This window comes from Amaranthus tricolor, chromosome 9 (assembly GCF_026212465.1).
Source record: "Amaranthus tricolor cultivar Red isolate AtriRed21 chromosome 9, ASM2621246v1, whole genome shotgun sequence".
NCBI classification, from domain to species: Eukaryota; Viridiplantae; Streptophyta; class Magnoliopsida; order Caryophyllales; family Amaranthaceae; genus Amaranthus; species Amaranthus tricolor.
Genome location: NC_080055.1, coordinates 21,220,601 through 21,292,689, shown reverse-complemented (window position 1 = coordinate 21,292,689; position 72,089 = coordinate 21,220,601). Strand labels below are relative to the sequence as shown.

The 72,089-nt window shown below is 33.2% G+C and overlaps 2 protein-coding genes across 4 annotated transcripts; both read right to left on the bottom strand.

Moving 5' to 3' along the window:
* Positions 1–42,573: 42,573 nt before the first annotated feature.
* Positions 42,574–46,252, bottom strand: LOC130824477 (putative glucose-6-phosphate 1-epimerase). The gene is made up of 7 exons (XM_057689508.1): positions 46,015–46,252; positions 44,670–44,744; positions 44,391–44,602; positions 44,117–44,251; positions 43,725–43,827; positions 43,532–43,631; positions 42,574–42,894 (listed from the first exon to the last, which is right to left on the bottom strand). The coding sequence occupies exons 1-7, from the start codon at positions 46,156–46,158 to the stop codon at positions 42,680–42,682; spliced, it is 984 nt and encodes a 327-aa protein (XP_057545491.1). The 5' UTR covers positions 46,159–46,252; the 3' UTR covers positions 42,574–42,679.
* A 10,491-nt stretch (positions 46,253–56,743) lies between these two features.
* Positions 56,744–71,296, bottom strand: LOC130824476 (villin-4-like). 3 transcript variants are annotated; one of them, XR_009046719.1, is made up of 24 exons: positions 70,882–71,296; positions 68,400–68,521; positions 67,534–67,633; positions 66,673–66,741; positions 66,258–66,494; positions 65,982–66,159; positions 65,292–65,424; positions 65,043–65,205; positions 64,822–64,969; positions 64,630–64,730; positions 62,035–62,190; positions 61,733–61,801; positions 61,561–61,629; positions 61,323–61,460; positions 60,801–60,929; positions 60,299–60,446; positions 60,142–60,152; positions 59,405–59,545; positions 58,810–58,935; positions 58,664–58,729; positions 58,243–58,570; positions 57,969–58,159; positions 57,415–57,595; positions 56,744–57,309 (listed from the first exon to the last, which is right to left on the bottom strand). XR_009046719.1 is itself a non-coding variant. In XM_057689506.1 (24 exons), exons 3-24 carry the CDS (start codon positions 68,453–68,455, stop codon positions 57,482–57,484), a joined length of 2,871 nt encoding a protein of 956 aa, XP_057545489.1. In that variant the 5' UTR covers positions 68,456–68,521; positions 70,882–71,088; positions 71,187–71,281; the 3' UTR covers positions 56,744–57,481. The 3 variants fall into 3 exon arrangements, 2 of the variants coding, with proteins under 2 accessions (XP_057545489.1, XP_057545488.1); XM_057689506.1 differs by having other exon boundaries at positions 56,744–57,595; positions 70,882–71,088; positions 71,187–71,281; XM_057689505.1 differs by having other exon boundaries at positions 56,744–57,595.
* Positions 71,297–72,089: the final 793 nt, after the last annotated feature.

Sequence of the window (72,089 nt, the reverse complement as noted above, 5' to 3'; positions counted from 1 at the left end):
AACTTTTTAACATTTTTTCTACACTAATATTAATTATTAATTAACCATAAATAGTACCAATTAATATGTGTATTTTTCAATAGTATACAAAATGACTTATGACCTTTTAAACAGGTTATCTAAAGAAATTTTATTAAAAAATATGTTGTGCGACAGCGGAAGTAAAGATCGAAAACAATAATGAAACAATAAAGATTCAAACAAACAATAAAGAAAATCACACCGAGAAATTAACGTGGTTCACTATCAACGTGATAGCTACATCCACCGGCACCGAGAATAAACTTTTCAATATAAACCGGGAGATTACAAGATGAACACGAGAAACCACAACAATGGCTCTCCAAACTTTTTCTCTCTTAGTTTTCCTCACTTTATGTTTTGCATTGCATCCTATGCTAATTCTAATTACATGGGACCTTTATATAGTATACCTCATAATAAAAAGGAATTAAGTTAAGAAAATACAAAAGAAACTGTCAAAAACTAAGAATAACCGGCCAAAAACATGCCAAGAAACCGCCATTACGCGAGCTGTGTAAAACTACGCGAGTCGTGAAACGTAGACAGAACCAACTTCGCGCCACGCGGACTGGGACAACATGTCCTTCGCGCCCCGCAGACTGCTCTTTGACCCATTTCCTCTTCATCCCACATAACGACTTGTTCGAGTCACTATATTTCAACAAAATATAATCAGAATTTTTGTAAAAAAATTAAAAAGAAAATTTCAGCATCAATCCTTCATCTTATTCATTCAAAAATACAATTAAATCTAGTATGAACTATGAACCCAACCACCACTCCCACCATTATCAAGTAATAAAATTTTTATTTTTCTTTTTCTTTTGGCCAAATTACCTACAGCAGTAGGTTAGGATGACCTGCTTGGATGCTAGAGGGAAATACCTTTCAAAGTTGGTATTATTCCTGATTAATCAATAGTTTATATTATTATAGGAAAAAAGTTCAAAGATTATATTATTCACGGTAAATTTTGCTATTTTTTATTATGATTTAATACTCGTTTTTTAATTCTCATTTACACTTAAACTTTTATTCCATCCATATATATTTTTTTTCTTATAAAATATATCGATTTACCGCTTTTACTCACATTTTTATTTCACTTGTTAAATCAAGAGTCAATTCCCATGACCGTGGTTATAGGGTTGATTACTTGGTTGCCCATGCTTTATCTTGCACTCTTGAGAGTGAAGATGTGAGTGTCATGGACTATAGAGGATTGAGATTTGGATCACTTGATGAATTGATCAAGGTGGATGATTTGGGGTGTCTTAATGAAGGCAAGACACGAAGAATGGGAGGCCTTGAAGACTGCTTGACATGTCGAGCATGTGTGGCTCGATTGAGCAAATCAACAAAAACATTCCAGTAGGTCCTGGACAGCCGCTCGACCCGAGCAAGCTTCAGCGAGAGTTTTTTTTTTGTTGCGGGATTTTGTGGGCTTTTAAGCTTTTGTCCTAAGTTTATCTAATATGTTTTATGGCTATATAAGGAGTCTTAGAGCATTATTAGTGTACTAGAGAGGCACATACAAGAGTGAAAGCTAGGGTTCAAACCATAAGAGTTCTTTCTTCTTATATATGCATGTTTGTGTGAGATTGAGTTTAAAGATTCAATTTTTACCTTGAGAGAGTGTTCTAAAGAGCTATGTGAGGTGAATCATTAAATCTTGTGTTCTTGGTTTTCCATTATTGTGCTCTATTTTTGGTGTTTTTATGTTTTGTGTTTGTTTCTTCACCATTTCTATAGTCCATTCACAATATCACTTTATTTGTACTTGAAACTATTTCTTTCGAACAACACATATGTTTATTCAGTCACTACTAAATGAATGTATTGACTGTTGTCCTTACATGTTTTCCCTCTTCGATTTCCCATTGTGATTTTCCACTCAAGTTTAGCTTTGTCAACATTAGCTAATGAGCTTTGAAGTAATCTCCTCTACTTCCTCAATTATAAAAATTAAAGATCCCATAATGTTTTAGGTTTATTTATGTGACATTTTACATTCAAATAAAGAGTGTGTACAATAAGATAATTTATATATGGATAATAGGATAAAGAAGTATCAATTAAAATGGTACAACAAAATATCAAAGAACAAGAAAGAGTTTAAAGGATATAATTTAAATTCTTGGTATGTCGAAAATGAGTCCTTGCCTTAAAACATATTTGGTGAGTATCTTCAATGTGCATAATTTATCATGTTACTTAATATTAACACACCACGTTATTCTTGTATGCACTTATTTGAAAAAGGTTGGAACAATTATCACCACAATAGTTAATTTGAATAGTGTTTTATGTGTTTAGAGAAAAAGATAGCGACAATATGGACAGAAGAATGAGAAAGAAAAAAAAAAAAAAAAAACAATCTATATAGAATGAGCTAAGAAGCCTCTACATAAAGACCTTCTCTAATGACTTATACAAGATTTTATAACTCATGAACCAATACAATAAAGTGGATTTTAATCCATAACTCATAGAAATAAATGGGGATAAATAATTAAAGTGGGTTATAAAAACAATAGAAAAAAAGGAACAAAGTTATATGTAGCTCATATTTGTAGGAAAATTTAATTTAAAAATTCAATCTTTATCCTACCTGATAATAAAAATTTTATAATTTAATTATCACTTTTATATAATTTATTATAAAGTACTTTTCGGTTACTTTATTTACCTGTTAATATATACTCTTTTGACCTTCTATTGATGCAGATACACCATACAATAATAAGGAGTTTGGAAGCAATTATACAATCATAAATATGCATAAAAAAGGATTGAAAAGTATTTTATTAAATGAATAAATGATAAAGAAATCGTAATAGATGTTAAGAATGCTTTCCTTCATCGTAATCTTGAATAAATAATATATATGTATGAGCCCTTAGGCCTCAAGGATCCCCAACTATCCTATTCATGTTTGTCGCCTCATTAAAACCCTCCTACAATCTAAAACAAGTGCATCGGACTTGGTATCGAAGATTTGCTAATTTTGTTGCTAAAATTGGTTTGCATCATAGCAAATGAAACAACTCTCTCTTAATCTACAAGATAAGTTCTGCTAATTGCTATTTTCTTTTGTTTGTGGATGATATTATTCTTAGGGCCGGTATGGATATCTGTGAAGTTCGAGATAAGATATTAATTATGACCTTCTAACTATTATATATACTATTTTGGATCCTAAATATTAAATATTAAAGTGTCATTTTTCAAGTATTATTAGATGGGTCGGAAACACAAACCCCTCTTACCCCTCATACGAACTACTTTGCTATTCTTAGTACAAGCTAACAAAAAAATTTTCCTATAGCGAATATATATCACTCCCCAATTCTTAATAAAAACTATAGTATTCAATATAAGCTAATAAAAAGTTTTATATACATAAGTTTGGCTCACTTCACAATCATTTATCCACTAATAAAAGCAATTATCATGTTTTTTATCATATTTATTTGTCTACATCCAACCTTCCGTATGAAATCTATAAATTAAATAACTAGGGGTAGTATTTTTCGTTTATTTTAAACTTATTATTTTAAACTTTTCACAAATTCTTACTTAAGAAGATCTCACAGTAAGTAAATTTTAAATTGGATTAAATAGACTGATTAATTGAATCAATATATATTTTCATAATTAAAATATTCTCTCTATTTAGTTACTTAATATTCAACATATTATATTTGAAAACGATCGCCAAATACTTACGATGTTAAGAATAAACAACAATGAGCAAAAATAAGTTTGACAAAGTAACAAACAAGGACACAAAGATTTAAGGAAGTTCACCCAATGATGGCTACGTCCTCCGTGGTGTGTAGTTATGTTTATATTATATCAAATGAATACAAACAACACTTCAATATGAAGAATTACAATTGAGATAGAGATAACAACAATAGGCTATGTGTTTAGCTTAAGGGTTGTGTTTGATGTGTTTTACACACATACTTGAAGTGTGGGTATGAGAGCCCTATTTATAGTACTAGGTACTTGAAGATGAATGGCTCACATAAATACATAGTTAATTTTGGGTAATGAATACTAAGAATTAAGTCTAAGGATTTGAAGAGGCATTATCTCAAGAGTCACACACATGAATACTCTTCACCTTAATCTTCATTAACACCAATAATTCCCATGAATACTCTTCACCTTATTACACCCTTTTGGATTCCACAACTCAAGAGTCACACTCATGAATTCATCCCATTAAAGTGCACTCAAGTCACACATTAGTATACTCTCATAATCACATTAGTATACTACTATTCATAACAATCTCCACCTTGACTTGAGTTCACCCAAATCTCAACATTCATCTATTCACTTCATAAAAACATACACACCTCAAAAATGCCCAAGAGGGTATTATTTCAAGCAAGGAGCTAAACCTACCAAGTCAACACATAATTCAAACTTGGTAGTAGGTAATGACTTTGTCATCATGTCGGCCGGATTTTCCGATGTGTCAATCTTCTTCAATAACACCCTTTTGTGCTCAACTTCATCTCGGATAAAGTTATACTTAATATCAATGTGCTTGGACCTTCTATGAAATGTGTTTTGATTCCTAGCCAAATGAATTGCACTTTGACTATCACAATGCACACTTACCTCACACACTTTGTTGCACATTTCACCAACAAGACCTTTAAGCCATTTTGCTTCCTTGAATGACTCGGCCACGGCTATGTACTCCGCTTCGGTTGTAGAAAGAGCAACCACATCTTGCAAAGATGATTGCCAACTAATCGCCGAACCACCCAAAGTAAACACAAACTCACTTGTGGACTTTCTATTATCTAGATCACCACCATAATCCGAGTCACAAAACCCGGTTAGCTCACTTGAATTTTTCCCATACATGAGACAAACATTTGAAGTATCTTTCAAATACCTCAATAGCCATTTTAGTGCCTCCCAATGTCCCTTACCCGGATTAGACATATATCTACTCACCAAACTCACCGCATGAGCAATGTCGGGCCTAGAGCATACCATAGCATACATAACGCTACCAACGGCACTAGTGTATGGAATTCTTACCATTTGCTCTTCTTCCTCTTTTGTTTGTGGACACAAATTCTTGGACAATTTGAAATGAGAAGCAAGAGGAGTAGACACACCTTTAGCATCATCCATGGAGAAACGTTGAACAACTTTCTCAATGTACTTCCTTTGACTAAGGTATAAGACACCCTTAGCCCGATCTCTCAAAATCTCCATCCCAAGAATCTTCTTGGCTTCACCAAGATCTTTCATATCAAATTCACTTGAAAGCAACTCTTTCAAGTCCTCCACCTTAAGTAAAGAGCTACATGCTACTAGCATATCATCAACATATAAGAGCAAATATAGTAAAGAACCATCTTTAAATTTCTTAAGATAAACACAGCTATCATAAGAACTTCTAACAAAATCATGTGAAATCATAAAGGAATCAAACCTTTTGTACCATTGCCTTGGAGATTGCTTCAACCCATACAATGACCTCTTCAATCTACACACATGATTCTCCTTACCGGCTACCTCAAAACCTTCCGGTTGCTTCATAAAGATTTCTTCTTCAAGCTCACCGTGAAGAAAAGCCGTCTTTACATCCAATTGATGTAACTCCAAATCCTCCATCGCCACCAAAGCAAGCAATGCCCTAATAGAAGAGTGTTTCACGACCGGAGAGAAAACTTCGTGAAAATCAATACCCTCAATTTGAGAGTATCCCTTTGCAACAACCCTTGCTTTGTAGATGGGAGGAATATCACTAGAAGGACCCTCCTTCCTCTTGAATATCCACTTGCACCCCACAATCTTCTTTTTCTTTGGTGCAACAACGATATCCCAAGTTCCATTCTTCGCAAGAGATTCCATCTCTTGTTTCATAGCAATCAACCACTTGCTTGAGTCATTTGAGGCCATAGCCTCCTTGTACGTACTTGGTTCATTTAACCCTTCGACTTCGCTAGCAATGTTGAGAGCATAAACAACATAATCACACTCTTCTATGTACCTCCTTGGAGCCACGATCTTCCTTCTTTGCCTAGTTTTGGACAAAGGAGGAGACCTTTGTTGAACATCATCATTTTCCTCATTATCAACAAATTCAAGACCATTGTCGGTTCTTAAGGTCTTGATGCTCCTACCGGTTTTCTTTTCAATCATCTTCTTCCATTCCAAGAAGACATCAAAAACTTCATATTTATGTTTTATAAAGTAACACCAAACTTTTCTAGAGTAATCATCAATAAAGGTCAACATGTAGCTACAACCACTAAGGGAGGGCGTTCGTGAAGGCCCCCACAAGTCGGAATGGACATAATCTAATATCCCCTTAGTGTTGTGGATGGCGGGTTTAAAACTAACTTTCTTGTGTTTCCCATAAACACAATGTTCACAAAAACCAAGGTTCCCAAAATTTTTTCCATCAAATAAACCTTGTTTAGAGAGTTCAAACATACCTCTTTCGCTCATGTGACCAAGCCTCAAGTGCCAAAGTTTGGTGTCACGATCGGACATTGTGCTTGTGGATACATTCGCCGAGCCAAGAATGGTTGAACCTTGAAGAGCATACAAACTCCCATTCAACCTCCCCTTCATCACCACTAGTGAACCCTTGGCTACCTTCATAACTCCACCTTCACAAGTGATTCTACACCCGATCTTATCAAGAGTACCCAAAGATAAAAGATTCTTTTTCAAGCCCGGGACATACCTTACATCGGTTAAGGTCCTCACAATCCCATCAAACATTTTAATTTTAATGCTCCCAATCCCAACAACCTTACATGTGGTGTTGTTTCCCATGGTAACATTTCCCCCATCAACACTTTCAAATGTATGGAAGAAAGTTTTGTTGGGAGTCATGTGGAATGTGCACCCCGAATCAAGAATCCATTCATTATTACCTTTGTACTCATGAGTGGCAACAAGAACATCGCCATCATCACTATCATTCACATAACTAGCATTGGCATTGCTAGTTCCTTCCCTTGCCTCTTCTTCTAGCTTTCTCTTAAGCTTCCAACAATCCTTCTTGATGTGGCCCTTAAGCTTGCAATAGTTACAAGTCTTATTTTTGTTTGGCCTTACGGATTTGGACCTTCCTTTACCCTTGTTTCCACTCCCACTAGTGGAACCTTTCTCTTGTGACCTCCCTCTTACAAACAAACCGTCACTAGCATTGCTTGGTGACTTTTGTGACAATTGTGTATCAATGAGATCCCTTTGAGTCAAGGCATTCTTCACATCATCACTACTCAAATTATCTCTACCATAAAGTAGAGTTTCTCTAAAATTTTTATAAGAAGGGGGTAAAGAACATAAAAGATAAATTGCCAAGTCTTCATCATCAAGCTTAACATCAATGTTTTGTAAATCCATAACAATGGAACAAAACTCATCCAAGTGAGGTTTTAAAAGTTTACCTTCCTCCAAGCGTAAGTCGTAGAGTCTACTCTTCAAAAGTAGCCTATTGGTAACACTCTTGGCCATGTAGAGTGATTCCAATTTCTCCCATATACTCTTGGTTGTTGTTTCTTTAACAACCTCTCTTAGAACGTCATTGGATAAGCATAATTGGATTGCCGATAACGCCTTTGTGTCTATCTCTTCCCATCTCGATGCGGACATTCCTTCCGGCATCTTCTCTACACCATCAATCGCCTTGTGCACACCATTTTGAATCAAAATGGCTCTCATTTTGACTTGCCATAAGCCAAAGTTTACATTCCTATCAAACTTCTCAATATCGAGCTTCATTGTAGTCATGATTTTCAAGTAATAATTTCTTAAAACACCGCAAAATAACCTTGGCTCTGATACCAATTGAAAACGATCGCCAAATACTTACAATGTTAAGAATAAACAACAATGAGCAAAAATAAGTTTGACAAAGTAACAAACAAGGACACAAAGATTTAAGGAAGTTCACCCAATGATGGCTACGTCCTCCGTGGTGTGTAGTTATGTTTATATTATATCAAATGAATACAAACAACACTTCAATATGAAGAATTACAATTGAGATAGAGATAACAACAATAGGCTATGTGTTTAGCTTAAGGGTTGTGTTTGATGTGTTTTACACACATACTTGAAGTGTGGGTATGAGAGCCCTATTTATAGTACTAGGTACTTGAAGATGAATGGCTCACATAAATACATAGTTAATTTTGGGTAATGAATACTAAGAATTAAGTCTAAGGATTTGAAGAGGCATTATCTCAAGAGTCACACACATGAATACTCTTCACCTTAATCTTCATTAACACCAATAATTCCCATGAATACTCTTCACCTTATTACACCCTTTTGGATTCCACAACTCAAGAGTCACACTCATGAATTCATCCCATTAAAGTGCACTCAAGTCACACATTAGTATACTCTCATAATCACATTAGTATACTACTATTCATAACAATATTTAATGTTAAAATTTACGCATTTAATATTGAAACACTCATTATATATTATTGATGAAAATAGACCATCTTATATAAATTATTTTGGTTACTTTTTAATCACTATTCACAGCTACTACAAGATACATTATGTGATAGAAACTTAGAAAGTATCATTTAAAAGGAAAGTATCATAAATCCACCTCCATAGCTATCTTATCATTCTCAATCAAATAATTTTCTCTCTCCATGACCACTAGTGCACTACCAAACTAACATTTGAACTAGTGGTATTTATTTGAGTAGTTTGATTGATTTTGAGTTAGGTGTTTCGAATCAGTTTAATGTGGGATCTTATGTTTATATTATTTTTTACATAATTATAAATTTATTTTTAATTTCTAGTTAAATTAGGTTCAGTTGGATAAATATTAAATTATTAAAAACTCTTTTAAACATTAAATGTATCTCTCAATGATTAATTAACCAAATCTCCTTCCTGCAAAAAGTACCATCTACCAATCCATATCCAAATCCACCGCCCAAGTACCCTGAAACAACACACTTGCTCAAGTTGTCAACTTTGCTTTCGCTGCACCACCGCCACAACCACTAACGATTACATGTCAATGATTGTTGTTACAGCACACCGGAAGTTCCCAAAACCAGCATCAACTTCTCAACCAACATTTTACTGGCGCAATAGACCCACAAATGACAATGTGTGGGCATGACGTGAATCATCGTCTAACTTTACCGACTCAACTACTTGACATGTAACGAGTTCGATAGTGTACTTTCTAATACTAAAAAAAATAATAATAATAAGTTGGCGACTAAAATTTAAGTCGCCTAATAGTAGGCAAAATGATGTTGGCGAGTTTAATAGTCATAATATGTAACGAGTTGGATAGTCTATTTATAATCATTATACCTACCAATAAAATTTTTTGAAAATGACAAATGTCATTTTTAGAAAGCCGTGACAAATGAAATTATTTTAGTAGATGATAGTTGATTACATTACAATATTTACTTAATTTAGAATTTACTTTTTTAAATCATATACATACTATTAAAACTGTTGAAAAATGACAAATGACATCTTTAGGAAGCCTTGACAAATGAAATTATTTTAGTGGATGATAATTGATTATATGACAATATTTTCCTAATTTATAATATATTTATTTTTTAATTAGAGATAAATTAGATAAATTATTTATATTATTTATTATAGAAATTTTATATCTCAAATCTAGATTAGACACGTTTAGTTAAATGAAAAAGGTAATTCGATAGATAATTTTTTAAAAATCAGTATTTATTTTTTTACTTTTAAAATCATGTATTCGATAAATTTAATCACAATGGTATATATTTGCATAGCTGCATTATTCTTTGAAGTTATATTTTTATATATTCATACTTATAAATTCATAGATTGTACGAGTTTCTATACTAGTTATAGTATATTTGGGAAACACTCTACCCAAAAAAAATTAACAATTAGACCTAAAAAACTAAAAAGTAATTAAATAAAATAATTAATAAAAATATAATTTTCAATGGCCTTAATTAGGACACTACAACATAATATATTTTTAGTGAAATCTATTTAGTAACACTTAATTTAAATGTCACTACTTTGAATTCCTAATGGTATATGTAGTGGATTTAGTGGGATTTATTAGATTCTTTACTAGCATTATAAAAAATAACACAAATGTTTTTTTTGAAATATGATCTAGTGATATTTCTTATAAATGCTACTATAGACTATAGTAACAATTACATGTGTACAAAGGCTAGATAAAATGTCACTAAATCACTTTTTTAATAGAACTTAAAATAAAAACCAATAATTAATACATTAAAAATATAAATAAATGATATTTATTTTAATGTCACTAAATCTTATGTATCAAAAAAGTTAATTTTGTTGTGATAGGAAAAGGGTACGGAAAGCCTCAACGAACCGACGATGGGTTACATCTTACTTCCTCAGGAATTGGACTTTGGAAATCAAGCGACAAGTCATCGCTTATTTTGTAGCTACTCCTCACTTCTTCACTGTTCATCTGAATTACAGGGAATGTGCCACGAGTCATTGCTTTTCTTCAGGACTCCATTGATTCTGCTGAGCGATCAGTCATTTCTTTGGTAAGTGCTTTGCAAAGACTTGTGGCTTCTCTTGACGCGTTATTTTTTGTCCTTATTCACCTGTTAGGGGTCTAAATAATTAACCATGAGCGTAATTGGTCGGTAAAGAATCTTCCATGACTTCGCACATGCCAATACAAGTGGGTTGATGCTATTTTTCGCCACCCCTTTTCATTTTATCGCCATCCCTGTAAAATTACATTTTTGCCCCTGTATTTAAAAAAATTACAAAATTGCCAATATACTTTAATTTAATTAATAAATGTAAATCACGCTTAATAACACTAATAAGAATTTAATGCGTAAGATTTGTCTATATATATGAAATTCTGAGATGCGTATGAAATACGAATTCAAACACGGTACTATCTCTCTAAAAACTGGTATTATCTCTGTAAAAAGTGTTAAAGAAGTGGTAAGTTGGTAACCCGTAATTGGTTAAATATGGCTAACGAAAGCGACTATGAGTCGGATGCGGTACGTAAAGTTGTCGTTGGAAAATTAAAAAAAAAAAAAAAGGCGCACAAATCTGGGCGGCTGAACCATGGTTCAGGCGCAAAAAACTGGGCGCCTGAACCATGGTTCAGACGCACAGATCTGTGCGCCTGTGAAATTTTTTTTTTTTTCGTATTAATTATTTTTAAATTATTATTATTATTATTATTGTTAGTACCATTTTTTATTTTCCGTATTAATTTTTTTTTATTTTCCGTATAAATTTTTATTGTTGATAAATTTAAATTTTTAAGATTTTTTTATTTACGTAATGTTTTTAATTTGTTGTTGTTGTTGTCATTATTATTATTATTATTATTATTGTAGTCATTAATGTACTTAATTTATATTATTTATATTTCAAATTTGCAGGAGTTTGAAAACTTTGGAGACAACGTAGACTACTCCGGTAGCTTTGTTACGGATAGGGAATTTATCTGCTTAGATGAGTTACATAGTTGGGCCGATGCGATAGCAATAACAATCGGTTTTCAATTTACACGTGCTTCTAATAAAAAGAAAGAAGGACGTTCTAGAGTTAGTGTCTATTTAAGATGTCACCGCTATGGTAATATTAGGGGTGATGTACATAATCTAGATAATACTGCCCGACCTGGTTCTAAAAGTAGAAGTTGCGGGTGTAAATTTATGATTGTAGGAAGTAGTCGTAAACCACCAGAAAGACCTTGGACGGTAAGGGTGTGTCCTGGTGAAAAGGAAAAACATAACCACTCGTTCTTGGTGTACAGAGATGGTCATGTAAGGGCAAATAGGATTAATGTAGACATTCGGGAGCACATACGACAGCTTAGTGCAACCGGAATGCAACCGGCCTTTATTATGAATTCTATTAGAGATAATTTTCCTGGTTTTTATGCTAGTATGAATCAGATATATAATATTAGACAATCAATAAGGAGAGAAGAGATGGAGGGTAGGACTCCCCTTCAACACTGTCTTCATATGGCCACAGAACTTAATTATGTGGTATGGACAGACTTGGATAACGAAGGGCAATTGAGCAGACTATTAATTGCAAATCCTACCTCTATCCAAATGATACGTACGTGGCCGTATGTTGTGCTGATAGATACAACGTACAAAACGAACAAACAAAAGTGGCCACTATGTGAAGTGATCGGAATGACGCCAACCAATCACAATTTCTTGGTTGCGTTTTGTTTGATGCGAGATGAGGCGGCTGTGTCGTATTCGTGGGTGCTGCAGGGATTGAGAGATATTTTCGGCACTGCTCAGACTCCTAGCGTCATTGTAACCGATCGAGACGAAGGTTTATCTACAGCTATTCGTGACGTCTTCCCAGGTAAAAAGGCTTTGCTGATTCATTATTGTGGTTATATCTAATGATAATGTCTTAATTACGTTCAATGTTTTGTTTAATGTAGATGTGCGGCATTTGTTATGCATCTGGCATATTGGCAACGACGTTGAGAACATGGTGGACAAGTTGTGTGGCGGTAAGAAAAATCAACAAGGGCAGGTATTCAGGTTAAGTAGATGGAACCCCTTGGTTGAAAGTTCTACGATCGAGGAATATCAAGATAAATGGCAAGAGATTGTCAGTACGTGGTCGGTTAGGAACAAAAAGGTCGTTCGGTATTTGACTGGAACATGGATTCCACTGAGAGAGAAATTTGTCCGTGCGTGGACGAATGATTGTTTACACTTGGGTAACCGGACTACCAGCAGAGTTGAAAGCCAACACTCGTCTTTTAAGTATTACCTTGGTAGCGGTAATAGCTCATTCGATACCCTTTTCAAAAGGGCGCACGCACATATTACAAATCAGCAAGCTACAATCCGACAAGTGCTACAGGATTCCATGTCTTCTGTACAAAGATCAATGCGACAGCATTACTTTAGACCTATATCGCCACGTATCTCTCTATGCCTTGGAGCAGCTCCAGCTTGAGTATAACCGCATGTTAGAACTCGGTGATTTTGTGTTTAACAAATGTGGTTGTGTACTTCAACAAACCCATGGATTGCCGTGTGCATGTTATTTACATATGTCCATCGGATCACATGGTGCTTTGTATTTGGATGACATTCATGAATTCTGGAGTACTTTGAGGTACACCGAGGTAGGAGACGAAACCGATGAAGGAGTACGATACCCGAACGCCAATGACATTCATTATAAATTGTATATAATCCATAATTATACTATTGTGTATACGAATGACATTCATTGGCGAAAAGAAATGCAATAATTAATGTAAAATAGTTTCAGTACAGACTATGCAGGGTCATGCCCTTTAAAAAGTTGCCATTCTTCAAATAAATCTCTACAATCATTAAGGTATATTTCTAACGCATGTCGTTGACGGGGGTTCAAATCCGCAACCTTAGCAGGTAGTCTTGCCAGTAGACCGAATCGACTGGGCCATTCATTCAGGAACTGAAAACACAAAAGGATAATGTCCGTTATTAATTCATTAAAAAAATAATCTGAAAAAAAATGATAATAAAACTCACATATTCAGATCTGCTTTGAGAAGGACTAGGACCGGAAGTAGGCCCTTCGTCCGGGGCTATGTACGGGTGTGAGCACACTTTGAACCAATCAACGTAATTAGGTTCAGCCTCAAAAGGAACAGAAGCCCGACGAAGTCCCTGCTCAACAAGGCGGGCACTATAGAGGAACCTACTCCATGCCTCCAAATATACAGCAGCAGAAGGAAAGGTCACGTAGTAGGTACCGTGTGCCGGTCGGACAGCCTTGGCTGGTCTAATAGGAGCGGGAGGAATAGCCTGCACGAACCCAATCTGTTGCAATGTCCGCTCCGGCAAATACACCTCCACAACATCAAAGCACGTGATACCCCCGATTACGGTGGTGCGTGGGTGATCATTCAGCAACGCACCAGCAGCAGAATTGTAGGGAGTCCATTCAACCTGCATACAAGCGAAGTTCATAAAAAAATACCATAAATTGAAAACAACATGCATGACAAAATGTAATGTACAGTACCTGAGTCTCCGTCATTGAATCAAGAACCTTGCGGCAGTCCCTCAACCTGTCCAGCTCACGACATGGTTTTTTCGGTGTCCACATCTCCGCCCTAGTCATGTTTGGCACATCTTCTCGGCGAGCATGAGGGCGGAAAGCGGGAAAGTACTCATAGATCCATGTCTAGAGCAATGTGAGGCATCCAGCAATGGTCTTGCAACCAGCCCTAGATGCCATTCCGAGCTGCCTGTACAAGAACGCCAAGGTCACCGCACCCCAGGCCACGTCCTGCTGATCGTCGTTCACGGCAAGTATCGGGTGAGGTCGCATGCCAATTCTGGACTTATCCGCCAACAAGGTAGAGCCGATGACAGCCATGTAGTACGCTGTCTTCTGGGTATCCATGGCCTGCGACCTATGACACAGCCGCATCAATTCAGCAACGGTTATGCAATCGCCGGTGAATGAACCTTTACGCCGAAGCTCAGACAGAGGCTCCCCGAACAGATTGGTGATACCAACCTCCCACTCCGCCTCCGAAGGCTCAGCCGGCAGAGAACCTTCAATAGAAATACCCAATATGCGTTGCACGTCGTGCAACATAATCGTCATCTCTCCCCAGGGCATGTGGAAGGTGTTCGTATCCGGCTGCCACCTCTCGACGAACGCAGATATCAAAGCACAATCGATGTGCTGGTGCATAATGACCGGTAGTCGGCCGAGGGAAGTGGCAGGTAGAACATCGTTTAGCGCATCGGACATATCCTTCAGTCCGATGATGGACTCCACCGGTCTCTTCCTAATACGGCATTCTAGAATCGGAGGCGTACGCTCGGAGCCGTCATAAATAAGTTTAGCTATGTGCCCGCCATAGCTAGGGATCAGTCGCGTATCTGTCGGCCCACCGGGCTGGGGTGATGTCACTAACCAGTCCGTGTTAGTGGACTGTGAGGGCTGATTATCGACAAAACTACGTCCTGCGCGCTCAGATGCGGCAGAAGAACTCGGACCGCCCCGCGCAAATCTGCCGTCGGAGCCGCGAACAACAGCCCAGTCCACTTGGCGACACTCAGTACCTTGGAACTGAACATCATCAGCATCATTATCATCATCACTATAAACCCCCCAACTACTCTGGAGGCTGTCAGCCTGGTCATCAATAGGAGTACGCACTTGGTTCAGCGTACTCGACCTTTGGGCCTCACTGTGTCTGACAGCCTCTTCATGCCTAGCCCTCCTAGCAGAACCCGTCACCCCCCTCTCATGCGGGTCCCCTCTAAGTAAAGTAGGCCTTGAACTATTACCTCTCAACAATTGCCTAAAAAAACATTTTCCTTTTCCTTGATTACCAGCCATTTTCTACAATTTTTACAGTTTTATTCAAAGATAAATAATAATTTAACAACAAAAAAATTAACATACAAATTTACACTAATAATTTATAAAACAACACATGAACATATTTACAATAATAAAAAAAATAACAATCACATTAATAATAACATAATTAATTATAATAACATTAACATATATTTAATAAAAAAAAATACAATCACAATAATAATAAAAATAAAATTAATAATAATAACATTAACAACAATAATAACATACTTCAAAATTTAAATTAATTATTCCTAAATATAACGAAAAAAAAAAAATTAAAAAGGGAGGCGCCCAGATCTGGGCGCCTCCCTTTCAATTTTTTTTTTCTTTTGCATTCAAAACAATATATAAAATTTACTAAAAAATATAAAAATTACACATTACAACATACAAATTTACAATAATAATTCAAAATTTATATTAATTAATCCTAAATACACGAAAAAAAAAAGTTCAAAACGAGGCGCCCAGATCTGGGCGCCTCTACCCCGGTTCAGGCGCCTGATTTTGGGCGCCTGAACCGGGGTAGAGGCGCCCAGATCTGTGCGCCTCCTTTTCATTTTTTTTTTCTTTTGCATTCAAAACAATATATAAAATTTACTAAAAAATATAAAAATTACACATTACAACATACAAATTTACAATAATAATTCAAAATTTATATTAATTAATCCTAAATACACGAAAAAAAAATAAAAAAAATTAAAAACGAGGCGCCCAGATCTGGGCGCCTCGTTTTTAAATTTTTTTTTTCTTTTGCAACTAATTAAATAAAAAATAACTTACCTTGATTAATAATTTGGGGATTGTACTTAATTTTTGCTCCGAGATTTAGCTTTAGTGAGTTGTATTTAGTTGTAGTGAGAATAATTTTAGGTGGAGTGTGGTATATATAGGAATTTCACCCTCAATGGCAATATTGTTAATTTTTTATAAAGTAAGGGTAAAATGGTAATTTACTCAGGGGGGTGGCGATAAAATGAAAAGAGTGGCGGAATATAAGGATTGGGTACAAGTGAGGTAGTAATTTTGTACTCTATGTACTTTGTTTCTCACACATTTGGATGCTAGATAAAATCACTTCATTGATGGAGGATATAACCAACATTTGATGAACTACATAAAATCTTTGTGTTATCATTTGTATTTATTTCATGCTTAAATTATCTTATATTTTTTCCGTTCTAAATTATTTGATATTTACTTTTTCACGTAGTTCAATACATTAACTCAGTCCAACTATCTCAAATCATGTATAATAAATAATTATAAAAATTTGATATTAATAATCTTTATATTGAAACGAATCAAACAAGATCTCTCTTGACGATATTTTAATTTATAGATTAAAAACTAATTGTATATCAAAAGTGATGAATAAATAGTGTAATAATCTTAAATATTGCAAGTAATTTGAAACAAAGGAAGTATATAGCTTGCAAAATAGTCATGTTCATTAGTGTTCCTTTAAGCTACAATTTTTTACCATTCTTGGCACCTTAGACTCATCGCTTCCGGTCCTGTTAGTCCCTCTCAAAATATGGCATTATATACCTCAACAGTTTATCATACGTTAAATAAGATGATATGGTTGTTAAACACTATAACACTGATTGAGACTTGTATATTTAGATCATTTGTTTTTATTGATCCTATTAATCGTTCTAAATTATAAATCCACCTCTACTGCTAATAATAAACCGCCATAGATAATATGAAAATACGATTCATTATTGTTATCAATAAACAATTATGCACTTAAATCACGAAATTACTTATTATATTATTTCAAACAAAGTACACGAGGTTATCACTATGAAAAAAAACAATCAATGTTCACCTTTTTTATTTATTAATGTTATATATATTAAAATTATGTGATTAATCGATAAACTTATATAATACACAAAAAATCAAAAATAATGCAAGTTTTTACATCCAAAAGCAAAATGTTATACCAAAAATGTTAGGTTGATAAGGTAAGCAAGATTAGATTTCTAGGTGTCATAAAAAGTTGCTAATCTAATGATCCACACGAGAAAGATTACCTTTATAAATTTTGTTGGAGTGTTCCTACTTCCTAGATAGTGTATATCTTTCTCGAATGGAGCATCAAAAATTAATTAATTATAAATTTAATATATATCTTACTCAACATTATCATTGCTTTAAACTAGAAATGTTAATTCGGTTGTTCAGTCAGATTTTGAATAAAACATCTTGAATTAGATTAATTATGATTTTATATATATATATATATATATTGACGTTCTAATTTTATTTTATAAATGAGAAAATTTTGGATTAATTAGATCATATTCAATTTTAATTATTCGTTTTAATATTAGAATCTCTAGCATTAACATGATGTATGTAGTTTCTAGTGAATAAAATAGTACTCATTAGTTTTGTCTAAATAACTTGATTAAACCCTAAAAATAATCCATAGGCATCTTTATAATGACATGAACTTATTTTAATCAAACACCATTAATGATTGATTTAAGCATCCGTATAATTAGTGGCATCTTTAATTCCGTACTTTCTGATTTGCACAACACACCAGATTCCTTCTCCATCATAAGCAGGATAATAATAATATATATGTAATTTATTACATAGATAATAATTATAAAACAAAGCATAATAATAATAATAATAATAATAATAATAATAATAATAATAATAATAATATATCATTATATATGTAACTTTTACGGGTAAGCATACACACCACAAAATACATTATCTAATGAAATTTATAAGAAAATTATGTCTTCAAGTGGGATATTGGGTTTATACATATATAACTGAATAATTTTGGGTTTATGCATATACAACTGAATAATTTGTTTATCTAGCTCCTTAATTATGTACTATTTAATTTTAAGATATTAACTATTATTTATTTATATAATAATAATAATTTCAAAGCCTTAACTCTAAAAGATTAGGTTTGACTATATAAATAAATAGATGAGTTCTAATGGCCATCAACATGCTGAAATTTTCTTCTTCGTTCATTTCGAGTTTTCACCATGCCAACCTGTAAGCTTAAATCGTTCATATTATTTTCCGCTTCTACCATACTCAACCCTGTCCTTGCACATGCTTGCAACTTATAACCCTTTCTTATATCTTTCATCTTCCTAACTACGTATTATTTTTCATTTTCTGATCCATAATATTTACAACTTTTAATAACTTTCATTCATCCATTAAAATATTTTCATTTCGCTTTCCATCTTTCTATATTAATAGTCTGATATAGTCCTTCGACAAAATTTATCCTTAATTTTAGCTGAAAACACTTTGATTACTTAATATCCTAATTATTTATTATATGTTTTTCATCCACATTTAATTAATTTTATGAGTCACATAATTTTGGATATAATTCTCATAGTTATTAAATCTTAATTATGATGTAACATCTTGGCTAATTAGCTAATTAGCTATGTCACATGGTTTCTCATCTGGCATGCACTGACCCATATGCTTTACTAACATCCAAAATAACAGGTAAATTCGCTCATCATTTAGAAAAAGACACATACAAAGTCCACTAAACGATTATACAGCTAAAATAAATCTAAAAATTGTGCTAAGAAAAAAGTAGTACTTCGATACACAAGTACTTACTAGTAATTCTGTTGGAAATACTTCACATGTGAGACAAGATCCCACATCGATAAAATAGTGGATTGTTGACTTGCATATATAGTGGGTGAGCTAATCTTCCTACTACCATATGGTTTTGGGAAATAATGAATCTCACCAAGTGTATGTGCAAGTCAACGCTTTTGACTTGTGAATTTGTAGGCTCAAGCCCACGGGTCCCCCGTGTCCACACGAGTGGGCCACGGTGAAATTTATGTGACGAATTATCACGGCTTAATATGGTATCAGAGCCGAAGGTGGTTCCTGGTATGATGTGGCTCACATGTGAGGGGGAGTGTTGGAAATACTTCACATGTGAGACAAGATCCCACATCGATAAAATAGTGGGTTGTTGACTTGCATATATAGTTGGTGAGTTAATCTTCCTACTACCATATGGTTTTGGGAAATAATGAATCTCACCAAGTGTATGTGCAAGTCAACGCTCTTGACTTGTGGATTTGTAGGCTCAAGCCCACGGGTCTCCCGTGTCCACACGAGTGGGCCACGGTGAAAATTATGTGACGAATTGTCACGGCTTAATAAATTCATTATATAATACTCCCTCCTATTTAATACAAGTGTCCCATTTACTTTATATACTCTATTCAATATACTTATTTAATATTTAATATTTCTAATTGTGCATAATTAAAAATTATAGAAAATTGATATGAATAATTGTTGTATTAAGACGAATCAAATAAGATCTCACTTGACTATATTTTGACTTATAGATTAATAATAAAATAAAAATTAAAAGTAAGAGATAAATAGTGTCCAAAAAGTAAATAAGATACTTATAATAAATGCTTTTGTTTAGTTTTTTTAGAACAACAATGATACTCTGCTTTTAGTATAGTAAGTTCTGAGTTTGTTCAACATGTTCGATCGCAAAAGTCTCGAAAAATTAGAGGTCTCAATATTAAATTATTTAGTATATGTTAGGTGTTTAAGGATACAAAATTGTTAGAAAAATATCATAATTTTTAAAATTACATAGAGCTTTATAAAATTTGTTAATTTTTACTCTAATTCTGCTACGTGAGCGCAATCATCTGTGTCAAATCAAAATGGTTCAAGTATTATATAACTAAGGTAATTGCATTTATTATTAAACCTTACTTCAGGATTATCTGGAGTCTGGACTACCCATGCCATGTGATATAGAAAGTCCAATCTTTCGTCCTTATTTTCTGTTTGTAATAGAATGTCTAGTCTGTCTGGTCTTGAGAAAAAAAATATATGTACTAGTACTTCTATTTCTTAATAATACTCCCAGGAATATATAATATTTATTTGGGTGATGTGATAAAATAATAAATACAATGTTCCTTGAATAAAAAAATTGTATGTTCCTTGCAAGTTCTTTCATGTTTAACGCCTACTTATTTAAACTTTAGATTATAATATTTTATGTAAATTATATCATATGTAAAAATTAAATCATGTCTATACAATATTTACGTATAATGCAACTTTCTCAAAAAAAAAAAAATTAATAATAATACTTGTGAAGTATTTTATTTTTCTATCTTTAGCTGAATAAATACAAGAGTACCAAATTTATTATTTGGTGTAAAATTCTAAGTAGTGCGATACGTATTTAAAATGTTGGTCAAAAATAAAACAAGTCTATGGTTTTCTGGGGTTTGCAAGAAGCATGGTATTGAACCTAAATTGAAATGCATGAATAGTCGTATCAACTATCAAGTATGGCATGGTCTATGACCAGTTTTCGAAACCACCGTGCCACCCTATGTGCTTTACTAGGGACGAACCTAAAACAAAATAATATGATATTGATGATATTTTAAAAAATTATACTACATAAGTTGAATGCTAGTCTTGAAACTAGGTTAAAATTTCTACCAACTTAATCAACATATGTATTAGTATCTTTACGTATATAATACATAAGCTAAATGCTGTCAGTTGACATCTTGAACTGTCCTGCCCCTATGCTTGATCGTGACAATTATCTTCGTCAAATAAGAAAAGAGAGTAAATTGAGCGGAATAGACTAAAAATAGAATAAAGAAATTTATCATAGGGACACATGGATTAACTATAAGTAGGTCTGGTAGGAGCTGACCTGACCTAAACCTTACCCATAATAAGTAGGTTTGGATTGACACTTTTGATCCAATAAATTAAATGAGTCAATCATGATATGTTTATTAGATGGTTTATGCTAGCTAGGGGCAAAATTTTAGACCTGAAACAAATTAATACGGTGTGATTCATTTAATTAAACGAGTTAATTTTAAGTCATATCCATCAGTATAAGCATAATTTAATTCATTAAATATTTTTCTATTTTTTACATTAACTACAAAATAAACAATTCATAAGTTAAAACTTTAAAATTGAATCCCAAAAATTAAGATTGTCAATATCAAAACCCTAAAATGAGTATAAAAACTATAAACATGTTAAGTGAATTGAAATTAGATCATCCTAATTTATTATACAGATCAAGTCGGGATTGTGATTTCACCCAATTAACTAAACATATTAGGCTATTTGAATCAACGAGTTTTTAACTCAATTATACGTAATCTGAACCTAAATCCAACCTGACCTCATATATTTGGTAACCTATGTATGAGTATAAACGCGTCTCCCAGTTTCTAATGTGAAGTATATCATTTTGCAGATAAAGTATTGTAAGGGACATGTTTACACTTAAATTTATTGTAGATTATTAGAATTTTAAATGTTTATATGAAGATTTTTCTTCGATTTTATATGATTTTAATATTTTCTTAACAAAATTTTATTTCATAATTTTTCATTACCACAAAAAACCCATATTCAATGCTTGGTGATAAATATAAATGAATTTTATAAAGAAAAAAACAATAATTAGAGTATGACAAGTATGATCATAAACTTATCAAACTATCTTTCATTTTTCTTTTCTATTCTAAAGGTGGTTTTGTGATTTTCTTATTATAATATTTCTCTATGGGATAGAAGTTTAACAAAAAAGATGAGCAAAAGGGCTAAAAAGTTTTCATAATGCAATGAGTTTGAGATGCAATATGAAACATATTCACTATTTTGATTATAACTTTTAGTACGGTGATTGTGTTGACGCGATATAAATTGATTGAAAACTAGACTTTAAGGGCTTTCCAATGACATATTATATATGGTGAATACCTAGTACCCAATCCGGATTAAACCGATTTTTTGAATATTGGATATCCGATTTTTCGGATCGGAACCAGATCATGATTTTCACTATCCGAAAAATCAGATATCTGAATCCGAATCGATCTGATATTCGATATTGAACACCCCTAGTAATAAGACAAATACCGTAGGTAGAGACGGAACAAAGAGTAAAAGAATCCTATTTACTTTTTAATATTTAGATAATTAAGACTTTTTGTTAACCATTAATAGTATAATAGAGACCAAAATTTAATGTTGAGGTTTTGAATGTCTAACTAACTATATCAGAAGAAGACACATCTCTAACTTAGCTACACTTGAGGCCTAAGGCGATTGAACATCTTAAATGTGCCTAGAAATGCTCCTGATTGTAGGATATAATAGTAATACATTATCAGTCACTCCTGGGAGCGACGGTCTCAATATGAGAGGAATAACCCAATCATTCCAATTATAGTTTTTCTCAATATACGCTTAGTACTTAATCTATTTTGTAACACCCCTGAATTTCCAACCCCTTAAACGAAACCGAAATCGTGAAGGACGAGAGGAAATTCGAGTGTTACATAAAAAGAAAAGGAAAAGAATTTAAATAAACGTTAAAGGTTAATTAAAAAGAAAGGTGAGTGAAAATTTCGGCAGCATCTGCCCTAAAACTGTGCGCCTTTGTAGAAAAACAAAAGTTATTTAGAATCTAATAAAGTAAAGGCATCAACGACCTATTAAAACTATATCATGACAGAATGATTCGTCACCGGCTTCACAAATCAACATGTCAAGCATGGATCGTGGTGTCAACGCTTGTGTTTTAAAATGACTTTACTCCTTAAAACCATACAAAGTTATCAACTACGCAGCGGAAATACAAATATACAAGGGAAGACACGAGGGCTCATAACAAAACATATACAACCAAAGTTTACAAAAGATAAACAAGAGCTACAAAATCGAAAGATAACGGTATGATATAAGTTATGCTTCACCCTAATCACTCTCCCCCAATGCAAGGCAATGCAAAAGAAACTCCAATACCTACTATGCCTGTCTATGATCCTCCTATTGCTCGAGATTAGACCAAAGGCCAATGTGTCATAGTAGGACAATCATAGAAAGTCATCAACAATCAACATAAACACAAACATGTACACGTCAGTAACTAGCATCAAATATAATAAGGCCAACTACTAGATAACATTATATTATACAACAACATAAGATTATTTCATAAGACACAAGCACATATAGTAACTGTTTATTGTCCACCTATACTTCTTAATCTCATTACATCTTTTCCAACCCGAACCATGTGTTCTAGGGTAGAATGCAAGTCTTCACACTCCTCTTCTCAAAATATAAACTCTTGTAAAACACGCATAATATCACTCAACCAAGGCATTAATAGACTACTTTAACACATGACCCTATAGAACTTGTCTATCTTAGAGTATGTGTGATCATAATCTATCTTTAGGACTGGTAACTCCCTCGAGGTAACTTAATTTAGGCGCACTTCTTACTAGCATAAACTACTCTATCATTGAATAAACTTTCTATCAATGAGTAAATGTTCTATCAATGTGTAAGCTTTCTATGAATGAATAACTTTCTATCAATGAGTAACATTCTATCAGTGGATCTTCTCTCCACTTCATGGCATAGTGACACGGCCAAGGGCGTTATCGGCCATCCGGCGCCCATGGCAAAGTATGAGCTCATACCCCCTCCAGCTGACCCTCTCGGGTCCTACCTTCGGGTAAAACTAACACTGGGGTACTAGACCAGTGAAGAGGCCACCATATTTGAGTTTGCAAGGCCCGCATAGTAACACCTCGGTCAAGGGGCGGTATCAGTCATCCGGCGCCCAATGACAAAAGTATGCTCATACCCACCATACGGTGATCCCGTCAGATCTCACCTAGGGGACTATTAAATCAACCGGACATAATCCAGTTGAGTCACGCCAGCTAATCATAATCTAATACTCTATCAAATGGGAATAACTCCCGCTTTCGATTATTAATGAGCGCCTTGGGATAGCAACAAGCCAAAACCCACTGAGCCACTCAACAAAATATGAAATTCACCTATAAAGGAGTCATTCTAACTCCAAGTAAGGCATAATCCAATTCTTAAATAAATAAGGGGGTGGTCTCCGCCTCCTACAAACACTTTCATTCTTTATAACTATTCTAAGCGCAAGGAATTCATGGTCGGTAGCTTTTCGTATAAAGTGTATTCACTAGTACCTCATAGTTTTGATACAATGCATATTATCACAATAAACAATAATGTCTTAAACAAAATTGTATATAAGGGTTCGTTACTGCGTGTACGTACCTGTAAGCGTCATTGCACGACCAAAAGTTACAAAATTCACCCAACTAAGGTTCTATTTTGCTCTTATGAACCGGAAACCTATACAAGTTAGAAAAAAACTAATAAATCCCCTTAACTACTTTGTCATACCATCTAAATACTAAAGTAACTACTATCACCCATTCAACATGAGTTTTTCGATTACTCTAGCACGTACACAACTTATTCAATACAAGTCAAAATCATTAACTCAACACAATATAAGTCTTTTTCACCAATTTAAAAGCAAAAACATGTGTGAATCGTTCCTTTTCATCAACTAATTTTGAGTATATCGGTTCGCGTTACCCAAAAATAACTAGTCACAACTAAGCCTTACAATTTTAATATAATACTTATACAACAATAAGGCAAATTTTAGAGTTATCGAATCGCTATATCATTTGTTACATTCTCCAAAGCTAGAAAGAATTATAATCAAAACACGACAAGTAACTTTAGCAACCGTCGACGATAAGTTGACATTATGCTCTTGGCTTTCTAACTTTATGCATTATGACTTCAATACAACCTAATAAGAGTACTTGTAATTAACAACAATCAAACAACAACCATTAACAACTAATACTCTTAATTAACAACTGAAATAACATTCATAGTCAACTAAAATCATCACCATTACTAATTATCACAACAATAACCAATCGACTAAGTCTTAAAACAACTTTTAAGGTTGTTTAATCAATCATTACACCACCAAAATATAGCATAAAATACACATCATTAATAATTTCATCTCTAAATCCAAACCCTAGTCATTTCATGTTTAAATATAACACTTTTAATTATTATCCACAGCAAGAATAAACAAAACTAATACACCACCAAAAAATAACATGAAAGTTCACGCTATTACTAATTTCAACTCTAAATCAAACCCTAATTATTTAATATTCAAAGATAGAACCTTTAATTATTTCTTATTGTAAGATTCACTAATCATAAGGCAAAAATCAACACTACACTTATAAACTTAATGAAATTCTAATTAGAAACTAGGAAAATTACTTAGAGTAAAGATGAGAAGCTTACAATAAGGAAACTAGAAAAGGAGTGGTGAGAAGACAAGTGTTTGATGTAGTGGTGGTGCGCAGGAGGGCCAAGGCACTACGGTGGCCTTGGTGGCGGTGCAGGCAGCCGTAGCTGCTGTTGGGGTGCACGAAACAGCAGAAGCTGCTGTTTAGGGGGGAGAAATCGCAACTGTTGTTGCTGCCAAGAGGGAGGAGGAAGGTGCGTCGGCTACTGCTGGTGGGAGTGAGGGTTGCCGGCTACTTTCTTGGTGGCTGTGGCGACTCACAGGTGAGCGAAGAGAAGAGGAGAGGGAAGGAACGAATAGCAGTCGTGGGTTTTTGCAAGGTGAGGGAAGGCTTATCTCACTTAAAACCCTAACCCATCCTTTTTATTTTGTTTATTTATTTATTTTTTCATTTATTTATCTAGATTTGTCTTCTTGCGATGGACCTTCGTGTGCTCACAAATTTTAATAAAATAATAATTTTAATTCGAACCTCTTTAGTTTAGTAGTCGCAAATCGATGATTAAAGAGTACAAATACTCTTACGTTCCATTAAAACCATCATGTTGCATTAAATAAGAGTATTTGTAATGTGTAGTGTTTTAACACTATTATTGATAATGTTATTGATCATTCATTTGTTGTTTGAAATTTATCCATGGAATAATACCATTTTATTACATTCGTTTCTGAAAATTGTGAAAAAAGAACTATATTTAGGTAGAAATTGATCAGTTTAACGTCAAAATTGATCACTTTTAGGTTGAAATTGAAATTTTTTATTTTAATTGATCTATTTAAGGTTTACTTTAAGTTGAAATTGATACATTTAAGGTCAAAATTGATACCATTAAGGTCAAAATTAAATTTTTATTCTTTAATTTCTGAAAGACCAACATTTTTTTTTTTAATTTTTGACTTTTTAACCGTCCCATATAAAAAATCTCAATATGAGACCGTCTCTCCCATATTTTTGTGATACATCATGCTTGTCATAAACCATTGGATATTATTATAGTACATCTAGGCATGGCCACAGTCCGGGTTGGGCCGGTTCCATCCGGCTCCGGTTCCATTTGGAACCTGTCGCGAACGGTTCCGGTTCCGGGCGGTTCCAAATGGTTCCTTGGCGGTTCATGAGGCGGTTCCAACTCGCGGGACGGGTGGGTCGGACTATCGGTTTCATTTTTATTTTTCCTTTAAATATTTATATAATATAAAAATACTATAATATTGCTGACGTACCTTTGATGATTACTTGATTATTAGCGAAATTCATTGCTTGTCAAGTTGTCATCGTTATTAAAATATTTACTAAAAAGAATGAAAAAAATAAATTAATAAGAAACGAATCAACGATAATGTCGATAAAGATGATTAATAAAAAAAGAGGGAGAAAATGGACTTGAACCTAGTACCCAAAGGAATACTAAGCTGCCTACGTATCCCGAAGGAATCAAAGCCCACGTAGTTCTTTGTCATACCTTTTATTTGTAGTTGTTGAATGTTGATTTATCGTTGTCCGATGGATCCTATTCGTCTTCGTCATCATCATCTGGTTGGTTAGATGCTTCCGTTGACTCTCCTCCTGACGATGATGCAGATGTATCCATCATCATCCATGGATCATCATCATCGTCTTGATTATCATCATTCCTTAGTCCTTGTGTTCGAATCTCCGCTTGATCCCAATCTTTCTTGCAAACACATATTTGAATACATAGTAAGACGAGATCTCTTTTCGTCTAAAACTCTTCTACCTGCACTAAAAGCAAACTCCGACGCAATCGTAGAAGCAGGAATTGCAAGGATACCCTTTGCAATTCTCGATAATATGGAAAATTTTATAAATTTTTCTTTCCACCACTCTAAAATATTATAGCTACCTTGGTCAATTTCAAAGTGATGTTTAAGATAATTATCTAATTCTAAATATGCAGTGGAGGGTGAAGAAGAAGATGATCCTACAAAACTACCATCTTGGCTCATTATATTAGCTATTACGGAATTATAATAAGAGGGACGTGCCGAGACGCTAGCACGCCTAGACGTATCGCGTTTTGGGTTATATACACTAGCATAGTAATCATAAAGTTCTGCTAAAAGTTTTTTACAAGTTCCAACATAATTATGTACATCACCAGGCGGACGATCTAATGATTGGTAGTAAAATCCAATTACTTTAGTAAGGACTTCTGTCTTAAAACATGGGTCTAAAATGGTTGCAATTCCATAAATAAAAGGAAAATCGGTAAAATATGTCTTCCACTTATCCATCATATCTGCAAGAATCGGCTTTAAATATGGGTTAGTATCATCATGCGTATGTTTAAGAAGATGATAAAAAATAGTAATACACTCACTTATTACTAAGTGGACGTTTGGTTCGTAAATATATGAAAAAATCTTAGTTGCGTGGTCATACGCTTCTAATATTTTATGTACACCTATAGCTAGTTCCCATGTGTCATCAGTTATATAGCTATCTGTACACTCACTATAAAGTTGTCTTATAACTGGACGATAAGTAATCGCTTTTCTTAATAAATCGTTGGTTGAGCCCCAACGTGTAGGAGTATCTAATGACCAATACACTTTTTTTAGTTGATAATGGTCACATAATTGCTTATATCGTCTCTTTATTGTCCAATTCTAAGCTACTTCACTATGTCTCTAATTGGATCTAATAAATCACTTAATTGTTTTATACCTGCTTGGCAAGATAAGTTTACTATATGAGCACAACAACGTATGTGTAATAATCTACCCCCAAGATAAAACTAAATGCAGGTTCGTTATACAAAAGTTCCATACATTTAATGTTAGCGGTTGCATTATCGGTAGAACAACAAAATATCTTATCTAATAAGTTTCATTCTCTACATATCTCTACTAATCTGTATTTTATGTTTTCACCCGTATGTCTTTCGAGCATTGTCTCAAAAGCAATTATTCTTTTTTGAATAATCCAATTTTGATCTATTCAATGTGCTGTTACACACATATAAGATTCTAAATGTGGGGGAGCAGACCAAATGTCAGTTGTTATGCTAACCCTACCTTTAAAAAATTTAAACATTTCTACTAATTCATAGCGCATTGATTCATATAATTTAATTGTGCGTCGTTTAAGAATGCTCTTAGGGATTGCTCTATATTGTGGTTGCAAATTTTTCTAGTGTAACTGTAACATTCGTTTTTTTAATAAAAAAAAATAATAAGGCAAAATGTTAAAAAACTACCTAACATAAACCCAATTTTGCAAATAACTACCTTAAATAAAAAATTTTGCAAAAAACTACCTTACATAATACAATATTTTGCAAAAGACTACCTTGTAACGGAATTAGGCGTTTGACCGGTACATTTGACGTTGACCAGCACGTGCCAGTCACGTGTTACCTTTATTAACCTAATTCTCCTTCTTTTCAATTCGCAGCACTCAATCAATTCCATTCAATCCTCTTTTCTCCCATTTGCAATAAACCCTAAGTTTTTCTTCTGCTTCTTTCTTTCATTCACCTTGCTTTCGAATTCCTAATTCTCTCAAAGATCATCGTTTTCTTCCAATTAATCAGTTATGTCTGCTTGTTCTTCAAGCGAAAATTCTTCAATTGAAAAATGTGGGTGTGGAGTTCCCTTTGCAAGGAGGGTTTCATGGACCAAGGAAAATCCTGGAAGAAGGTTTAATACTTGCATTTTTTATGATCCTGATACAAAATCGAGGGGTTGCAAAAAGTTTAAATGGGTTGATGAACCTGAAATGGCTGTTTGGCAAAGAAAACTCACTAACAAACTTGTGGAGGAAAAGCGACAATTGGCAACCGAAATCAAGATTATTTAAGATAAACGATAATCTGTAAACAACATACATCATCAAATCCGAAACATCACAAATTTTCAATAGTTAAGTACTCACGTTGGTAGTAATATACATCTTATAGACACAATTTGATTACAAACTTTTCAATCACTTCACGTCTTCACAGGCATGAACAATTGCAACACACAAAAGCCCAGAAAATACGAACTAATCGTAGGTACAATCCTAAACATTGATCATTCCCTCAGCATCCATTGTTTTGCATATTTTCACAAGCAATTCAACCCATCAAGATGAAACCCAGAAGAAATTCAAAACCCATAAGCATAATCAAACATTCAAACTAAACCCTAAAAAGTAAAAACAAATCTATCATCATCTGAAAAATTTAATTTCTATCATTCATAATTCTAACAAAGAATTCCATCAAACAAAAACGAAAATGCACAAATAAACATTATCTAAGTTCGAAAATATCAAATGAGAGAAAGAAATTTTAATAGAAACAAAATCAATACCAAATTAATTGACCGATTAATTGAAGAAAGCTCGAAGATTTGAAGCCTCGAAGGAGGCGAGGAATTAGAGAGGAGGCGAGGAAGGAATCAGAGAGGAGGCGAGATGAAACAAAAACCCTAAAAATCAAAAACTTATAAAAAAACCCTAAAAATCAAAAAAATCAACCAATATACTTACATTACGAGATTCTACACTTGATTCCGTGGTGAATGGTGAGATCAGAGAATGAAGATTGGAGGAGGAGCCTCGAAGAACCACAGAAGCAGAGGCGTCTTTGAAGGAGGTCGTTTGTCGATTGGCGTCTGGCGTCTGTCGACTGTCGATGGGTTTAAGCTTGAAGAGTTGAAGGAAGCGAGGGGAGGCGACTGTCGACTTCAGAGACTTCAGAGACTCAGGCGAGGCAAGGAAGAGAGAAGAATGGGAGAAGGAAGCAGCTTTGCCTTTTCGTTATTTACGGCAGCTCGAGGAAACTGGAGTCTGGAAATAAGGAATAAAGGAATACAGCAGGATAGCACAAAATCTAATCCCTAATATTAGAGTTTATTACGGTTTATTGGTCCGGTTTGGTCTACAAAATTAAAAACCGGGACCGGATCGTAAACCGTTTAAAAAAAAAAACCGGACCAGACCATTCAGACCGTAGACCAGACCAAATACTTAAATTACGGTTTGGTCCGGTTTGGTTTACGGTTTAGACCAAACTGTGTTCAGCCCTAATTATGATATTAATATTGCAATTGAATATTCTTGAGATATATTTTTCTTGGGAAAATTTATTATCCTAAAATAAAATAAATAATGTATGTTTGATTATATGTTTGTGTGCTCGCGACTAATTATAAAAATCTATTAAATCACGTAAAGTGTAACTCGAGGGAAATGAAACTCTTATATTTGTTGTGATCCAAGTATAAGGGTGATGAACAAGTTGTCCTGTTTGGTTAGTATAGCTGCCGACAGGTATTATTATTTCTGATACTTGATACGATGTTTGGTCTTCCTTCTATTTGTTGTGATCCAAGTAGAAGGGGTTTGCACACTAGGGTTCCCTGAGACTACTCTGCTGGCCTTGAATTATTTGGGGTGACGAACTCTTGATGAAGTAGGTGTAGGGGTAAAGCCTCGTCCTACTGGCGTTCTCGTTCCCTCAAATTAAAAATTGATTATGTGTTTGTCATTATTAAATATCAAATTAATAAATTGGTTTATGTGATATTACATATATTGTTTTCTCAAATTGTTTTCTTTTAAACTCAGCTATATATTACTTTCTAAAATTATTTTCAATTTAATTATATTTTATTCTTAAAATCATTTTCGAATTTAATCGTTTTACGGGATGGAGTTGGAATTACTCAATCTCCTGATTTTGGGAGTTCTTCCCTTGTTTTTTTTGTATTCTTATGTTGCAGGTTATTGATTGCGTGGGAATCGTGGGGTGAGGATCACTTAGAATTATAGCTTTTATTAGAGTCGTATTTCAGTTTAAATTTTCTTTTGTTGTTTAAATTTTATATGGACACAGATTACGTTTCAGTCTTTTCTTATGTTGTAAGACCTGTTGTTGGATTTAAAATTATAAAGTTATTTCTTAGTTGTTAAGCCTTACATTTATTTTATTAGAAATAGATGTGGCGGTAACACTCCCATGAGTAGGTTTTGGTTCATGTTTTTCATTAAAGGTGTTTTCAAAACTTCGACCTATTCTGAGGGTGTTACAGTAACGCTCGTATGCCCTACTTTCACCATGGTTAAATGGCAATTCATCACAAATTACATACTTAGAAAATTCATCAATCATATCATTACAATTATATTTAAAAGACATACCTCTGCTGGGAATGTCCCACTGTCGTCTTCAACTTGTGGTCCCGCTGCCGCTTGCTGCATGTGTTTCTTTTGTGATTCCATGCTTATTTGCCAAATGTTTGTTAAAAGATCCCGTACCACCACCTAACACGTATTCACAAAACACAATAAATAAATTTTTATAAAATATGAATATATAATGTATGTATAAAAAACTGAAAATGTATTTACCTCTGGCGAAATTGTATGAAACTAAGGGCTTTACTCCTTGACTTTCACAAATTTGACAAGTGCATAAGAAAACATTTGGATTGCCGGTTGATTCTTTTGTAAAATACGACCACACATGTGAAACAGCTTTACCAGTAGGAGGTGGCATTGCCGGAAAAGGTTGTCTTACTGGTTCATCTTCATCTAAATTTAAATATAAAGACATACTCAAATACCACAATATATAAATAAATAATAATTTAAAATTTAATCAATTTGAAGAATAAAATTATAAAACTAACCGATACTTTGAAAATTAACTCGTTTGCCACGAGCTTGTCTTTGTCGTTGTTGTTGTAGTTGTTATTCATGTGATCTTGTTGATGACTGTCGAGAATTATGTATCCCAATAGGGGTCATTGGTTCCTCTTCTTGTTCTTCTTCTTCATCAATTTGTATTTCTCTTTCCACTTCTTGTGCATAATTGTGTAATTCTTGATCGTACCGTTCTGGATAATTTGGTTCATAATTATAATTACTAATCGAAGGTGTTGTTGATACCGACGGAGTTGAAGTGGCCTTCCTTTTGGAGCTAGAACCTCCCAATGATTTTGGCACTTTAGTAACCTTTTTAGAGTCTTTTTTCAAAAAAGAAGACATGATTGATAATATTGAAATAATAATAGAATTAAGAAATAAATAAATAATTAATAGACTAATTATGTAATTAACTAAATTAAGAAATAATTAAAAGACTAATTATGTAATTAACTAAATTAGGAAATAATTAAAAGACTAATTATGTAATTAAGAGAATAATTGCGTAATTAAGTAATTAAGTAGAGAGAGTAGAAGAAGAGATGAGTTGTGAATGAAAATGATTGAAAGTGATGGGTATTTATAGAAAAATCCCAACGGCTATAAACGGCTAGTTCAACGGTTCCGGTTCCATGGAACCGCTGGGCCGGTTCACCCGGACCGGTCCCGGTTCCGGTTCCATGGAACCGTTGGGCCGGTTCACCCGGACCGGTCCCAGTTCCGGTTCCAACCCGCGGTTCTTAGGTCCGGTTCATGCAGTTTTTTTCCAGCGGTTTCACGGTTCCGCGGTTCGGGCCGGTTCGGAACCTGTCGCGAACGGTTCCGGTTCCAAGCGGTTTGGTTCCGGGTAACCCGCTCCGTGGCCATCCCTAAGTACATCATACGTTAACACCCATTTAGTTATACTGCATTTAAGTGATAATGATGATATTTTGCGTAATTATTTTTTAAAAATGAAACTCAATCAACTCCCAAACCAGAAAAAGTAAAAAATGTGTTGATAAATATAAAAGCAATTTGCTATATTTTTCATTTTGGTATGTCCTGTAAAATATATTTTTATTTTTAGCTATAGTCCACTCTCGTTTCTTTAGTATTCCTATAAAATGTACTTATAACAAATATTGTGGGGCTGAGGGAATATCGGCAATAGCTGCTTGTGTTAGAAGAAAACCCACATGTAATCTCACATCGAACAATTAGGGAGAGGTTGATTAACATATAAATTTAATAATTTACTTTATTTTGTATGCATCTTGTGCAGCAGCCCAAATTTATGGATCTTCGACACCATATAATGTTTGACCGAGATGTTATCTTCCGAGTACAAGCAATAGGTACTTAAAATAGACAATGAAGGTAAAACTGGGCAACTAGTTGAATAGTAGGTAGTGGCAACGCCATGTGGTGGAGTTAATACCCACACAAAAACATGTTAATGTTAGTATGATCAACCAAAAGTTCAACCACTTTACATGGATGTGAGTTTGGTCTTTTTGCATTTTTGTCGACAATAATTCGTGCAATTTTCTTCTTCAACTAGTCTCTTCTTTGTTTTATGCTTGGAGACAAAACTCTATTGATCACTGATTGGGTGTCGGACGGATTAATCTTTTTTGATAACAAACTTCAAGAATCTAAGAAATACGATACGTTCGAGACCATATGATATATATGGATTATTTTTTTAAAGCAAAGTATGATCTAATCTTGAATTGGCTTGACTTTAGCTTTAGCTTGAAGTGAGCTAGATTGTACCTTTGTTTAACATGAGATTATTGAAGCTAATGTATTAGCGAATACTACTTAGATAACCCATCTTAAATAATTAACGTTCTACTAGTAAGCACTTTAAAGTTGGACAAAATTTTTAAAATATACTCCCTTCTATTCAGCTTATGTGTCTCATTTCTTTTATGGTCAAGTTACCTTAATTGTCTCATTTCTATTTTTGGTATGGGTTTTTGACTTTTATGCCCTTAGTAGCTTTATCCTATTTTCAATTATACCCTCTATTGTCCATACTAATTTTCTTCCCTTACATTAAAAATCCATAATACCACTCTATTTCCTACCCTTAGGGTCCCACTTTTGACTCTTTTTAAAATCCGTGAAAAGTCAAATGGGACTCCTAAGGTAAATAGGAAAGAGTATTTTTTAGTTAGGAATTTCTAGAATTTCAAAGAACTTTTTTTAATTAAAGGTCATCAAACTTTTATAAGGAAATTGTGAATCACAAAATGAGTCATTCGATAAATTAACTTAGAAAAGAAATTGTTTTTATTACTCCCTTCGTTTTCATTTTCTCTTCGTATTTTTCCTAAATAAAAGTTTTTACAAAGTTTTTTAAATTATTAATTTATTATATTTTGGGACAAATCTTAGACTAAAGTTTTTCATTTGTCTAATACATTTTACTAAAACTGTATCATGTATTCACAATTTCAACAATTCAACATGATTATCTCTATTTATGTGTACCCCTCCCTCTTATCAAGTATTAAAAGACTATTTCCATTTTTATCTCTCCTATAATTGTAACTCACTTCTTATTTGTCGTCACTTTTTTTTTTCTTAAATTTTCAAATCAAGAAATTAAACATAATATTTATTACTAGAGGAATAATAATAGGAGAGCTCCAAATATCACTATGAACGATATCAAACGGAGCATAATTGTAAGATAAAGACGAAATAAAAAATTAACAAGGAAAATTCCACATAGTACCATAGAATTTTCATGAAACGCCAGTGGTAGCACTTTTATAATATTTTTCCACATGGTAACGTCCAATTTATGCTTTATTTAACTGATTGCAATAATTTTCGTTAAATTCTTGTCAATTTCCGTTTGATTCACCATTTTGACGTTTCTACCCCTATGAAGTGTTGGTACAGTCTTTATAATTTGCCTTAAACCATTTTTATGCTCTTCGATGTTTAATTCACCATTTTGACATTTATTTCACAGTTTAATTCATCAAAGCTCTCAAATGTTGTAATAATTTTGTTTTCATTCAAATTGTTGGCATTTTTTTCAAAAGGTGTCTTAAGCACTATTGAATAAGCCATATTGTTCACTAAATTGTATTAACTAGGATTATAAAGTTCAAAGGGTGCATTTCAAACACTAATACATATGTACTTAACTTGGGTAAATTATATAGACAACGATTTAAAGGAAATCGAAATTGCTACAACATTTAAGAGTTTTGATGAATTAAACGGTGAATTAAATGTCAAAATAGTGAATTAAAAATTTGAGAACATAAAAATGGTTTGGGGCGAATTATGAAGACAACAACCAACACTTGATAAGGGTAGAAACGTCAAAATGATAAATTAAACGGAAAATGCTACGACAGTTAGAAAGACATTAACTGGATGCTACTATGTGGAAACATCTTACAAAAGTAAAACCACTAGCATTTCATGAAAGTTTGGTGTTACCGTGTGAAATTTCCCAATTAACAATTTAACTTATTTCCCCAAAGAACAAGAATGACAGACAAACATTGGAGCTTTGGACAATAAATACAATTACAATAATGTAAAGACTATAAAATAATATTGCCTTGATTAACTAAATGGGAATGCCAAATACTAGTAGAAATAGAAGAGAATTGAATAAAGAATAGATGATGAAGAAGGCATTCCAACAGTCAAATTGAATGGGCAAAGAACTCCTTGGCTATCACATCTTAGAATTTTGCTCCCTCTCTCCAAATCGTTCACAAAAATCCCAAAAGGTTCAAACTCAACATAAACCGTATTATTATGAGTGAATTTATGAATATAAATGAGGTTTTTGATGAGTTTAGGAACATGTAAAATATTTTTAACAGAGATGAGGATTATTGTGTGAAAGGTGAAGGTGCATAGTAGAAAGATATATATCCTCCAAAAGATTTTAAGCATTAATGGTTCTATCTTCACAATTGACCACAATTGTGAGAAGTTCAACACAAATTATGTCATATTTCATCATAAGGAGAGTATTTATAGTTACAATGTTGAACCTAACCTAGGGTTACAAAGATAATAAGTTGACGAACAAGTAAAGATTTGACCCATCTTAGGGTTACAAAGATAACTTGAAGAATAACTAAACATTAAACCTAAAATAGGTTACCAAATATATTAACACAAAGAATAATAAATATCTATTCTATCAATGGCCCCTCTAATTCATTTTTTTTATTTTTTTAATTTTATTGAAAACTAAAAATTAAAATCCTTATATTTACCCCATCCGATAATAAAAATCTCACCTTATAATTTATACATAAAAACATCACTTTTACATTATTTATTCATGTAAAGTACTTTTCGATTATTTTGCACATTAATATCGATTCTTGTGACCCTATAAAGAAATGAGACATTATAGGGGAGAACTAACAAGAAAATGAGACATAATAATAGTGAATTAGAAAGATCAAATAACTCCCTTTGTCTCTTTAAAATTGCTACTGATAACAAATCTCACTATCAATAGCAATCTCGAAGGAATAGAGGAGTATATTAAATTTCTAAAGAAAATTATAAAAACAAACTTAAATATATTAAGTAAAAAAAATTACGTCCCCTGCAATTTATGTATTTGAGTAAAAAATGTTGAAAATTTTTAATTTACATCTACCATACGGATTATAAAAATCTCTTTATATGATTAATATATCAAGAATCCCACATTTATACCATTTATTTATGTAAAGTTTTCTTCCAGTTATTTTCTATGTTCATATGGATTCCTGTGAACCTCCATAACTGTAGATACATCATTTAATAACATGGAGTTTGGCTGTAGTCATACAAGCTTTAAAGATGCAATAAAAGTGATTAAAAAATATTTTAAATGAATAAATGATATAAATATGAAAATTTATATATTAATCAAACGATGTAATTTTTATTAACCAAAAACGTAAAAGTGAAAATTTTCAATGTTACTTTACAATTCTTTAATTCTAATTATTATTGTGATCAATTTCGTGATCTCCATTATTAGAATATTGGATTTCTTACTTAGTACACGTAGAACCAATAATTTTTATAGTAGGTTTTGTGAGAGACCGTTTTATTGTAAGACTAGTAGCCTAATTGGCCCAATTATAATTTTTTTTATAATACTCGATTATAATTAATCAATTTAAGGAAATAATGATAGTAGTAGGAGTTAGACCATCAACGGAAATCAAGCTTATACGTTAGTCTAACTCTTTCTAATAAGTATTACTTCATCTGTTCGGAAATACTTGTTATATTATGATCATCGGCATCATTCATCGTTCAAACTTATTTATATATCGCGACTAATGTTCAAGAAAAAAATATAGTCAAGTGAAATCTTATTTAAATGATATAATCTCATATTAAATTTTTTTAATTTTTAAATATATATAGTTCAATACATAAATAAATAAATAATTAAAATAACACGTTCAATTAGTAAAAAGGTCAAATAAGATAGGAAGTTTTAAAATGAAAAATACGTAAAATAAGATAGAAAAATAAACTAAATAGATGAATGGATGGGGAAATGTAGCAAATCAAGTGACGTAAAGATGGAAAGTATAGCAAAACTGGGGGGTTCTTGGTACCACAATTTGGTTATTGAAGTGTATACTTCATTTTTACTCCAAAAATTTGAGTTAATTTCTTGAATTAATGTTGTTGAACAAAAGAAGAAGACAGAAAAATGGATTCAGTGATTGCTGGCTCTTTTTCTAAGCCATTAAACCATAAGCTTCCTGCTTCTGTTCATCTTTTTACACTCACTAAATTCTTGGGTAATTCAATCAATCCTTTATTCTTTTGTCTTTCAATAATTTGTTTATGAGGAACGTATCTCTGGGAAATACCTCAATTTCAAATTAGGGTTTGATTAGTGTACTCATGGCCGATTCACTTCAGAAAACTCGTATTCTAGTGCATTTATAATGATCTTATAACAAGCAGTAAGCATTTAAGAAGGAAAAATATTTTATTTGCGTTGGCGTATATAGTATTGACCCGAGGTTTTAGTGAGTGGTGAGCAGTGAGCAGAAATTCTCTCCTTTCTGGAAAAATTGGTACCTGCATTTGTATGGAAAGGCAAGGGGCTGCCTGCTAGGCTGCTACCACATTCTTAGGTTCATGTGAATCTGATTAAGTGTCAGGCTGATAAAACAGGAGGTGTTACCCTTTACATTATGTTTGGATCAGAGGTGTTCATTTTTGTTCATCGGGGTTGATATCGGGTCATGTGTTTCGAATTGGTTTAAAATTGGATCTTGTGTCTGACATTGGTTTTTAGGTAGTTGTAAATTAATTTTAAGTCGGGTTAAATCGAGTTCGGTTACAAGATCGGGTGAATATCGAGTTGGTTTTAAAAATCTTTAGCTTTGGATAATTTTTTAGAAGGAAAGGAAGGGGAGTGGAGGGAAATTTAGTGTGTAAACCTTTTAAAATTTTCTAATGTGAAGGCTAGTGTGATAACTTGTGTCAAAGGGTCTAAGGGCATTATCGATATTTCACTATTATTAGTTTTTGCGTTTTCTTAGTTAGAATAGTTTTTATTTTTAGTTGTCTTTAGGCGCTTAGGTTATATATAGAGTCACCGTTGTGACAATGTATTAGCTTTTTGAATATTAATAAGAAGGAATTTGTCTTTTGGAAGTTAGTAGACAGACTCGAAGTGTCCATACTATCTAGTTTCGATAACAGGTCCGACTAATCAGTTACAGAGAGCTCCTTCCAATTCCCTTCCCTTCATTTTTTTCTCCCTTCTCCGATAACATCTCATTCTCCAACCATTAGAGCTTTTTTAATTAGCGCCATCTGCACTTGTTCGTCAAGATTTTTAATTAGGTAACACTAGTCATGATTAGATGTTAATATCGATGTTTAATGAAATGTCTGTTTTCTATTATGTGTTCTATTATGTATGTTTTCTTAACCTGCATGTTGATAATATTATATTATACCTTGGCCATCTCCCAAATCTTTTATGGAGTGCAGGGTTACATTAGCATTGATCAAGTTTTGAATCCATGTGGTCAACTCCAAATAGTTCGTTAAGGTTTGCATGGCATGAATGCTGTCTAGTTTTGAAATACTTAGTTTGGAGTAATAAGACAACTCCTCGTGTTCTTTGCACTTTCTCTTTCTCATTGGCCTCCAAGTTCTAACATCATCAAAAAGAGAGAAAAATAATTGCTAGCTGCTACTACCCGTATAACAGGTATGCTTTTGATGTTGAACACTTGATTTTAAGTAACATATGCCTTGAAACCAAAGTGTACGAGCATTATTTTTGAGTGTCAATCAAGAAAACTTTCGAATATGTGATATTGAAAACAACACGAAGGAGTTTTTATTCATTCAATATCTGAACGTCAGCTTGGACTGTGAAATAGCTGATCTTGTTCATCGATAATTCTAGGTAGTTGGTCATGCTCTGTTGGCTACAATGCTGTGGAGAAGTGCCAAGTCCACTGATCTCAGCAGCAAAACCGCAATCATTTCGTTCTACATGTTCATCTGGAAAGTAAGGCCGTGAAACTTTTAACTCGACTTGTTTAAGGTTCTTCAGAATCGGTACAAAAGGGAACTAGTTTATCCATTTGCTCTGACATGGTCTATTAACTGCGTAAAAAGGCTTGCTCTGACAAAGAGATTATTTCCGATTGACCTTTGTAGCAAATGTCATGTGCAACTTCTCATAAATAATAAGTGCACATGATTTAACGAGTCATTTTACTTCAGTCCATTAAATCCGAAACCAAAGAACTAATCTTTAGTCCTTATAAAACAATGGACAGAGTCAGCTTCTGTTGCATTGCGTGTATTTTGATTCAGCAGATGAAAACTGACTCGGACCATAGCATGTTTGTCAGACTCGAACCTGCTCAATGCACAACCTAAAACGAATATCAGATCAATCAGTACACTATATCGTAATGTTAACTTAGATATTTGATTGCTAATTTCATTTTCCTTCATGATCAGTATAAAATGTTTTGATTTTAACTAATCATCAGTTAATCTGAAATAAAAACCGTTCTTTCGTGCAGCATTTTGCTATTGCATGATGACCCATTTGACATATTGCATCCTTTCCGCTTGGAGCTGTTTTATACCGAGTATTTGCTGATACCACTTGTGAGGTGAATTTTGGAGTTGGATGGAAATGGCTTTCTTTCCCTGATTAGCAGTAATGTGTATATAGACACAAAAAGGGAAAGGGATTGGTAGAAGAGATTACCCAACATCATTAAGTGGGGCCCCACCTAGGGTGGGATTTCGGGGTCAGATGTACGCAATCTTATTGTTAGCGATAAAACTTACAAAGAGGATTACTTGATCAATGTAGTTGAAATTGTGCAGGTAGCCAAAAAACATTTCTAATTAGAAATAAAGGTTTAAGTTTCTTTCATTTTCATTGTCCTCTTCAGTTATTTGGATTTGATTGGTTTGAATTTTTAGAGACTGATGACTTTTGAATCTCTTTGCAATGACAGACATACATTAAGCTGAGTTTGGTAGACTAATAATCATCAACAGATAAAGATTATCATTCTATCAGCTAATATAAAAGATTTTTTACTCTGTTCTAATGTGTTTGCCCCATTTCGAATTTCTTTTCTATAGTTCACTTTTACTGAGAGTGGTATAAATTCAATTATACAGAGAAAATAAGTAGCAAATGAACTAAATTTGTCGATGTAAAGTCTATACTAGGTCTCTCAAACACATCAGATTGCGTTAGGTTCAAATTAAAGTCATTTATAAATGGGTTAGAAATCTGTTGACCAAAATCTAATCTGTTTAGTTAATTAGGTCAAAAATCACAATTATAACTTGATTAGTAACATATAAGGCCGACTTGATTTTAACCCACTTAATCGGTCTAGATTTTTTTTTTTTTTTTTCATTTTAGGGGTTTTAACATTAACTTCATTTTATTTTTTAGGTCTTCATTGTAAACTTTTAGTTTATGAGTTGTTTATTTGTGCATACAATAAAAAATTGAAAAATATTAAATAAATTAAGTTTAGGTTATATTGATTGATTTGATACAAAATTAACTTCTTTAATTTTGATCTTAATCTAACTCATTTAATAAATAGATCAGATCGAGTTAACCCATTTAAACAATTTGGTCAAAGTCTCGATCTAAATCCACATACTTTTGCTATGCTAATCTATAAGTTTGATTGTCCACTCCAATTTACTTCATTATGATGGTTTAAAAGATTCATATTAACAAGCTTGATGTCTTCACAAGTTTAAATTATTTCTTTTTCTTTGGCACTTTGCGTCTTCAAGTTAACTTGGTCATCCTGATCTTCAAGTTTGATTTCCATATTAATGGGCGAGTAAATCCATTGGGTTTAAGGCTGAGTTAGAACAAATGCTGGTTTGTCTCTTTGAAAGACGTTTTCAAGCCCAGCCCATTAAACTTTAATATCCGCTTACTGTATCTTTAATGCCTACTTGTATTATCCTTAGTGTCTACTTACAATATACTTAATACCCACCGAAAAAGTACTTAAATGGCCTACTTACATATTCTTAATGTCTACCGAGAAATTTAGTCTACTAGCCTACTTACCATATTTTTAATGTCTACTTATAATATCTTTAATGTTTACGTACAATATACTTAATGTCCACCGAGTAAGCACTTAAGTACTTAAAATTTTCTAAATGATTACTTACAATATTCTTAATACCTATTGAGAAATTTACTCTATATTTTCATTTTTAGGCCAGCCTAATTAGAAATGATCTCTAAAAGAGACCGTCTCTCACAAGAATTTGTATTAAAACAATTAGCTATTTAGCGGACCAGTTTATTATTGGGACAGGTCATAATTGTGTGTTAATTTAGGCTACTAATGAGGAGATTACAAAATTTTAAGAACTTAAAATGAAATTCAAAATAGTGAGATTAGTTCATATGCTCATACCAGAAATCCATTTAGATTAGTCCATATCATACTAATCTCACAATCAAGACATAAACCCATTCATCATGATATTAACATACAAATCACGAGTATATATTCATCTAACAATGCTATCAAAATTTACAATTAGTGACTACTACTTCATGTTGGAGATTACAAACCTTAGCTTGTAGGGTAACTATACTGACTTTTACTTCAAAAATGCTCAAAAACACATCTGTTACCAAAATCCAAAAGCGTCCTTTGTCAAAATCAGATCATGAATTTCAATAATATAACAAATTCAAAGGAACAGAAGAGTATGTAATTTCGGACATCGACAAGAGCTGGTAGTGAAAGCTTGATATATCAGTCGTTCCTTACGGGACTATGAGGATCAAGCAGGCCACTATAACAAGTAGACGGAACAGCGCGTAGTTCCTGCATCCCTGTCCACTCCATATTTGGCTTCAGTGTGATTGAGTTTTCAATTCTAGCTGGAACCACACACACAAATTTTCTGTACTCCTTGTTATCTAAATCTGGTATTGCCTTAGCCCTCTTTTCCCATGGATTCAAAACCGCTGCAATACGCAATTACTAAGTATTACTCATATGAAATTCAACCCTAGCCCTAAACTTTGCCCAGACAGTATCATGAGGCCTTAACCATTAGTTTCCCTGACAAGCAAAAGTTACTAATGTGGATGCAACACATACCCTCTTCTTACCTAGTGCTGAGGGTTGAATGACATTTGAACTCGTAATTATTCCGTCACTGTCGACTTTTGTTACCATGTCCAAAGAGAAACTAACCAAAAGCTTATGCTAATGGTTAAGGCGTAAAGATATGTTATACACACTATTGAAAACTAATCTCATGATTTAAAACTATTTGGTGACAAACTAAGAGATACGTTATACACACTAACAAAATTCGACCCTGCCCCTAAACTTTGAAACGACTAGATGCGACACCTACCCTCCTCTTACCTAGCACTGAGGGTTGAATGACATTTGAACTCGTAACTAATTTATCACGTTGACTTTTGATACCATATCAAGAGAGCAACTAAACCATTAGCTTAAGCTGATGGTTGAGACCATAGAATATGTTATATATTCTATCGGAAACTACTATCATGATTGTTCACCATCATATTAAGAAAACCTCTCCAAATTAAAAGTCTTTGGTGACAAAATAAGAGAAAATATGCATACCAACATCTGGTAATCCTTCTTTAATTATGACAAAAGTCCTTTTGGATTCATGATCCAGAATACAAATCTTATCTGGTGTTTCGATAAATATCTTGTCAACCTATTAAACACAATCAAACATTTAAGTGAGATGTCTATATATGTTTCAAATTCACAGAGAAGGAGAAGAAGATCAGAATAACAAGAGACTGACTTCTTCATCAAATACGATGGAATCTCCTTGGTCAGTTAAACGCTCCTTATTCATGGTGTCATTAAAGTAATATTGAGTCTCTAGTCCTTCTACTCTTACTTCCCTGAAAACAAACAAACAATCTCATAGCCTAGCTAGGTTAATACTGTTAGAGTATATAACATATCTTGGGACTCAACATCAGTTTAAACTTTTAGTTGAGTTGGTTCATGGTATCACAGCCAGTTTGACAAGAGATCATGGGTTCCAATCTCAACCACATGTTCAGCGTCAAATATGTGGAGAGTCTGTGTTGCATCCATACTTCTAGCCTAAAGGGCTCTCGTGTGAGAGATATGTTAATTAGAATATATAACATATCTTAAAGCCTTAATCATCAGTTTAAAACGTACCCGACATCAGATACATTGAAATAGTTGTGAAAAGCGAAAGTAAACTTAAAGGGCTTGGCATCAATGTTTCTAATGCGGACTTTCATCGTCAGTTTTCCATTAAGACCCAAGCTCACTCTCAGACGAATCTCAAAACTACAATACCAAAAAAAAAAAAAACATGTCTGTTAGAGTATATAACATAACCTAAGGTCTCAATCAAATGAGTAAACTTGGATATATATAATATATATCAAAAATGAGTAACAGTTAATACAGTAGATGATATTTATACCGAAAAGGCCAATATTTCATATCATCTTCATGAGGAGTTAAAAGCAAATCAAGATCAGCTTTACTAGATGTTGGAGGAAGAGTTGGGTAAGGATCTATCTTGAAAATTCTATTCCTTGCAAACCCATGAGGAGTGGCCGTTCCAAGGTTGCGAAACTGAGGGAATATTATTGGTATTCCTCCACGAATTGCCTTTGGGGGCTTAAAGATAGCCTGCAAGTCCAACATAACATAAATCATCATATCATCATTACAACATAAAGATGATCATCACACGCACCTTCTTGCTTAGAAAAAGCAACTCCTGTCCAACTTCGTTCTTCCAAGAAGTCACTTGACCACCCATAAAGTACACCTTCAACAACAAATAAAAGGAGGACATATTATTTATACAAAATGTCCTTAATAAGTTGACACAAGATGAATATAACCATAAGGCCGCATCGCATCGCATTAGCTACATAGTTAGAAGTATTTATATCTTATGGTTTTGTCCGATATTTTGGTGTTACAATAATTGCATCCCTCTCGTTACCGCTTCACCATTATCTGCTTTGTAAGATATTTTCTGCTTTGTGTCTTGCAGGCTTTGTTTTTATACCACTTTTCCAAAAGCCTTATTATAAATCACTTGTACGCTCGTCTAACTCTTTCTTATTTTCTATAATGTGGGATTTGAGATGTATATACACTCAAGAATATGCTCATGAAAAGGAATGAGTTTGTGTTACATAATTTCTTAAAATCAATTTGATGTTATTATTGTATTAAAAGTATAGTACAAAAATTGTAGATTAAAAAGTTAAGTTTTATCCAAAGTTTATATAATTATGTGTATATCTATATTGTGTGTATCTAAAATAAATAAATATGTTGTTTAAATCTATAATGGTTATATAGTTCAGAAATTAAATCAAATTAAGAAAGTATGTAATATAATTATCAAGATTAGATAAATTATATAGTTGATTGGATGATTGTGCATGGTATTTGGCTTTTAGAAAGACCACGATTAATTATATGAGATTTCTTCAAATGTGCGGAGTAATATATGAAACTCATTTTCTTTCTTTTGAGCTATTCTACTCCTAAGTGGACGTATTTGTCAAAGCAACCAATGACAACATAAAATCTCAGATTGACTATTCTATTTTAAAATCTTACATGGTAAAATTTTTAATTATCTCCATATACTTATTGGCATTTGAAAAAACACTCGATGGAACTCATTAATAAACATACATAATCAATCTCCACATGATTTATAAATCACTCCAAAAAGACAAAATAAATACCAATAAAGTAAATAAAAAAATAAAATCGTTAAAGCCCTAACCTATTCATCCTCATAAGGATGCTTTGTCAATATTACAAATCACCGTTATTTACCTAAACCATCCCCATTAATGAATATGTGTAAATATTAGCAAAAACCAAACCCTATTAGTAAGCAAGAAAAGTGGGTGAGTGAATGAGGAAAAATAAACAAAACAAAGATCATTTCATTTATCATATTTTATTTTATTTTTTGAGGATAAATTTTATTCGTCATATAAAATAATGTGTGTTAGTTTTTGGCAAGAATTCAAGAAATATGGAAAAATGCAATGCAAATGCAAAAAAACCTCGGTGGTGAAGCCAGAAGGAACGCGAAGAATGACTTTGTCGAGGCCATTGGTGCCTTTAGTTTGCTCCACCGGAACAAGTGGTGGTGACTGAGGAGGATCTACAAATTTTACTTTCTTTTGTTTACTTGACGACGCCGCCATTGTTAACGTGATGGCCAATTTTCAATGGCTTTTTCCTCTTTTTGGGGTTTTTCATATCGGCAGTCTTGGTCCTTCCTTCTTCAATGTCATATTAATAATATCTTCCCAAATTTCCAAAAAAAAAGAGGAAGAACATGAATCAAGGTTTAATTATAAGAGTATTAACCCTACCAGCCCATATCTATTTTTAAAAAATAAATGTAAGGCTATAAAACTATAAAATAACTTACTAAAATTAAGAAAAAATTGTTTGAAACTACTAACAAAAATTGGATTTTTGTCAAAAAGTACATATGATTTTTTTTGTCAAAAATATACCTAAAATAAGTTATTTCTTTGCTAAAGAGTACCAATAACGATAATTATCTAAATTTCCATTAAGTGTAGCATGTGCAACGCACGTGCAATTTTTTCTAGGTAGTTTTGAATTTTAACATAAAAAAATTTTTAGATAGAGTTTGACAAAAAAATTCTTTGCACGAAGAGAAGGAAGACCAAAACAAAATACATCCACAAAGGAAAACCCCACTCTTTCTGTTATCATTATATTGTAAACAATGCAGGCTATTAGGAGAGCACTATTAGTGTTTTTGCTATATGGTTAAAATTAAAATAAAGGCTTTTTGTGTATTGTGTAGCAAAATTAAATGGATACGAAGAGTTTTAAAATTTAAAGTATTCAGATTCAATCTATTTTAAAAAGATAATTGTATAAATTGATTAATAAATTTGTATTATCAGTTTTTATTAAATGATTAGTATATATATATATATGTAGGGTCAATTTCTAGTGAAAACCAAGCTTATATGAGAACTGTGAGAACCAAAAAATGTCTTACTTTTTCACAGAAAATGTGTTACTTTTGCACAAAAAATGTGTTGCTTTTGTTTTAAAAAAATCTGATACTTTTTACCAAAAAAGTGTAACTTTCAGAAAAAAATATAAATGCAAAGTAAAACGTTTTTCTGGAAAAGTAACAACTTTTTATATAAAAAGTAACACCTTTTTATGGTTCTCACGGTTCTTGTATAAGGATGGTTTTCACTTGAACTTCTCCCTATATATATATATATATATATATATATATATATATATATATATATATATATATATATATATATATATATATATAAATAAAGGTCTTACTTTTTTCAGAAAAACGTGTTAATTTGGATTTGTATTTTTTTCTAACAGTAACTGTTTTTTGGTAAAAAATACCAGATTTTTTTAAAAACAAAAGTAACACAGTTTTTGTGCAAAAGTAGCACATTTTCTGTAAAAAAGTAACACAGTTTTTGGTTCTCACGGTTCTCAGAACCGTGGTGTTCACCTGAACGCGACCCTATATGTATATATATATGAGATCAAATGACCGGGTGAGAAGATTTTTGAGCCGTCGATATTTTATATCAATGGTCTGGATGCATTTCATCCTTGCACGCGGTTCAGAAGCTGTTTTATACGGTTTTTACTTCTTGAAACCGGTTCAAGAAAATAACCCATTTGTTTGCTTGTGTCAGTATCTTTTCAGAATGCATTAACCCAATTGTACTCTGTTTTCTCTCATGCGTTTAGCGTTTATTCTTCCTCTTCAATTTAATCTTCAATTTCATTCTCTTCAATTTCTTCGAAGCTTGTTCGATCGTGCTTTCAATTTCTAAGTTCTTCAAGTTCTTCAATTCAAGGCTACTTTTGATTTTTCTTCAATTGATTGTGTCAGTTGCTTTTCGATCGTCCATCTTCAAGTTCTAAGTTCTTCAATTCCTTCTATTCAAGGCTACGTTCGATTTTTCTTCGAAGATTTTGCGATCGTCCATCTTCTTCATCTGGTATGTGTTTATTTTTTGGTTTTATGATGCATTTTTTGTTTTTTAGGTTTTATTGTTCAAGGCTACAATCGATTTGTTTTTTTAGGTTTTTATCATGTATTTTTTGAGTATTAACGTTTTGTTCAGACTACATTTGATTTTTCAGTTCTTCAATTTCTTAAGTTCAAGGCTACATTTAAGTTTACTCTGTTTTTTACCTTCGAAGCTTTTAGATATTTTATTGCTTCAAATTTTCGATTAATGTTGTTTATGGAGTTCATTTTGGTAATTTTCTTCACTTATTAATGCTTGTTCTTCAATTTATTCAATATCTCAAGGCTAAATTCGATTTTTGTTCGAATTTTTTTGGATCGTCCATCTTCTTCATTTTTTTCGATTAATGCTTGTTCTTCAATTTTTTAGTTTGTCATTGAGTTTAGGTTTTATTAGTGCTTGTTCTTCTTCATTTTTGTTCGATTGAGGCTAAATTCGAGCGTTTACTGTTTTGTCATTGAGATTTTAGTTTGCAATTTAAGGTTTACTCTATTTTTTTTCTTTTACTGATTTTGGCTTGTGTATGAGTGTTTATTAATGCTCCATTTTCTATACTGATTAGTATCTCAAGTGTTTACTATTTTTTTAGGTTTTTTTAATGCTCTAATTTTCGATTATTCTTGTGTGTGTGAGGGTTTATTATGTGATTTTCTTTACTGATTAGCTTAAATTATCAATTATTCTATGTCTTTTTGGTCGTTATGGCAAAACAAGAGGGGGCTTAAGTTTGAGGTTAGGCCGTGAACGAGGTAATAGAATTCCAGCTGATATTCCCTCCACCTCTATCAATTATCAAATTTATGAAGGGGTTCACTGAGAAACAAAAAAATTCAATTAGAGAAATTGGTTTTGGGGCCTTCTCAGTTTGAAGTTGTGTAGAAATCCAACTACCATGCTTGGTTGGCTTGTAGATAGTTTTGATCCTAGTAGTTGTATGTTTTGTATAGACTCTTTGAATTGTTTTCTAATTTCCGAACACGATGTATATGATGTGTTTTGCCTACCATTGAACCCAAACGAAGACGTAGAAGTAGTTTCAAGGTGTGCCAACAAATATAATCCTGATTTCCCTTTGAAACAACAATTTAGATCTTTTTTTGGTTTTGAACATACAAATGCGGCAATTCCTTTAGAATTGCTTGAACGTTTGATCCCTAAGATGACTGATGGTGGGGATCAAACAGCTTTTTGTTTTGCATGCTATTTCTTCTTTTTTAGCCCTACCCATAACAGAATAATTGATTTTAAGATTGTAAAGTCTATAGTTGATCCGGATATGATTAGTACATTCAATTGGTGTAAGTATGTTTTGGATCATCTTTGTGATTTTGTAGTTAGATATCGGAAAGGAAAGTTGCAATTCTTTTGTGGATGCATTATTTTGCTAGAAATTATATATTTCCATCGTTTGAAGTTTAAGAATATCTCCCTTCCATACTCTTTACCTCTTATCTCTTACTGGACCGATAAGGATGTACCCAAAAGAATTTAGGAGGAAGTATCTGCTAAATATTTTGGTAATGGTATAATTTTGAGCACATATCCTATTAGTGAGTCGATGGTTTTTGAGAGTGGTCAAGCTGTGGGGGTAAGGTGAATCACATTGATGTTGGACATCCAAGTTCAAATGAAGAACCCTTCAAAGATCAACCACCGCAAAACGATGAGAAAATTGCGTTTCAATTGCCTCCGAATGCAATGCGAAATTCTGATATACGCCAATTAGCTGGGGATGTAAGTATAATCTTACTTTTTTATGTTGCCTTCTTATTTATATTTTTTATATAATATGTCATAGTTACTTCTTTTTCAACATAGTCAACTTCCTTTTTCGCTGCTTTTGCTTATGAGGGGGACACTCAAGTCGTGTCTGGTTTTTACATGGACAAAATTAAATTTTTGTTAGAACAAAAATGTTCACGGTCTTCTCCTCCTGTCCCTCAACCCGATGTTCCTTCAACTTCATCTACACCTTTTTCACAAACCCAACGTTTTTTATGAGTCCTACTATTCTGAATACAATTGATGAGATTGTTGATACAGTTAAATGGGTCATCTCTATTTCAGAAATGGTGAATGAAGGTATTGTTGCGGGTGAGGGCAATGCACAAGTGAATAAGGGTATTGTTGCGGGTGATGACTTTGTTGCTGATGTATTGAGAGATGTTTTGTTGGATGAGGTTGATACAGTTGAGTTAGATAAAGTTGTTGAGGGGGTTGTTAATGATGTGTCAAACAATTTAGTTCTTTTTGAAAGCCATGGGCTTGAGGATGTGTTGTTATATGGTAGGGCAAAGTGTTCCATTCCTTCTAGAGGTGTTTTTGATAAATTTACCTATGTTTCACATTTGATGAAATCGAACAAAAAATACATGAGAACTCTTGGGTCGTTGCTTTAAGAATCGGTTGATTATTGTTTTGTTTATGATAAATGTTTTGACAGTAGATGAGTTTTATTGTTTTTTTGTTTTTCTAACTCATGTAATTTTTTACTTTTTTATTTATTTTATTTTTTATGTTTTGACACGCTAAAATTTTTAATTATCTCCATATACTTATTGGCATTTGAAAAAACACTCCATGGAACTCATTAATAAACAAACATACATAATCAATCACCTTGATTTGTAAATCACTTCAAAAAAAAAAAAAAATAGCAATAAAGTAAAGAAAATAAATTAAAATCCTTAAAGCCAAAAGTGAGTAAGTGAGGAAAAGTAAACAAAACAGAGATCATTTTATTCATCATATTTTATATTTTTTTTAGGATAAATTTTATTTGTCATATAAAATAATGCGTGTTGGTTTTTGGCAAGAATCCAAAAAAGATGGAAAAATGCAATGCAATGCAAATGCAAAATAACCTTGGCGGTAAAGCCAGAAGAAACGCGAAGAATGACTTTGTCGAGGCCATTGATGCATTTAGTTTGCTCCACCGGAGTTAAAGGCATCAATGGCCTCAACAAAGTCATTCTTCGAGTTCCTTCTGGCTTCACCGCCGAGGTATTTTTGCATTTGTATTGCATTTTTCCATCTTTTTTGGATTCTTGCCAAAAATCAACACGCATTATTTTATATGACGAATTAAATTTATTCTAAAAAAAATATGATAAATAAAATAATCTCTGTTTTGTTTATTTTTTCTCACTCACTCACTTTTCTTGCTTACTACTAAGGTTTGGTTTTTGGTAATATTTACACATTCATTAATGAAGATGGTTTAAGTAAATAACAGTGATTTGTAATATTGACAAAGCACCCCTATAAGATGAATAGGTTAGGGCTTTAAGGATTTTAATTTATTTTATTTACTTTATTGCTTTTTGTTTTTTTTGAAGTGATTTACAAATCAAAATAATTGATATGTATTTTTGTTTATTAATGAGTTCCATCAAGTGTTTTTTCAAATGCCAATAAGTATATGGAGATAATTAAAAATTTTACCGTGTCAAAACATAAAGAATAAAATAAATAAATAAATAAATAATACATGAATTAGAAAAACAAAAAAACCAATAAAACAATAAAACTCACCCACTGTCAAAACATTTATTATAACAAAACAATAATCGGCCGATTCTTGAAGCAACGACCCAAGAGTTCTCATGTATTTTTTGTTCGATTTCATTAAATGTGGAACATTGTTAATTTATCAATAACACCTCTAGAAAGAATCGAACACTTTGCCCAACCATGTAACAACACATTCTCAAACCCATGGCTTTCAAAAAGAACTGAATTGTTTAACACATCATTAACAACCTCCTCAACAACTTTATCCAACTCAACTGTATCAACCTCATCCAACAAAGCATCGCCCAATACATCAGCAACAAAGTCATCACCCGCAACAATACCCTCATTCACTTGTGCATTGCCCTCACCCACAACATTACCCTCATTCACCATTTCTGGAATAAAGGTGACCCATTTAACTGTATCAACAATCTCATCAATTGTATTCAGAATAGTAGGGCTCATAAAAAAACATTGGGTTTGTGAAAAAGGTGTAAATGACGTTGAAGGAACATCCGGTTGAGGGACAGGAGAAGACAATGAACGTTTTTGTTCTAACAAAAATTTAATTTTGTCCATGTAAAAACCAGACACAACTTGAGTGTCCCTCCACATGAGCAAAAGCAGCTCATATATTTCCTTCAAAAAGAAATAAGAAGTCAGTATACGTTACAATGTTGTTTAAAAGAAAGTGACTATGTTGAAAAAGAAGTAACAATGACATATTATATAAAAAATATAAATAAGAAGGCAACATAAAAAAGTAAGATTATACTTACATCACCAACTAATTGGCGTATATTAGAATTTCGCATTGCATTCAGAGGCAATTGAAATTCAATTTTCTCATCGTTTTGCGATGGTTGATCTTTGAAGGGTTCTTCATTTGAACTTGGATGTTCAACAATAATGTGGTTCACCTTTACCCCCACAGCTTGACCACTCTCAAAAACCATCGACTCACTAATAGGATATGTGCTCAAAATTATACCATTACCAAAATGTTTAGCAGATACTTCCTTCTAAATTCTTTTGGATACATCCTTATCGGTCCAGTGAGAGATAAGAGGTAAAGAGGATGGAAGGGAGATATTCTTAAACTTCAAATGATGAAAATATATAATTTCTAGCAAAACAATGCATCCACAAAAGAATTGCAACTTTCCTTTCCGATATCTAACTACAGAATCACAAAGATGATCCAAAACATACTTAACAAATTGATTGTACTAATCTTATTTGGATCAACTATAGACTTTACAATCTTAAGATTAATTGTTCTGTTATGGGTAGGGGCTAAAAAAGAAGAAATAGCATGCAAAACAAAAAGCTGTTTGAACTCATCCCCCCATCAGTCATCTTAGGGATCAAACGTTCAAGCAATTCTAAAGGAATTGCCACATTTATATCTTCAAAACCAAAAAAAGATCTAAATTGTTGTTTCAAAGGGAAATCAGGATTATATTTGTTCGCACAACTTGAAACTACTTCTACGTCTTTGTTTAGGTTTAATAATAGGCAAAACACATCATGTTCGAAAAATAGAAAGCAATTCAAAGAGTCTATACAAAACATACAACTACCAGGATCAAAACTATCTATAAGCTAACCAAGCATGGTAGTTGGATTTCTACACAACTTCAAACTGAGAAAGCCCCCAAAACCAATTTCTCTAATTGAAGTTTTTTGTTTCTCAGTAAACCCCTTCATCAATTTGATCAACTGATAAGGTCTACTTTTTGTTTGAAATGTAGATTTCAACCTCTCAACAACAAGAAAATTATACAATGTTCATAACTGCACATATAAACAAATATAATTATGACTATGTGCTAAAAAATTAAAATATATTCAAGAATCAAGGTACTAAAAAATTACTGTGTGCAGTTATTTGAAAAAACTTTGTTGTAAAAGTTAATGCTACTATGTTCTTAGAACAAGATACTATGTTATGACTAGAGGTTACTATGACTATGTATAGTAATTGTCTTATCTTTTGTAATTTGAAAAAACTTTGCTGTCAAAGTTAATGCTACTATGTTCTTAGAAAAAGATACTTTGTCTTTACTAAAGGTTACTATGACTAATTACTGTCTTCTCTATAAAGTTAATCATATAGAGTTACTAAATAATAGCCTCAACATCACAACAATTAACTAAAATAAGCAAAAAAAAAATCTAAAATTACAATGTTGGAATTCCAGATACTATTGGATAAATTTACCTTAAAGGCCTTTGTTGGACCCTGTCACTTTCTTCACCTTTCCTCTTTCTTGTGTTGAGGGCAATAGAGGTGGAGGGAATATCAACTGGAAATCTACTACCTCGTTCACGGCCTGACCTCAAACTTAAGCCACCTCTTGTTTTGCCATAACGACTAAACAGACATGGAATAATTAATAATTTAAGCTAATTAGTAAAGAAAATCACATAATAAACCCTCACACACAAGAATAATAGAAAATTAGAGCATTAAAAAACCTAAAAAAATAGTAAACACTTGAGATACTAATCAGTAAAGAAAATGGAGCATTAATAAACCCTCATACACAAGCCAAAATCAGTAAAAGAAAAAAAAAATAGAGTAAACCTTAAATTGCAAACTAAAAACTCAATGACTAAACAGTAAACGCTCGAATTTAGCCTTAATCGAACAAAAATGAAGAACAAGCATTAATCGAACAAAAATGAAGAAGAACAAGCATTAATAAAACCTAAACTCAATGAGAAAATAAAAAATTGAAGAACAAGCATTAATCGAACAAAAATGAAGAAGATGGACGATCCAAAAAAATTCGAACAAAAATCGAATTTAGCCTTGAGATATTGAATAAATTGAAGAACAAGCATTAATGAGTAAAGAAAATCACAAAAATAAACTCCATAAACAACATTAATCGAAAATTTGAAGCAATATAATATCTATGAGACAGGCCCGATTTTAGCGGCTTAATTATAATTAATTAAGTTAATTTGGGTATTAAATTTTAAGTATGTTATTTTATTGGGACTCAGAATAATATTTTATTACTTAAAGATATCAGTCGTATTTAATTTGGGATCTAAGTAAGTAATACAAAGAAAACTGGGCGTAATCGAAAATAGATGAAAATGATGCATGGATCATTTAGAAGATGTGTCAATCTATTTACTAACCCACCTCTTATGGGTCGAAAATATATATATATATATATATATATATATATATATATATATATATATATATATACATATATATACATACATATATATATATATATATATATATGCATACATATATATATATACATATATACATATACATATATACATATATACATACATATATATATATATATACATACTATATACATATACATATATACATATACATATATACATATATACATACATATATATATATATATACATACATATATATATATACATATATATATATATATATATATATATATATATATATATATATATATATATATATATATCCTAATCATTCAATACAAGCTGATAATACAAATTTATTAATTAGTTTATACAATTATCTTTTTAAAATAGATTGAATCTTAATACTTTAAATTTTAAAACTCTTCGTATCCATTTAATTTTGTTAGACAATACACAAAAGCCTTTATTTTAAGTTTAACCATATAGCAAAAATACGAGGCTTCCTATAAATCGGGGCCATGAGCAGTAGCTCATGGTGCTCTCCTAATAGCCGGCATTGTTTACAATATAATGATAATACAATGAGTAGGTTTTCTTTTGTGGATGTATTTTGTTTTGGTCTTCTCTTCGTGCAAAGAATTTTTTTTGTCAAACTCTATCTAAAAATTTTTTATGTATAAATTCCAAAAACTACCTAGAAAAAAGTTATTTCTTTGTAAACAATTATCAGTCATTTCTTAGGTAAATTGTATGTGCGTTGCACATGCTACACGATAATTATGGTTATTGATACTCTTCAACAAAGAAATAGCTTATTTTAGGTATATTTTTGACAAAAAAAGTCAAATGTAATTTTTGACATAAACTCAATTTTTGTTAGTAGTTTCTAACAATTTTTTCTTAATTTTAGCAAGTTATTTTATAGTTTTATAGCCTTACATTTATTTTTAAAAAATAGATGTGGGGTGGTAGGGTTAATACCCTTATAATTAAACCTTGATTCTTGTTTTGCCTTTTTTTTTTTGAATATTTGGGAACATACTATTAATATGACATTGAAGAATGAAGGATCAAAACTGCCAACATGAAAAACCCAAAAAGAGGAAAAAGCGATTGGAAATTGGTCATCAAAAATACAATAAACCAGTAATGTATATGCATGGAGTATTTTGCAGCCATGTTCACCTATGAAAGCTAATGAATCTAATTACGCGGTCTTACAAAATCTATTCAAATCATTAACCATTTAATAGCAAGTTATAAAAACATTCCAAAGGATTCGAAAATATACATCTTCGATTTTGTCTGTAGTGTTTTTTGATTGATTTGAAGAGTAAACTTATCAATTTCAAGCATCAATTATTTCATCACAAATTGTTGTGAGAGATTTATTCGAGAGACGCATTAGATCCATGGGCTAAATAGCCCAATTAAAACAAATCATAAGAGAAAATAAAAATATGAATTTCTTATTTTGAAGTCGTCTCTTTAAGAGACAGTCTCTCACAAGAATAACTATTTCATAATATTGTATTTGAGGGAGAAATTTGTCTTCTTGAATATTGCATGCATTTGTTATGTTTTCATTTTTTTCAACTTTTTAAATAATATTGAACCGCTTGTGATCATCGTCTCTCAGATAGAATGATCTCTCGCAAGACCGACTGTTAAGTTGAGAGACAATACCAATTGTTAGGTTTTTCTATTTTGTTACCATTTTCCGATTTTTCAATTTCATTACTTGCTCGTGGGTGTCACCCGAGAAAGCCCATATCATATATTTCCTCTGGTTTTCAATAGTTGATACATTTATATTTTTTGCGCAATCTAATGCACAATTTTAATTCTTAATATCTTAAATTTTATATGATATAAAGTTAATATTATGAAAATATACATTAATATAAATTAAATAAGATCTCATTTGACTATTCACAGAAAAATATACGCCAACTAAAATCTAGTAAATATACAGTTGTTGCTACAGTAACTGTAGCAATTATTAGAGACCGGACTTCGGAGGTAGTATACACCAACCAAGTAATAGCAACTCATGATTACCATTTTCCCGGTTTTTCTATTTCATGTCACTAAAATCAAATTACATAAGAGACGTTCATTAGACATATAACACCATAAATTAGGTAAAGTTCATACCCATAAAATTGCATCAAGTCCCTAGTTAAATCAATCAAACAAGAACTGAAAAATACAAGCATTATTATTAAATAATGAAGTATAAAAAAATGATAACTCTGGACTAGATTTTTACACTCTTCTATACAAAACCTTTAAACTCTTCTTGCACATCAGTAAACTGACCTTCAAAATCCTCATCAATCAACTTGAATCCAAACTCGAGCGGAACGAAACAAAAATGCAAACTCACATCAATGCTGTGACCTAAACAATGTGAAAACTAAACTCAAAGAACCAAAACTAAGGTACCAATCACCTCCTTCCGCCTTCCAGTGTAGATATACGAAAACAAACAATAAACATAAATTCTGCAAACAAATTCCTAGCGAGCGAAAAAAAAATGTTATCAGGAACAGCAGCCAAAAAACATTGATGCTGTCCCTTCACACCGACATGGAACAAGTATCACTGCAGAGAGCCGAAAAATGAGCGACTGTCAGAATTGCTGTATATCGGCAGCATGAGAATCAGATTCAATTTATTCAATAACACGAGGGTGGAGTAGGTTCGTACGGATTCCATGCACGAGATCCTTTAACATGCAATTTGAGTAAAAAAACCGGGAGATCTGTATGAGAACTCAAAATAATTGAAGCGCCACTTTAAGCTTATTCTGTTTCCACTTGGGTTGCTTATAGAAATTTTCCTTTGACATCCCGAATTTTTCTTTGAACTCTGCTGCAGAGAGATAAGTCTGCATGGACAACGCAAATGTGTCATAAGTGTTAGGCCGTGACAATTCATCACATGATCATCCCATCGGCCACAGGGCACCCATGGGCTCGAACCCACAAATCCACGAGTAATAAGTGCGGACTTGCATACAACACTTGATGAGTTTAACTCTTTTCAAAAACCATATGGTATTGGGAGGATTAATCACTAAGCATTATATCAAGTCCACAACCCAATCTTTTAACGATTTAGGATCATCCTCACATGTGATGTATTTCCAACAGTAAGCTGATTTTGCATTTTGTAGGGATGGAGACAGGGATGGGGATGAGGATGGGGATGGTAAGAAGGAGGTGCTGAAATAAGTATAAAGGGGAAAAAAGAGAAAAGACCTCCCGCTTAGTGACATCAACGTCAGAAACAGGATCATCTGATGTTGTCTTCAAGCGTTCATATGGATATGTCGTAAGTCCCTCTACATCTTCGGCCTCATCTTCCTTGGCATCCTCTCGTATGCTACCCATGGAATTCTCTTTGGGAATTGACTCCGGAGATGGTGTTTCTTTAGGAGATTCTGGATTCACTTTATAATACAACAGTTTTTTCAATTTTTAAAGTATTATATAGATACGTCTATATCGACACAGAAATTAAAAGGTCACGTACCTTTACGAGAGCGAGGTATAATAACAGGTTCTCGCGGAGTTTTCTCAAATGATGCTGTAAGTGCTGCAATCGCAGCAGCTTTTGGAGCTTGCTTAGCAGAATCAGGAGTGCCTGATTTTGGATAAAGCTTCCTAACAATCGAAGGTGGTGTTGAAAGATTCCTCGCGTTTGCATTCTCAAAAGTAGCGGCAAGTGCGTTAAAAGCAGGAGACCTTCCTCTGACTCGAACACGATCTGGGCTGAAGGACATACTCCTCGAACGACCCTGTGATTTGTCGGGGACACTAGACCTCCCCCCATATGATGTGGGGGTCCTCCTCTTCGGTTTCTGGATATACATTATACACACGATGTAAAACCAAATTATGAAACATAATGAAGACGAATTTGCCAATGTAGTAGTTCCCTAAAGGATACTTACATCTACAGCCGGCGTCCCTCCATTCTTTATTACAGCTAATTTTCTCTGAAAAGAGTTTCCATGCATCTGTCGAGAAACGAACACTAAGATGTAATGCCGAGCTTCATATAAAGAAACAATCCTGTTAAAATATGTAGAATACTAACAGCAGGTTTTGCTGAGTCCCACGTAAAAAAGCGAGTGAAGAACGGAGGTTCACTCCCTTCCATGACAACATAGATGGGCACTTTAGGCGAGAGCTTTTCAAGAAGAAAATCTCGTTCCACAAATTTCTGTTACAAACAATTGACACAATTTATAAGCATCAGAAGGGAAGAGCCTTGATATAATGATATTTAAGAAAATTTAATACGTTAAAAGGTTACATTTTCACACACAGAAATATAAAAAGTGCAGGATGGGTGTTGCTGTGATCAGACCCAAACCCGACCCCATTCCATAGATCCGAACCAACCATACCCGAACAAAACCTGACCCAGGATCCGTCATCAAGATCTAGAGAATTGACACGTTGAACCTATGTTACACGGACTCTTCACTTTACTTCAAGCATCCGTATTGGATCCTAGACAATCAAACTTGGACACTTCATTTTGGACCAAAAATATGGTAATTTTTTTTCGTATATTGATCTTACAAACTTCCCTTCGTGTTGTTCCAGTGAAAAATGTTTGTCTTCAAAAAATTAATAAAAAGAACAATGCCACAATTTGAAGACAAACTATGCCAAAAATTTCTTACCTCCCCAATAGTCAAAGCTTGCATTTTGGTCTTGGAATCAACTTTTTGTCCGACCCACACAAATATATCCGAGTGACAATCCAATATAAACATATCCTCAGTCATTAGATCATCCTGAGAGAAGTTGTATATTTCCGCCACCTGTGACAACATTTGATTAGCAGACATTTCATCCGGAACTATAACCAACTATATGATATGAAATAGATTATCAAGTACTCCCTCTATATGTAGTATCTGCAACAAGGACAAAATTTGAGCAAACCAAGAAAATGGATAAATGTGGTAAAGAAGTTTGATTTATGGAAAAGTGGGAGAAATGTGTGGATGTAAAAAAAGATAATTTAAATATGTGGATGAGAATTAAAGAAAAAGTGTGGGGCATGACCAAAAATAGAAAATATAGCAAATCCCATGGGACGGACTAAAATGAAAAACGCAGCAATACCCATGGGACGGAAGGATTACATACATTGTTATTTGACCACTGCATTCATCACCACAAAATCAGGGATGAAAAATTAGCTCAACAAAGTGCAATTCCATATAGTAGATATTGTCATTGACTGAACATGGCTTTGGGGTAAGGTTCCGACATCCAACCCCCCCAAAACACACCCCAGGTGGAAGAGTCATTTAATGGCGTTTGGGTAATGGAATATGGTTCATCATCGACACAGTACTCCGCAAATGTAATCAGAAATAATTCACTTTAAAAAGATACAATACTTACACACCTTCAACACTCCTGTATGATCAGCAACGACGCAACCACCATGATGAAAGAAGCAAAAACAGAACTTCAGCCACAATATTTAAATAAATAAAAATATAAAAATAAAATCTAGATGATAGAAGATCGACTAGGTATGGATATATAGAAAAAATCAAGACCTTTAGAGAAGTGGCATGAGAATAAGTGAGGATCGCTTTCAGGATCTCTAGCAATCTTCTGGCTAGGATATTCGGTTTTCTCTCCTAACAACTTCCAGAATTGATCAGTTTCTGCTCCTTCTTTTAAACTTTTGCACTGCAAATTTGGCTACAGAAAAAACCATGTAGACTTGAATCAAAAACATTAACGCTATCACTATAAAGCTAAAGGAGACAAATACAAGCATTTGATTCTACATTACGCAGCTTGTGAAGAGGAAAGGTGTTCAACACTCCCAAATTCAAGCACATACACTTACGGACTTACCTTCCAAAAGATAATATCATCATCATCATACCCAGTGTACCCCGCTCATAGGAACTATGATCAGGGTTTGGGGTTTCAAAAGAATCAAATTCAAAATTTAAATACGTTGAAGTACTTATTCAAGAGACACTGTTTTTGTTATCTTTTTCTTTAGGGGGGGGGGGGGAGGGGACGGGAAGAAATAGATTTCCAGACCTTGATGATATCCAACTGCCTCTCAACAAGCTCCTGATCCTCTGATGAAGTGAGATTTCCAGACCATGAAAACACGGTGGAGCCACTATGCAATATGTAATAGTATGAAGAATTAAGCGATGACGGAACCTGGAACAATTTACCATAAACGTTAACAACACAGAAAACGTGATATATACCGATGATAATGAAAATCAAAATTGCATGAAGCTCGTTGTGGATAGACAGAAAGAGAAACTTGATAGCAGTTGAAATTCAGCAGGAGCTCTAACAAAAAGGGATATACAAGGTAATAACAATTGCCAAACAAAAAGAATAAGTGGGGAAACAAGATTATAACAGACTCCCACCAAACTTTGACCACCGTTACTTCTTTAAGAGAAACATCCAATACGGTAATTGATGACACATAAAAGGTTAGAAAGACACCAAACATCATCCCATAAAATCCTGATTAATTAGTACAGAAGTGATCATGTTGTTAGTACAGAAGTGTAACGGGGAATCAGTAAACATGCACACCAGATCTACTTGAATAGCTTGCATATTATCAGGTCCTGAGCCTTGAACTCGAAACAAAGCAACACCATCCTCTGTGTATGTATCATCAGGAAGTTCATTCTCGGCAATGTACGTTTTGAATCCTTCACTGAGTCCACCCTGGTAGATTTCACATATAATGTCATCCAAAATCAAAGTATTATCGAAGTATATCGTTTGATAGTGTATTGACAAGATTACTAGCTTTGAGTGAACACACCTTGAAAACAAAAAAGCTTTGAAAAATAGCGAAGAATTGGATTGGCTCACTTCCTTCATAAAACCGAGCCTACGAGTAGAAACTATAATTAGTTTGATGATACATAATAATGTAACGAATATTTGTCTGCCCATATAAAAAGGGTGAGAATATTATCCGACAATAATAATACCTGAGTTGGCGTGAACTTCATAGTTTCCACCATCCTGCTAGCCAGGGTTATAGCTGAAATTTGCTCCTCCTGTATTTATAGACTACATAGTCAATGCGACGAAAGAAGGCCATCACAAGGCAACAAAACTACAGAGGAACGAATTATTTTACAATCAAACAATAATTCAAAATCTAAAAGCACAAGAGAGTAGAGATTAATTTATGCTATTTATGTGTGATAAAAGCCATCTTTCCACATTAGCTTCTTATGACAACAAGCATAAAATGTTCAAAGAATCCGTAGACTGTTAAAAGACAAACCTCAATGCTTTGTTTTCCGAACCATGTCCCAATAAGGTGCTCCTCCTTGTCTTCTCCAGGGTATGAATACTGAAAAATATAGCAATCTCCACTATAGAATTTCGACTGTTCAAAAGCAGAAAGGAGATCCATCTTGTTGTGGTTTATGCGCCAAACCTGTACAACCAAGGTAAACAGCATTAGAAACAGAACTTGAAGTTTGTCAAACAATCCAAAAGGTGTGTGGGCAGAGTAATTGTGCTATTGGTCACAACTTTGCAGAATTGGCATCTTCCAGTATCATATCGCACTTTGATGCCATCGCACCATGAGTTAAGAATTTACCTTTCCATTAATTTCCAGGTTCTCCAACCAGTTAATTTACATGAATTCTCACTTTTCATTCATTTTGATTATCTACCATCTCCACAGCTCCCCCAGTTAATTTACATTCTTCGTATCCTTTTTCACTCTTTCCTTGCAAATCATCTTTGGTCTTTCAACTTTCTATGATCCTAAGCACATGCCAAAACCACCTTAAGCGATTTTCTTTCACCTTATCCTCAATATCTATGACGTCCAAATCTTTTCTTATATCATTTGGAATTCTATTCTTCAAAGTACACCACTCGTACATCTAAGCAACCACATTTGACATTTTGCACCCCCATCTTCCAACAATGATATTTCCTAGAAGTCCAACAATTCGATAGTCCATATAACAATGTTGTTACCGTATGATAAAGTTTACCCTTAAGTTTTGAAGGCACACATCGATCACATAGTATATAAGTTGCTACTCTTCATTTATTATTACCCACCTTAATCCTATAGATCACATTTTGGTGAATATCCCTACTAATTTGGAAGAAGGACCTTAGGTATTTGAAGCATTGGATTCTCTATCTTTCAACCTTATAGTGCCCCTACTTGTGTCATTTGCGCTAAAATGACACTACATATACTATGTCTTTCTCCTACATAATTTAAACACTCATGATTCCAACTCTAGTCTCTATCATCCTAAGTTGGCATTTATTTTCTCTCTGATCTTATATACCATAACAATGTCGTCAACAAATAAAATGCACTAAGGCACATCTACATAGAGCAATCGAGTCATCTCATCTAAAACCACAACAAAAAGAAAATAGAATACAGTTAGGTGAAGGCCAATTGTGATCAGAAAGTCCTTTTTGCCCCTTTAATATGTCCCAACAATGACTACACTTATCGATAAATATCTTACATTAGATTACGTAATTCCTATAAATACCCTTTTTGTCATTGTCCACCACAGTACTTCTATTGGTACCTTTCCCATATGCCTTTTTCAAGTCAATGAAAACCATGTGCAAATCCTTTTCCCCAGCCCTATAGTACTCCATCAATGGTTCATCAGATAATTGCTTCCATCATATATCTATTTTGCATAAATTCAAATTGATTCTATGATATGCTAGTATATCATCTCATAATTTAGATTCATCATTATTTCTCATAACTTCATAGTATGACTCATGTGTTTTACTCCTCAAAACTTGGAGCAATCTTGCACATTTCCTCTATGCTTATAGATATAGTAAGGCCAGTCATTTCAATCTATTTTGTCTTCCAAATCTTGTTAAATAAATCAGATAGCCAATTTAGACATGTCCACACCTCATAGGTATACCACATGGCCCCATAGCTTCCTTGAGCTTCATTACTTTAAAGTTCCCCCGACCTTTAGTTTCTTGATTCACAGCTTAAATTCGTGGAATAAAAGATAATATTAATAGTAGAATACTCCAATTAAAGCCTATAACCTTTGGAGAGGCTTGTTCGCTCCTACGAACTATAAACAATGCACACTAATTTTCTCAGATGATTTCCCTGTTTACTCCTCTGAGTTTATAAGGTCATACTCCACCTCTTTACTTAAAAACATTTCTGACAAAATTAAATATAAATGAGCATACTCCGTCATCCTGAATTGTAACTTCAAAGCCTATATCATAGTCTGGTATTGCATCGTTTTCATTTCCAGCATCTTTCGATATCCATCTGAGCATGTGCACCGTCTCTATCGACTATCGACTATCGACTATCGACATTTTCATTTCTTACTAGGCATTGTTGTTGTTGATGTGCTAGCTTATGTTCCTATTTAGGTTCATTACAATCCACCCATCAAACATCAAACATCCACTTGGTCCCCGAGGTGGGTAATGCTCTAATTTGGCTTTGGATGGATATTTGACAATTTACGCTTGCTTAATATCAAGGGTCACACCCTTACTTTTCCAATCACATGAAACGCCTAGAACCACGATCTTGATTTGAAACAATAATTTCTGGCTGAATATATCATAAGCATACCCACGTACAGATACAGGACAAAGGATGAAAAGAGAGGAAAAAGAAAAAACTACGAGACAAAAGCTCTTTTAAAAGTTTGAGATAAGAATTCCAAAAGCATGCAAATAACTCAATCTGATTTAACCGTGCATGTCTTTGCAAACAAATTAACATAGAATCGCAACTTATGGAAGCTAGGGTAAATAAAGTTTATGCAACCGCTAATCCCCACTTTTGGGATCAAAGCAGTGGAAGAGAAGATGATTTATACAATACCTGCAAATTTCCTGTGCAGTCAATATATATTTGGAGTTCATCTTTTGGAGGTGCAGCTTTCACAAGACCCTTAACATTAACACCCTGACGTTTGAGGAGAGCTGGATGGACAAAAATAAATGATTTAAATTCGAAAAGGTAATATAAACATGAAATTTTAGATAATTGCATTAGGATGCGCAAATCATTTACCTGCAACCTTGCCTCTTCCATCTTCAGATACAGCAACCTCAGCATTTGAAGGCCATGAATTAAATTTTGTTTTAAAGACAACTGTCTCAAATCCTTCAATGACACGGATTATATGAGTGTTTGGACGATCAAGGCTCTGAAGCAATTCCTACACAGGAACAAGAATAAGAAATATGGCCAGAATTAACAAAGTGAAAAAGTACATAAGGATCAAGTTTTACTTCGGCTGCTCCACTTGAACTTTTCCTGTCATCAAGAGTGGTATTCCTTCCCATCCATACAAAAACTTCATTACCACAGTCCAGTATATAGCATTTATTTGTATCTAGCAGATCCCTAGTTAAAATGTCAGCTTCTTCTGGTTCTGCATGTCCCTTCTCAACACTTAAAAACAAAACAGATATTAGATACAAGATACCCAAAAGTAAGTTGCAATAGAGAAGAGAGGAAAAAAGAAGAAAATAACTTACCAGAAAAGCTTAGCAGAAGTAGGAACAATATCTTTATCACCTTCACTAGCTGTTTTCCTTGGAAGTGGAGCAAACCCACCAAAGAAACCCCAGAATTCACCAGATTCGGCATCAGCCATCAATCTTCCATCCTCTGGAAAGCATTGCAAAACAAATGCAGAAGAAATGTTACACGAAACGTAATTCGATTCAATACGAGAAATGGAAACGGAAACGAGAAACGTTTATTAGAGTTTCGGAAAGTAAGTGTACTGTGTTTAATGGAGAAGAAAGTAAGTGTACTGTGATTAATGGAGAAGAAACGAAACGTTAATTTAGAGTTTCGGAAAAGAGAAACATTCATTTAGACTTTAGAATTTCGGAATACTGTGTTAAATGGAGAAGAAAGTAAATGTACTATATTTCAAAATTCTAAATCACAAGACACATATCCACTTTGAAAATGATTCAGAACATTAGTAACTGATCCTGTTTTTCTTTTTCCCATATACTTCATAGGAACGGATAGTGAAATTCCCATTCCATGACAGGATATTCGAAAACACCTCTGATATGTTTTTGTTTTTTCAAGTTTCATTCAATTTGTTTTTTTTTTAGCAAAAATGGAATTAATAATTTTCAAAAGTTTTGTATATCTAGTTTATTAAAATAGGATTCAAACAGAGTTTATCCATACGACACAAGACTTACCAATGGCAGCAATATCACATTTTCCATGGTGATTGTTGTCTTTAATATATTGAACAACTTCCAATGCTTTAGCTCTCTCTTGGATGGAAGAGTTGGAGCCACTAAATTGAAATATTTTAGATTCTGTGTCCAAAATGAATATATCATCATGATTTAGTGAGGATCGGGCACAAGGAACCTGCATGCGAAATATGATCTCAATCTCATTGAACCTTTAGTCGATCATGTTAAATGCACTTTTACTTAAGGGGTCCATCAAAAATCTTGTTAACTTGCCTCGTTTACGTGAACTACATGTTTCCCTCTACAGACATAAAGGCGTGCCTTATATTCTTCTGCTTCATGATGCTTGAATCCAGAAGTAACTCCACCTTCCAATGGTATAATACAAGGTTTGAAATACGAAAGAAACTTTTCAGTTTCATGGCCCTGCACTTCCCTATATTGGACAGCACGACCTCCCAAAGCTGCATCCAATTCCACGGTTTTGACAGCCGCAGCACCAGCTTCATCCTACTTGATGAGAATCAAGATCCTTAGACTCTTGACATAATGACATCCACAAAAGCTCAGTAGTTGTCTATCTATAGTTCGGGTTATAGGCGATGAAGAATTATAACAGTTTTTTTCAATTGTTATTCCATAAATTAGGTTAACATGGTATACGTAAAAAAATTTACCGGGGACTTACTTGAGACGTATCTTTTCCAAGCCAATAATGTATATCTTGACGTAACGCACCACTCTTTAAAGTTGTTGTCTAATATAGAAAAAAACACATAGTATTAGTTTTAAAGAATAACATTTTCCCAGGGAAAAACATCCAGCCACACAGCTGCAAAATATAACGTAACATATGGGCAAATCAAAACAAAGCATACAGATTACGCAGACAAGCAAGACTGTAAGCATGCAGCAAAGGGAGCACAACTTTCCACCTACATACTTATAGAAACACAAGCGAAAAGGAAAAGCATCACACACCAAAGAGCTAAAAATGCATATTTATTTCTGAAAAAGAATACTTATAACGTGTACTAGGAGCTGCCTTGCCGGTTTTTTCCAATGGCCAGCAAACAAGAAAACATAGCTTCCAACATCTTTATGCTATATATTTATTTCAAACCTAATAACAGCCAATATGGATTTACATCTCACAATCATAGCTTTTAACTTTACAAACTTCTCTATGTTACAAATTTGCATTACGGCATGTCCTGTAAAGCATTAGAAGTCTAAATTCCAAAAGGATTTTACATCTATGTTACAAACTTTCAAAATCTAAACAACATCTCAAGGAGCAAATCCGAAAGAATAAAAACATTAGAGTCTAAATTCCAAAAGGATGGGGCTTTGCTAGCCTCCAGAAGCAAAGAAACAACCCCATGAACCATCCATTTGAATAATTCTCCGCCACTTATTTGATAGAGATGGGTCTCTAAGATCACAATTTTAGTTGCAATGTAAAAATAAGAAAACATTCGTCCATGAGGATTAGAGATAGGAAAAGCAAATTTCAGTAGGAACATGCGTAGGAAGTTGGAATATTCACCTTCAAAATAATATAAGAATCTCCTGTATAAAATTTTCCATAAGAAGAGTTTGGGACGCGTACAGGACGAAAATTCTCAATGCGCCATATTTCTAGTCCTCTACATGTTGTCAAGGCAAACAGAAACATGCTATATGCACAACACAACTTCTAAAAGGTTTCGCCATTTGTGGTTCTTTCTCACATCGAAGCCACAATGTAACATTATCAGAAGAGAGAAATTCATGATTCTAAAAAATCTAAATAACAAGGGAAACCAAAACTTCGCTAGATAAGCTCTTCTAGTACATTTTACATGGGATTGATTATGGCTGATATTTGAGCACATTATGGTAAATTTCTTAAGCTATTTCTTTTAGCATTATTCAGAAGAGGGTATAACCTTCCCGAGACGAAGTCTAAAGTTTTGTTTATATAGCCTTTTGTATTTCTGAAGTCAAGTATTCAGGTCATATTCTTGATTTTTTATAAGAATTGCTTAATGATAGCTTGTGTCATGAATTTTCACTCCCAGCCCTCTTTTTCTACATGGGTTATACACACTTGGTATCCTTCTAACGTATTTTATAAGTACTTACATAAGAATTTAAAATGACGATTATCATTTTTATGATGCGTGTTTATCATTCTTTGAGTTAACTCAAAAGCACCATGATAATTACTTTGATACCAATCATAATCACTTCTGTGTAACATGGCATTAGCATTCAGCAAGTTCCTAATGTTAGATGTTTTCATCTTCATCATGAGTATTCAATTGAGTAGACGTAAGTTGCAATCCACATATTGCAATTTTGAAAAAAAAAAAAAAAAAAAAAAAAAAAAAAAAAAAAAAGACCCCAATACATTCATGAGATAAAGGATACGCCTTTTGACCAGCTCCCTGGAAAGCTGGATCAATATCTCTGAGGGAAACTGACATTCTGTAGTAAGAAGGAAACTTCAAGTATGACCAAGTACAATTTATACTCAAGAAAACGATGGAAGCCTGTAGAAAATAACAGAAGTCACATCAGACGATAAGTTCAAAGTCGGCTTTTTTATTTCACAGACAAATAGGAAGGACGTAGGGAAAAGGATGAGAATTCAAGCAAAAATAATGTCCTGTACAAATATTTCCATAACAAGAGAATGGGGTGAAACAGGACGAAAAGTCTCAATGCACCACATATCCAGTCCTATACATGTCGTCAATGCAAACAGAAACATGGTATATGCATAAAATAAAACTTCTATTTCTAAAAGGTTTCCTTATTTTGTGGTTCTTTCTCACATATCCAGCACACTAGCTTCGATCGAAATAAAGATACTCCCTGCTACTTATATAAAGAGAGCCTAGGCAAATGAAATAAATTACGCAGTAAGGATATATTCAGAAGGTTTCTGCAGATTTCAGGTACCTAGGCTCTACCACTAAACCAGGTAAATTGAACAATAAAGCTACAAGTACCTATCATTTAGATATAGGTTTCCTTCAAATAAAACACCAAGAGACATACACTCCATTTATAACGATAAAGTAGTGAAATAAACTAATAAAGAAACTTTGTGAAGCCATCAAGAAGGCAGTTGCAGAATCCAACTCAATATTAATTTAATTTCCTATTTCTTTAAAAAGACAACGAGGGCTGAATACTCAACTCTAGATATACAAAAGAATGTAATCTGAATACGAAAATAATGCGGTTATCATAACACCTAAAAACAAGGCCGCATCGCATCGACCGCATTGTAAAGGTTTTCAAAATAAACGAACTGATATTTCCCGCCTTGTAAACTGTAAAAAAACGCATTTTGGGCCGTATCAAGGGATATCCTATGGTTTTGACTGATATTTAGGCGTTATGATAACCGCGTTTTGGGCTGTATCAAGGAATATTCTATGTTTCGACCGATATTTATATGTTATTATAACCGCATTAATTTCGTTACCGCATCAACGTTCCGTTATCACGATCACAAACGTTACCGCATTTTTATACTCTACTTCATCCGTTATGAAATGACCTTAAATCAGAAAGCCTTCTACAAGGGGAAGTATAGGTTCGTTGGAAAACATATTGCTAGTCATAGATCAAATAATCCACTTACGCTCATAAAGCAGACTTTTGCTTTTGTCAACACTTCACTAAGCACAACGCTTTCCCTTGTTATATACTACATTACCCGCATTAAACTAAAGGACTAGCTTTAAGGTTCCCAGATTTGTAAAATCCAAGTAATGCAATCATTTAGATTAGAGCCATATGTAGAGCACAAGGGTCTTCAACTCAATGCAGTGCCCAACATGAAGGACCAAGGAAAGAAGTGATACCATCACCATCAAGCGGACACCTCAATCCTATCAAACTAGTCTTCTCAAAGACTCTGCATTAAGATGCTTTGTAGAACCACAACGAAAAATAGCCAAATCAGACGAAACAATTGCAAACTCTCTTTGAAATCACTCCAAATGAACCTAGCTAGCCCAACCTAAGTCTATGAAGCCTTAACTAACCTCCTCCTACCCATTAGATCAACTAAATAAGCTATGCAATCTTGCTCCCATTCCCTTCAACAAGTTGAAGTAGATACATTGAAGCATTTTGTTGGTCAAGTTGACAAAACATATAGTGCCATCATAAACAATCAAAAGCTCAGAACACCTAAAGGTTCAATCATAGTGAAACGTGTAGCAACAAACACCCAATTCAATTGTGCTGGAACTAAACCTATTATCCCATAAACTAAACAAAATCCTTCGGGAACGCCATTTGGATAGGACAATCCTACAAGAATGCCATCCAAATCCCAAAGCATGGGACATTTTGAGGTTAACAGTCAATCAGACATAAAGAATGAAAGATGGAAATACACATTCAGATCTCGAAAATGCCAACAAAAAAATCCCATAAACATCCAATTGAAAGAGACAACATTTTGTTTAAGGCACTGAAATCCACCCTTCTCAGCCTTATTAAAAATTCATCAAAATCCAACTAATACCATTGAAAAAGACACCATAAAACACCATTCCAAATGCAAAAATTAGCTGAATTACATTCAACCAAAAACACCCATATCAACCTAATCCACTTCCTAATCCTAGATCAGCATAACACAAACCAGATCAATAACCCAAATTCAACATGCACCCATCCCAACTTTGAACTTCCCCAACCCCAAAAAAAAGTAAATGATGATTAAAACCCAATATTTTCAATGAAATAAATCAACACCCAGCTTCTCAAAATTCACAAAAAATATCAAAATAAATCTCTACAAAACTCAACCAAAACCCAATTACCAAAATCAAACAAAATAGCAAAAGGCTGAGAAATTGATGAATATGTTAATCAAATTAATTACCTTGTATCAAATTGAATTAAAGAATAAATCCAAAGCTAAGAAAAATCTGAGGTAGCAATAAAAAAGATTCAACTTTTTCTGATGAAGTCGTGGCAATGTAGACCTTCAAAGGCTGGGAAGAGAGAGAATGTGAAAGAGAATAAGAGAGAGAAAGGCATTTGGAGGCAATGATGAAAGTGCCAGACATGACACACAAACACAGATCATCTGTTGATTAAGAATAATAATTAATTCAAGTAATCTTAATTAATCAGAAATCAACTAAAATATACTTTTAGAACATAAAATGATAGGCATTAATTTACCCAGATAGGATTAAACTTTTATTATAATAATGGAGAGAAATTAAATAAAGAGAGAAATAAAAGGTGGAAGAAAATGGAGGAAAATGAGTAAGGGAAGAAGAAACATGAACAATGCAGTTAATTCAAAAAAAATTTAAAACAATTAAGATTTTAAAAAAAAGTTATTTTCCAAATTGGGATTCTTTTACAACGAATCATTTACAGGTGGAAAATCTTTTTATTTTTGTTCATATCTAAACAAGAAAAACCGGAATTTTTGAAAGAGACAAGAAAAAACAGATAGGGGTGACATAATACTGTAGAGTAATTTTTTTAAATTACTCCATTTTTTTATTATTGGGTGTTTTTTTTTTTTGTTAATTATTATCGGGTTTTTTTTATTATGAGGTATATTGAAACAACAAAATAGATAAGAATCCAATTTAAAATTTTATTTTATTTGTAGAAAGCTATATTTACTCCGAGTAATACAAACTTGATTTTTTTACTCTATTTTTTTATCTTTGCTATAGAGTTTTTTCTTTTGAAACTTTTTTCTTTCTAGGTAAAAATGTCAAAATTATATAATAAAAAAATAATTCACAAACAACTTATTAATTTTTAGAAAAAAATTACTTAATGAGGAGTAAATATTCTTTATTAAAGGGTCAAGACTATCATATAATGATTTTCAGCCATTGACTAATAATTATTGTGGCTTTAAATGTTAAACTTTTTTTTTAAGCAATAACTACATTAAAAAGCAGTGTTTCACAAAATATTTTTTTATTAGGTAGTCTTTTATTTTTAGGGTAGCTTTTGACAATAAGTTTAAACCGTTAATGGATGAAAATGATTTTATAGTAGTCTTTTACAAAGAAAATTTTTTATTAAGCAGTTTTTGATGAAAAAAGTTACTAGCTA

What these genes read in the sequence shown, in the direction of transcription:
- LOC130824477 (XM_057689508.1), bottom strand. Translation starts at nt 46,158, where the DNA reads ATGGCGGCGTCGTCAAGTAAACAAAAGAAAGTAAAATTTGTAGATCCT. An exon ending in CCATCGTATTTGATGAAGAA is followed by an intron (nt 43,632 to 43,724) that starts GTCAGTCTCTTG and finishes TGTGTTTAATAG; the next exon opens with GTTGACAAGATATTTATCGA. An exon ending in AGAAGGATTACCAGATGTTG is followed by an intron (nt 42,895 to 43,531) that starts GTATGCATATTT and finishes TGCGTATTGCAG; the next exon opens with CGGTTTTGAATCCATGGGAA.
- LOC130824476 (XM_057689505.1), bottom strand. Translation starts at nt 68,455, where the DNA reads ATGTCAGTTTCCCTCAGAGATATTGATCCAGCTTTCCAGGGAGCTGGT. An exon ending in ATGTAGTTCACGTAAACGAG is followed by an intron (nt 66,160 to 66,257) that starts GCAAGTTAACAA and finishes TTTCGCATGCAG; the next exon opens with GTTCCTTGTGCCCGATCCTC. An exon ending in GGGACTCAGCAAAACCTGCT is followed by an intron (nt 58,730 to 58,809) that starts GTTAGTATTCTA and finishes GTTTCTCGACAG; the next exon opens with ATGCATGGAAACTCTTTTCA.